This window comes from Phodopus roborovskii, unplaced genomic scaffold (assembly GCF_943737965.1).
Source record: "Phodopus roborovskii unplaced genomic scaffold, PHOROB, whole genome shotgun sequence".
In the NCBI taxonomy this organism is placed as follows: domain Eukaryota; kingdom Metazoa; phylum Chordata; class Mammalia; order Rodentia; family Cricetidae; genus Phodopus; species Phodopus roborovskii.
Window position 1 is genome coordinate 21,344,802 of NW_026126407.1, and position 68,646 is coordinate 21,413,447.

The 68,646-nt window shown below is 48.7% G+C and overlaps 1 protein-coding gene across 1 annotated transcript; it reads left to right on the forward strand.

Annotated features, from left to right (window-relative positions):
- Positions 1–8,738: 8,738 nt before the first annotated feature.
- Positions 8,739–50,623, forward strand: Wnt3a (Wnt family member 3A). The gene is made up of 4 exons (XM_051180563.1): positions 8,739–8,944; positions 23,509–23,750; positions 42,941–43,206; positions 49,775–50,623. The coding sequence occupies exons 1-4, from the start codon at positions 8,874–8,876 to the stop codon at positions 50,252–50,254; spliced, it is 1,059 nt and encodes a 352-aa protein (XP_051036520.1). The 5' UTR covers positions 8,739–8,873; the 3' UTR covers positions 50,255–50,623.
- The last annotated feature ends 18,023 nt before the right edge of the window (positions 50,624–68,646 follow it).

The window sequence follows — 68,646 nt, forward strand, 5'->3', positions numbered from 1 at the left end:
ATCTACCCATGACTGAAGGGACCGATTATGTACAAAGGGATGCTGGGTGTCTTTTCCAAAGCTGCTTTGCCCTGAGCATCTCCACGTGGTGGCAGTATTTGCTGAAAAGCAGAACCCTGTCACTCCAAAGGTTCTGATGATGCTTTCAACTTCCATCTGCAGCAGCCTGGGAACCAGAACTCCAGACCCGAGTGTACAGATTCTGACCCTCTGTGATAGAAGTCTAGGATTCTAGAAAGCCTTGGTGTTGTGGTTTCTTTTTTAATTCCAGATTCCATTAAAAAATCATTCTGCAATGCTCCAACTATGGCTCTTGGTTTCGAGAATCATAGAAATCCAGAATTTAAGGGTTCCATCTACCTAGCTGCTTGGGCCCCAGGATCTTGCAGCTCATCCCACCCACAACAAAGAATTTGATGCTAGCTTCACAGGCCAGCTGAGGCTGGTGTCCTGCACCTGTAGAGCTGAGATTCATCTGGTTTTTATTGTGGAGATCCACGATACCACACATCTGCAGGGAGGGTCCTGGCAACTCACAGTGAGGGCAGTACCGGGCTTGCTCTCAAAGAAGGCTGCAGACAGAAGGAAGAGGGTCAGAAGGGTCTTTGGGGTAGGGACCCCCAGACTAGGATCTAGACTTTCTCATCACTCTTCCACTTCACTGTAAGCCTGAGTTTCCTATATGAGGAGGTGCTGACCTGAGCTTCTGGTGACTTCCATGGTATCTGAGATAGCTCCAGTATGATTTGAGTGTGTTTCCCAAGGCTTCATAGATTGAAATTCAATCCTCCTTTTGGGGTTCTAAGAGGGAAAAATCTAATGGGCTGTGATGTTCAGAGGTGGAGACTTTGGAGGGTGATTATGGTTGCATAAGGACCAGAGTGGGCCCTGTGAATGTATAGCAGTACTTTTATAGGACTAGGGAGAGAAGCTTAAAGAGACAAATTAATTTTTAAAAATTACCAGAGGCACCTCTCAGATGCAGACCTCCAGAACCATGAGCCTTTACAAACATTTTTTTCTTTCTTTCAAAGTTAGTCCCTTGGTGTTACCATGTTTTAACAGAAAATAGACCAATACAGAGTTTAAGCTGATAAGGCTAAAATAGTAAAATAGTATTCTGAGGGGACATTTGGAGATGTAAGCATGAGAGGAGACTGCTGATGCTGAGGCAGAAACTGAGAAAGAGAAGCTTCATTCTCCCCTTCAGTCTCTCCAGGCACAGCAGTGGGGAAGCCAGCCACTGGACACTGCATCTACCATCATTATTTGGAAACAAGTGTGTCAGGGACCAACTCAGAAAATCAGTCATGCATGGTGTGGGCTCACATCAGCTCATCAGCTATATTAGTTACCTTTCTCATTACTTGGCCCATAGTTTGAGGTTTGGGTCCATCATGGCAGAGAAAGCATGATGGCAGGAGCTCAAGGAAGCTGCTCATGGAGCAAAAGCAGCCAGGAAGCAATGAGTGAACGCTTAGCTCAACATCTCCTTTCTGTGCAGTCTAGGGCCCTAAGGAATGGCACTGCTCACACTTAAGGCAGACCTCTCTGCTTCCATTAACCTAACCTAGAGACTTCATCACAGACATGTCCAGAGGTCTGTCTTCACGGTGACTCTAGCTCCTGTCCAGTCAACCTAACCACCACAGCAGCTTCTCCTCATCAGAAAAACCCCACAGACATGTAATTCACTGGCACATCTCACTGTGCCAGACGACAGGCTTATTTTCTGAACCCAGCGGTCTCTATTCCCACCTTAGAGGGACAGAACATAACTCTCAAACTGCCTGAGTTCCAGAAAAACGGGGACATGGGATAGCTGCTGCCCTATGACCACGGAGCCTTGACAGCAGTGTGGTTGCTGTTCTTATACTGCTGTAGCCTTGGAGAAATCTTCTCACTTGAAAACTGTATTGCACTAAGAATTTTCCCAAGAGCCACCAGAACGTGGAGAGGAACATTCAGTAGCTCCCTGTAACCTTGGGGAACTCTTTAAGGAAAAAAACAAAAACAAACAAACAAACAAACAAAAAACAAAACAAAACAAAAACCAAACAAACAGGAATGCATGAAACCAGTAACAATAACTAAATCCTACATATATTAATTCCCTCTCACCTACCTATGAAGTTGAGTTTTAAATGGGACATACTGAGAGCTAAACAACCAAACTCAGAATAAACAGAACTGTTTCCTCTTCACAGCTCTGAAGACAGAAGACTGTCTTATGTAGCTCTAGGAAGCTCAGCATACTACTGTTTTTTTTTTTGCCTTTTCTTCCTTTCTTCCTTCCTTCTTTTCTTTCTTTCTTTCTTTCTTTCTTTCTTTCTTTCTTTCTTTCTTTCCTTATTGCTAACCTTTACCATTTCAATCAAAGGACACACTTTCTAGCGTCTCTTACATACTTGAATTCCAGCATCACTGCTCTTCTGGGGAAAAGAAAGGGTCACTTAGATGGAAGTACATTGGTATGGATACTGTCCACCTCATAACAGACTTAAGGAGGGGGTAGAGTCCACAATGTGCGGATGTTAATGAGGGCGATGCCCATTCCACATGAGATGGAGTCAGATGTCACCACACAGGACACAATGGGGTGAAGTTTAAAGTTCATAAATTGTTTATTTCTGGAATTTTTCCCAATTTTTTTCTGGACTGTTGTTAACTGAGGGTGACTGAAGCCACAGAAAGTAACATTTTGGATAAAGGTTAGAGGGAGGTGACTGTAAATATTATTATAAACTAAGAAAATAAGGCACTCAGATGCAGAGGCATCATGGTCAAGTCATCCACAGTTACATCCAGATCAACCTTGGCTACAGGAGCTCCCTGTCTCAAAACAAAGAAAGGAAGGAAGAGAGAGAAGGAGGGAGGAACAGAGGGAGGGAGGGAGGCAAAGGAGGAAGAAAAGAAGGAAGGAAGGAAGGACAGACGGGTGGATCCAATGTAAGAAACAGACAATCTGTTAGGAGAAACACACTGAGATAAGTCAGTAGGAGGAGATGCTGAACAAGGGGAGTGGCTGAGGATGCAAAACACCCAGATAACTGGTGGACACAACATCACAAGAGGAACAGCTGCCAGGCCTGCTCCTGCCCGACACAAAACCAGACAGCAAGCAAACAAGAGTCCAGTCTGGATAAAGCATGAGCTGGGAACACCCACAATGCATGCTGGAGAAGGGTTACCACTAGGTACCAATCATGCAAGCAGCCTTGCACAGAGGACAAGGTGAAGTGACCCTCAAGGATTAGACCATCCCGAGCTGGAAGCCTTGCTTGCAAGGCCCTGCAAAGACATACCCATGTCGATGATTGCCACAGACATGGCCTTGGAAGTGGCAATACTATTGGTTCCTGAGAAGTTGTGGGATGGGTGGGGGGGAGACAAGGATGTGGAGAGGAGGTGCAAGAATAAAAAGCAGTCCCAGGTGAACAGGAAGCTCACTAGCTATGAAGAAAAGAACACACCCTCCACAGGATAGGACAATCCACACAGACAGGCTAAGTGGCTTAACTGGAGGACAGAAGTGGGTACAGGGAAAGCAGAGTTCAAGGTCAGGAAAATTCAGTCTTCAAGGACAGATCCAGGAGCAGATGTGGCTGAATCATTTCCTGTCTCCTGTTAGCCTCACCCACCCATGTGTCTGGGGCACAGGCCCACCTGCTTGCATTAGTGCTTTCTCAAAGTGTGTCCCAAAGCAGCCTAGGATACCCCCCAAAAGCTCCCAGTGAGGGGTAGAATGTTTTCTGCTCTCCCGGGAGGGTTATCTCTGTTAGATATAGGTATGTTTCATTTTAGTTCAAATGGTTCCAAATTCCTCTAAGATTTTGTCTCAGTGAGATTGGGCTTGGAAGCTGTTGCTACCATTAAAAAGCAAAGATGGTGTGCACGTCAGCCTATAGACTTTACAGTGTGTTTTGTTTGTTTGTTTTGCTTTGCTTTGGTTTCAGCTTTTTTTTGTTTGTTTGTTTGTTTTGTTGTTGTTTTGTTTTTGTTTTTTTGAGACAGGGTTCCTCTGTGTAGCTTCAGAGTCTGTTCTGGAACTATGTAGACCAGGCTGGGCTCGAACTCACAGTGATCCACCTGCCTCTGCCTCCCGAGTGCTGGGGTTAAAGGTGTGCACCCCCACCAGGTGGTGGTGGTTTTAGTAGGTGGGGGACTACAGTTGTTGGAGGACAAAATTAGCCAGGTGCAGTGGCACACACATTTACTCCTAGAATTCAGGTGGCAGAGATAGATATATTCTAGTCAGAGGCCACACTAGTCTACACAGCAAATTTCAGGGTAGCCAGGATTATATAAAGAGACCCTGTCTCAAACAACAACAAAAAATGAACTTAAAGTAGTATGTGTGGCTGAAGAGATGGCTTAGTGGTTAAGAGCACTTCCCGAGGACCCAGGTTCTATTCTTAGCATCCACATGGTGGCTTGCAGCATCTGTAATTCTAATTCCAGATTTGACACCTTCTGGCTTCCTTCAACACCCTTCATATGGTGTACAGACATATACACAAAGAAAATACCCAGACACATAAAATAATAAGACAAGGATATTCGGGGCTGGAGACAGAGCTTAGGGGTGCAGAGCACTGGGCACTCTTCTAAAGGACCTGGGTTCAATTCCCAGCATCCACAAGGTGATTCAGTTTCAGGGGATCTGACACTCTCTTTCTAGCCTCTACAGACACTGCATGTTCATGGTACACACACATGCCTGCACGCACACACACACACACACACACACAGATAGACAAAACACATACATGTAAAATAAAAATATATAAATAAGGAGTCTCAAAAGATGGCTCAGCAACTAAGAGCACTTGTCACTCTTGCATAGGACTTGGGTTCTACGCACCCATACATTCACAGCACCCATACAGCGATTTTCAAACATCTGTAACTCCAGTTCCAGGGAATCTGACACCTACTTCTAACCTCTTTGGGTACCAGGCACAAATGTGGTTGTAATATACATACATACATACATACATACATACATACATACATGGAAACACTTTATGTACATAAAAATATAAAAACAAAATAAAAATATTAAAATAATATGTGTTGACTGTGGGTGTGTCTCAATGTCAAAGTGCTTGCCTGCTGAGTTTGGTCCCCAACACCATACATGTATACACACACATACACCCAATACACAAACACACACACACACACACACACACACACACACACACACACGAATCATTATTCATTATGCATTTCTTTCAATCTATGTGGATTTTTTGAAAGTAACTTCTGAATATTGTTTGGATCTAATTTCTAATACACAAAGCCATTACGTATTTCTTTTAGCCTGGATACAGAGAAAACTCCACAGCTTTCTGTCTTTGAGCTTAGAGGACCCATTCCTGTGAAAAGGTCATGAGAAGGACCCTATAGGATCAGTGAGGGGAGTTCCTGGAAGGAACTGAGCACCTGCAGGCTAAAGGGGAGGGATGGAAGGGGCTGCCTCTTCTGCCCTTGGAATCCCACCCTGCCTGCTCACTAATCCCTCTGTTGGGACAAAAATGATCTTTCCTCCAGGGCCACTCATATATAGTGGCACCTTGTCTCATCAAAGCCACTGTCGGTCCCTTGAAGCTCAGCTCTGAAGGGTTTTCCTCAGAAAACCCTCCGACGCCCTCAGTCACCACAAACAATTTGCAATATTGGCTCATCCTCACTGCTGTCTCTGTCCCACCCTAGTTCAGCGCTCTCATCTGTGCCCAATGAGAAGGCCTGTGGTTAAAGAGACTTGGCCTCATCTTTCAGTGTCCACCGTGTTGTATTCACCAAGTGCCCACCCTTGTGACCAGGGTACAGAGGCTGTCCTAGCCCCCCTACAGTGTGTGGTTCCCTGGCACACTGGCTGGTAAGTGACAGCTCCTTCTGAGACAGCAGAGGGCGCTCCTAGAAACAACATAACCCCTGGACAAGAAGGAAGCCACAGGCAAGTGCTCCCAGTGAGAGAGACAAAATGCAGGTGTGTTGTGGACGGCACAACCCTCAAAAGCCAGAGAGCAAGAAAGCAACACTGAGGGTTACAGCACATAGCTCCTGCAACACAGAAGCTGAGGCAAGTGGACAACAAGTCCAAGGCCAGACTGAGTCAGACTGTGAGTTCCAGGCCCCAAAAGGAAGTTAGGCAGGCTGGAAGGAAAGGGGAGTGGTGAGCCAAGGAAGGAGGAATATAAAAAGGGACGGATGGAAGAGAGAATCCCAGAGGTCCTGGTACAGTAGAGAATCCCTCTACTGCAATGGTCCACACCAAGTGAGAAGCCATCTCCCGGGCTCCATGGAGGCCTCTATGCCGACAGTGACGGGATCCAGAAAAGGGCAGGGCCTCTCGTATGTTAGTGGTTGCATACAAACTCTGAGAAAACCTGACGCAGTGTTCTTGGAGATTGATCCCTCAAACTTCACCCTGACTCAGGGAGCCAAGGTACTCTGGCTCCCCTCCTCTCTGTTCTCTCCCTCCCTATAGGGCATGGTGTAATCATTCAAGTCTGCAGTGAAAGTTCAGCGGACAGAGCCCCACCTGCAAGCCCTCGTGGGGGCAGAGCTCCATTCTCACACAGGCTCTCAGTCTGGCTTGTCCTGTATTAGCAGGACAGTGAAGTACTGGCACTTTGGTGCCCACCACCCACAGGTGGCCTATTAGAGAAGATGAAAGAAACTAAGAGGCCAGAGAAACCTTTGTGGACAAATAGGGTAGGAGGGTTGGCCTGAGGAACAGTGCCTCCTCCATGCCTCATTTGGTGGAGTCTGAAAAAGTTCTGTAGGGAACAAGGATGCACCCTGCTGGTGGGTACTTCTTTGTCTGGAGAGCCATCAGCCAGTGAGTTAATCCCCAAACCACAGGACCTGGAGGGTGGTAGTGGCTGAGAGTCTTTCTGCTGGGCTCAGGCTCCTACACCATCCATAGCTGAGGTTCTCCCAGTGATTTGATAATGGGATGTGATTTTTCACTGAGAGAGAGGAACAGTCCAAAGTACTCATGAACCAGCTCTCCTCCATGCCTGCCTCATTCTGGAGTCCGTCCGTCCGTCCATCCGTCCGTCCTTCCTTCCTTCCTTCTGAGGATGGGAGTCCAGTAGTGACTCAGACCAGGAAGGGTGGACAAAGGCCAGACTAACCTAGACTAAGTGGCTTCACAATGGTGGTGCCGGAAAAAAAAAAAAATGGTTCTTACTCTAAAGTTGGGGCTCCTGATGCCATCTCCAGGTGACTCCTGGAGCCAGGGTGTATAAGACCACGGATGGCATCCTCAACATCATGAACTCCCTTTACTGATGGTAACCAAATATGGATATTGGGTGAGAGGAAGCAGGTTACGGGAGCAGCATGACTCTTTCTCCAGTCTATACTAAACTTACAGAAACAGCTGGCCATCTCCTAAGAAGCAGCAGAGCACAGGGTGCCACACCCACCCCGGAGACCATTTTATGCTCCCAACGCTAAACCATAGGGCGAGTAATAATAACTCAAGACCAAGGGTTCTAGAAGTGGACAGTGCACCACTGACAAGCCCGAAATTTGCTCTGCTGCGGTGGCTCTTTCTTCAATTAAAAATGCCACGAAATTCCCGCCCAGCTTCCTTCACAGCCTCAAGTGCTGAGGAGCAACACCCCTGGTGGGAGGTGTCTCTTACCTGTTTTGCCTTTAGGTGCCCCAGAGAGAAGCTGGGGCACATCTAAACTTGCACCTTATTCTCAAATGACAAAACTCCCTAGGGTCTTTTCCTGGGCTACAGAATTCTTCAAATGGCCTCAGTCAGGAAAAATCTCTTTGCCTGTCCAATCAGCAAAATAATATTTGTTTAACTCCCCTGAATATGCTGCTACTGCGTTGAACAGAACTAGAAGTGGTGGTTCCAGAGTCCGAGCCCAGGAACTGCAATAGGCTTCGGTGTTCTTTACTGGTTGGATATGAAGGACAGAGTAGATGGAGCAATTCTTGTGCTTGGAGTCCCTAACGGCTACCTGCCCAGAGGTCTCTTAATGATCCCTGCTCCCGGGCAGGGTGTGGCTACAGACCGACTCCTGAGGCTAGGTAATGGACAAGGGGAGTTTCAACGCTGCCAAGAGCAAGGGACAAGATGTGACAGAACATTTGAAGGGGAAAAAATAAGTGCTGGAGTGAGGGGCTGTGTGTCTTTCTTGCCCTGAGCTCAGCATGCCAGAGCTGGAGATTCAGGGCTACACTGATGTTTGAGATCCAGGAAGAACCAAAACGGAGGCGGAGGACTATGCGTGCAGTGCGGTTCCCAGCTGGCAGAGCGTGGCCCTGGAAGGCCACTAACCCCATGCACAAGAACACCCCATGTACACCTGGACAGATCTAACACCCTGTGCACCCCAGCGCGCATTGTATACTGACACATACCTGCAGTGCCCCAGCACCCCGCACGCACCCCAGCACCCCTCCATGAACACCTACGCACTCTGACACGCTGCACACACCTTCAACACCTCAGGGACGGGCGCGCTCTCATTCACCCTAGCACCCTGCGCACCCACGGCCTCGGGAGGGGCCAGCGCCGCGAGGCTCCAAACCCGCAGGGCCCCGCCCGCCCCCCGCCTGCCCCGCCCCGGCCCCAGCCCCGGCGGGCGCCCCCCGCGGCGCTGCCCCGCCCCCGCCGCCCCGCGCCGCCCAGGGCCTCGGCCCGCCGCCCGGCCGCCGGCCCACCTGGCGCAGCGCCGCCCTCTGAGCCCGCGTACCGGTGCACACCCGGGAACCCCGCGCACCCTGTTGCCACAGAGGGCCCCGCGCCACTGCAGCGGAGCCACTTCCAAGGGCCGGGCCAGCCACGGCGCCCGCGCTCTCGGGGAGGACTCCCCGCCTGCGCGTTCAAGCCTGCGATGGCTCCTCTCGGATACCTCTTAGTGCTCTGCAGCCTGAAGCAGGCGCTGGGTAGCTACCCGATCTGGTGGTGAGTGAGTCTACTTGCGTTCGTTCCGGCCACAATGCCACCCTAGGGCAGCTGCCCCTGGGGGGCAGGGTCCCCACCATTGCTCTGCGCACTGGCTGCGGGCGGGTTGTTTTCCTTGGCCGCCACTTGGACCTGTTCGGGCCGCAGCTGGGACGCGCGGGGTGGCGGAGCTTCCGGGGACATTGATTCCCCTGGCAGGCGGGGAGGGCAGTGAAGGTCCATGCTGTCCCTGGCGTCGAACAAGAATGGCAGAAAGCGGGTTAGCACATGACACTAACGCCTAGGAGATAGTCGAAGAAAGTGTAAAAAGGAAGCTGCGCGAGGAAGAGGGAGAATCTTCTTAGGGACGGTATCTTACACACACACACACACACACACACACACACACACACACACACACACACACACACACTTTAAAACAAAGTCGCGAGACAAGACCGAACAGCTCGGGGCAGGGCAGTTACGTAAAGACAGTCCGAGACCGGGCGGGGAGTGGCGCGGAGCCTGCGGCAAGGCGCACCGGGGCCAGACGGGAGCCCTGCGCGCTTCCCCAATGCTGTCGCTGTCGCTTCTTCGTGGCTGTCGGGGTGTAGAGGTCGGTCTACTGTCCACAGCCTGTATCTGCCTGACAAGGAAACGCTGCTGCGGGGAGGGGTGAACAGTAGGTAAAGTAAGGGATTTGAGTTTTCTGGAGTGAGAGCCTTCGGGGACCGGTCCTGGAAAGGCTGGATAGCATCCTCCACTCCAGACAGGGAACACTAAGAGGAGACCCTTCTCAGCTTGGGATGGAGTGAAGTTGGGCAAAGGAAAGATCCTCCGCTTATACCCTTGTAAGGAGGAGAAATTGGGGCGCCCCTTTCTCGGGGTGTGTAACAACCCCCTCCCCTGAATGGAGCTCAGACTTAAGGCCACGATCAGATGCGCAGATCTCTCGAACACAAGCGAGAGGAATGCGGGCGCCAAGGGGCCGGGGCGCGCCGCTGGTGGAGACTCAGTTGGACAGAAGCCTCCCCACAAACATGCGCGCCACCCCCGCCCCCCAGGAACACTCTCCGACAGCTTGCCTGGAATTATAATAATTATGCCGAGGGGAAGGGGGGACCCAGCGAGCCGAAGTACATCTAATCCGATAATCATTTTTCTCTTCGAGATGCTTCAGGAGAGGAGCTGAAGAGCCTGGGGTGGGGATGCAGGGCCCGCGCCGCTGCAGGGATGGAGGGTGAGCACCCAGGAGTCGGCTAGGGGCTGTAGAGGGTGCTGGGGTAGCAGACGCACTCTACAGGGATCTATCTAGTTGAGCCTCGGCTCCCGTGACTTTTTACGACCCGGAGCAGCACCTGTGGAGCCCTGCGGCCTCCAGGAGCACAGGCTGCGACCGGCGCGTCTAGGAGCACGGACACAGTGAGGCGCGTCCCGTGGGTCGCTGCGAGCCAGGGGCAGCGCGTCCGAGAGAGAGCCCCGCGGGCTGCCCGCTCCTGCGCCAGGCTTCTAATTAGAACCCGCCGCCGCTGAATTCCTGGGCTCAAGAGGAAGCGCCTTCGCCCCCGCTCTTCTCCCATAAAGAAGGACCTTGTCGCCAGCCTCCTGGCTACCCTGGGATTTTTGTCCCTAAGGTCGTGGGGGGTCTCTAGCTGGGTCCACCCAGCCCAACAGAAGTTCCTTTTCACCTGGGCTGTTAGACCCCCTCGGGTGTACCCGGCATTCTCCAGGTGAGAGGGGAGGGGTGTGAAGAAAGTGAGGCCCTTAGACTTCCCACCCCTCCCCTCAGAGGTCCGGGCAACCCTTTGGCCTCAGAAAGTGATACGGAAGTCCACCTGGTATTCATAGGGGTGGGTGACAAGAGCCACCTCTCCGCCCACCCCCTACTCCCACTTTGTTCTCTGTAGGATTCTCACACTTAACAATTCTGCTTCCTGAGTAGCAGCCCTTTACCCCCTCACTATGGGATGCTGGCTTCCTGGGGACAAGACTGAGTTCCCCTCTGGCCTCCTCTATTCCCTCTCAGCCCGGCTCAAAGGGTCAGCTGGAACGGGCGGGCGTGCTGACAGAATGGAGAAGAGTACCCTAAAAAAAGAGTAGTGATGGCTGAGGTCACTTTATAGGGCGTGGTAGGGCTTTTAAATAAAGGTTGCTTTGCGTTTTCTACCCACCCAAGCTTCAAGTGTCTCCTTTCTCCTGCCTACATCTGGGTCTAGATGAGACAAACCCCCTGAAGTTGAGGGGAGCATCATGGCCGCTGCTGGGTAGGCTACTGGTTAGCTCCACACAGAGGCAAAACAGAGGACTTGGGAACCCCCCCCCATGATTTCCTACATTTACCCCCAGCCTGCCCACTGATGGTTTTACTTCACCTTCTGCCTAGCCTGTGCCGCCCTCTCCCTTTCTGGTCCCCAATTCCCTTCAGCTATGAAAGTGAAAGTGAATGGCAGAGAACCTCCTTACCCTGAGGAACAAAACCAGGAAATCTCGAATCAGGAGTAATTAGGCTTTTGAAGTTTGTGTGGCTCTTAGGAGGAAGGAGGGACCATGAATGTCCACCACCTCCCCAGGACCTGCTCCGAGGGATGGTGTGTTCAACCCCAATGTCAGTCCCAATACCACAGAGACAAGCCATCAAGACAGCCCTCCAAGAGTGTCTCTTCTGGGACCCCCAAGTGCTGGGGCAAGGGACAGGCAAGTAGACCAAGTCCCACAGGGCCTTCCTCACCCTTTTGCCAGTTTTTCTTCTCACAGTATTAGAACTGATTGGAAAGAGCCCAAGGGAAGAGGAGAGGTTCCGTGAGGCTAAAAGAATGTGGGTTCCTTCAGAGGACAGACCCCATAGACACTGGAAGAAATCTTAAGATGGGCCCATACACCCCACACACTCCACCCGACCCCTACCTCGTTCCTCCTGCTTTCTTCTTATAATTTCTTGTCCAATGGGTCAACCTGTGGCTCTCCCCTTCTCCCCAGACTCTGAGCCGATCTCATGGCAGGGAACTGACTTTATGCAAACTTAACAAATTCCGCTGTGCCCCCCCCTCATGGTCCACATTGCTGCATCCCCACCCCCACTGGTCACTTCTTGCCTCCATTCTCAGTTCTCAGCCCACGCTTACCCCATGCCCTCAGTGACACCTGGATTTCCTGTTTAGGTAGCGGCTTCTCTGCTCCTTGCTCCTTTACTTGTGGGAGAGCCTGTGTCTGGCTTCCCCTTCTCCCTTCTTCAACAGGGCTCCTCTCCTATGGACAAGTTCCTATTGGACCATGGGCTCCTGAGTATGGAAGCCACACTGTAGAGCAGGTGGCTAGCTCTCACAGTTCCTCGGTACCTTCTAATGGTCTCCTTTCTGGGCTTCTCCCTGGTGCCCATGAGACTGTGTGCTGTGTCCCAAGGACATTTCTTTAGGACCAACTCTAGTTCCTCTTCTCAGCACAAGGGTCCCTCTGGCTTCTCAGGCTTCTGCAGCCCTGCCCCCATACACTGCCCGGCTGACAGTCTCCTAGCAGTCAGCACTTAGCCCTCTTGGGGCCTGGTGGTGGCTGTCTGCAGTCTGCCCCACGGTGGGTGGGGACAAAGTGTCCTGGTGGAACACACAGGGTAGGTGAGAGAGGGAATATGAGGAGGGGGACCCTGGGGGTGGGTATACGGTGGAGGGTTACAGATGAGATGGGTGGTGCTTGTAGAATCAGGTTGCCACAGTGAGTAGGCTGCTGTGTGGTGTAGACAAAGATGAGAAGGGTCACTGGGCAAAGACAGGTAGACTGAGGAAGACTCAAGCTAACTTGTTGGCTTGTTAAAGGCAGGTCTGCAGACCCTACTCCCACAGCTGTCGTTTATGCATCTTCATCCCAGTCCAGTGCAGGGGGGCTGCCCTCTCCCTCATCCTCTTGCTCCTCCCTCCTCTGCCCACCTCTGTCTCTCAGCTCTCTATTTTTTCTGTTCTCTCCATGCCTCCTTCCACCACCCCCCTTCCCTTCTCTCACCTCTCTTGGTCAGTAACTAACATAAAACTGGAAAAGCAAGAGAAAGCAAGATACTAAGCAAATCACCACTACCACTAGTATTGTAACTGCTAGGGCACTGGACTAGGCATTGTTTCTCCAGAACTGCCAGTCACAAAAGGAATATTCAAGGTCAGCCCTTTCCAGAGCCCGGCTTGCCCAGCTCCTCCGGACATTGGTGCTGACCCCTTCCAAATGCTGGGTCTCCAAGGCTGGGTGTCTTTCTTTCACCTGGCTTTATGTCCCCTAAAATTATTTTTATCTCATTTGCATAAAGCTTCCCAGACCCCTTTGGACCAGAGCAGAGGGCGAATGAATACAGTTGCAGTGAGTATACTCTTAGGAGATGGTTAGTGGCCTGGGAACAACACCCCCCCCCCCCGGGAACACACAGACATTTGGTCTTCTGTATAAACCTTTGGCCTAAAGGGTCAGAAAATGTCAGTTCCTTGGAAACTCAACCATCCTTTTTGATGTGGTCCAGAATTCAGATTTGTCACCTTGTTCCTCAGAATATGATCAGTGTTTCTTGATGTGTAGCTGGAGTCTACCTGTGAAAGAGCAGCCACTTGTCTGTGAAGAAATGCAATCTGGAATTGAAAGCATGAGTGTTCGTGCGTATGATAGAAGGAAAGGTTTGTGATATCAGCTTAATGGCCATGCACCGACAGGTTCTCCTATGGTTGGTCTGAGAGGCATCTAAGCCAGCTGAAAACACTCGTGTGCAGAGTTCTACCCCACCATACTCCAGGGCCCAGGTGTGAGGATTGCTGGCCCAGCCCTGGGGGGTTTCTGTATTTGCTTCTTTTCTGGGAAGCTGAAGAATTAGGCTATTTGGCTGAGAGGCTTCAGGAAGGACCATTGGATCTCTGACAGTCCTCTGGAGGTGGGAGAGTCTTCTTCAGGCTGGCCCCAGGAGTTGCAACCAAGGGTATAGCTAAATGGCAGAAGGCTGACTTGGGTTCAGGGTGTGAAGAGGCTTCTGAGGGTTTGGCCTGGTACCAATCTTTCAGTTTGGGAGCTGAAGAGCTGCAGAACCCAAGGCTGAGGAAGGGAGCTGGTTACTTCCCTTCACTTCCAAAGGCTGAAACTTCAGGAGGCTGTTAATAGCGCAAGGACCACATAGCCCACTCCTTAGAGACTACAAAGCCTTCAGCTCCACCATGTGTGCCTGAAGGAAATATGTCCTGTGGTAAGCTGATGGACACATACTGTATTTGTAGAGTTCTGGGACTAAATCTCAGAGAGACACAGGCCATGACTAGAGAGGCCTCAGCCATTTGGACCACCTGTACCCAGGAGCATCCCTCTTCCTTTGGAAACTGCATGCTCCCTACACCTGTCATCAAGGTTGTGACACCATCCAGCAGACCCACTGGTCAAGCTGTCAGGATGGCTTCCTTTCTCCTTCCTGGCCTTGCTTTTTGCCCTCTTCAGCCAATCAATAAGGTGTGTTGAATGGACAGAGTCCTTCCTGAGAAAAATGAACGCTGCACCTGAGCATGGAGGATACAGGGACACATTTTAATATTTCTAATACCTTCCCCCATCCCACCGCGTGGCAGTTTTCCAGGCCTGGGACCTAAGGGTACCTGGCCTTTGCCTCTGCCTAGGTCTCCCTCCGGGCTCCTCAGGTGACACCCTGGAGGTGTCTGATACATTGGTGCTCCCACATTCCTTCAGCAGCAGAACGTGCCGCTGCCGCCCAGGGAGGCTGGCAAACACATGGCCGCCGGCGCGGGAGCCTCCCGCCTGCCAGGACTCGCTCAAAGTATGTGTCAGTAATCCTGCTGGCCCGGCGGGGCAGGACAGGCGCTGGCTGGGAAGGCTTCAGGCAGGGCCCTGTGCAGCCTGGAGTGAGGACTTGGGACCCCTCCCCAACTTGGAGTGTGCTGGAGTCTGGAGGAGGGCTTCTACCTTCTGGGGATGCTGTCCATTTGTGAGAAGACAGCTGGTCCTTGGGGATCTCAGGAATACAGGTACCCTGAGGGCAGCTTTTCCATCTGCTTGGTTCTTGGGCGGCTCATTCAAGAGAGGAGAGTGTGTGTTGGTTGTGCATGAGAGACTGAGCCCCATACCCTGGGTCTCAGGTATGAGAGTAGAAGCCTGATGATAACACCGAGAGATCCAGTACTCCAGAGAAAAAAGCCGGAGTAGCATGGATACTCCATCAACCCACAACACACTGGCCTAGCACCCTTACCAGCAGAGATCTCTCTACCCACGATCCTCCTTGTTCCCTCTGGGCCTGGGCAGAGCCTTGGGAATCACACCTGCCAGGATCCAACTTAGTGCTTACTGTGCCTGACTCCAATCTAGCAGAGGACAAGAGAAGTCAGGCAAGCGAGGCAGCTCCTGCACCAGGTACAGATACAGAGAGAGCTGGACAGTCCCAGACAGACAGGTAGCAGGGCCACCAATGTATAGTGCTTACCAGGGAGAGAGGCCCCAGAGGCTCTGTCCATAGGATGGGGCTCAACCCTCTGAAGTCAGAAAAGCAATGGAGACGTTGAAGTAGACAGCTCATGTGTTCTACTTCGATTTCAAAGACACAGTTAGAATAAAATCTGACCATGTCATCGAATAGTTAAGGAAACTGAGGCCAGGACAGTAAAGGGCGTCACAGTAAGCAAGTGACTCATAAGCACTGTAGTCTGGATCTCTCACCTATGCCTGCCCAAAGCAACAAGCTTCAGCACCCCATGCCAAGTTACTGCCTCACACAGCCCCTCTCTGTCTGCCCACAAGATTCCATCATAAATGGCAGTGGGTCGCTGCTTGCTCCCGGAGGCTCAGCATTAGCTAACATGGAACCAGTGTCATGACACAGGGATGGGAAAATTCACTGGAGATCAAATAGAAGCTGGACACCCTTGGCTCAGGGAGGCCAGTGCTGGCCCAGGCTAGGCTGGCCTGCTGCCCATCTCACAGTCCTGGACCAGCCTCCTTCCTCCCCTGCATGTCACAGCCAGCGTCTCTGCTATATCCCTGGCCAGGTGCCCGGCCTTTCAGCAGGAGCAAGGGAAGGAGGAGGTAGAAAAACCATTAGTGTTTGCCGCTGCAGGCGTGGCTCACGTGGCTGCAGCCACAGGATGAAACCCTGAGTCTAGGGATGGGGCTGTATTCCAAAACGCTGTTCTGCGTGCTCTGAGTTGACGGCACTGCCTAGTCCTTTAAAAACAAACTATGATTAAGTAATAATAAAAAATTAACAGCACTAATGAAAGTGAAGGCGAGAGGAGTCTGTGATCTGATTGGCATAACATAGGTATTTTCATTGGTGTGGTTGCTCTTGTTTGACCCACAGATACATGTAAGGTTAAAAATTTCAGTCCTGCTTTCTAAGGCTTGGTTTAAACATCTGCATTTTGGGAACTTTTTCATGGTGGCCTTGACAGTGGCATGGGCTCTGTAGTGCTCAGAGGCCGCAGTTCACTGTCTCACTGTGGCTGTCAATCCTGCTGAGATCCAGGGAAAGGCTTAGGGGGTGAGATGGCCAGACCTCTCAGAGGAGTGAGGAGGACACTCTGACTTGGGGTGGGGTGTCCAGAGGACCTTGCAATGTGGCATCCAGTTGGACAGTTCAAATTTTAGCTGGAAGTAGAGATTGTAGGCTTCTCCTAAGAGGCTGTCCTCCGCCCTGGTTGGCAGAGAGAGGGGAAATGGAATGAATTCCTCCTGTAGTGAATCACAAAGGCCAGGTGCAGAGAAATGGGTGCAGTGAGGGTGTGCCGGCCTCCCAACTTCTCCCCAGGCCCAGGCAGGGCCCTCCTGCCCTGCTGTTCCCATCACCCTAAGGCAGGATTCAGACCTTACAGTGACCTCCCAGCAGGAGGAGCTGGGTATGGAATGGGAATGACTAAATACAGGATCTCCTAGTATTGATACTAGATGGGGACTTAGGGTCCTCTGAGTACCCTTAAATGAGGACTCTCTGTCTCTGTCTGGACACTGGTTTACACATGTCAGAAGAATCTCCTTGAAAGGGTAGAAGCTCAGGGTGGGCACTAGGGGCTCAATAAAGACTAGGTTCATGCTGTACAGGATAAAGGCCACTGGTTTACCTGTTAGGCTTGTCGCCATCTCTTGGGGGGCTTCTAAGCAGGCAAGCGTGACTGGCTTACTGCCAGGGCTCATGTTCCACTGGTTTCTGTTTCTTCTTCAACCCCTGGTATCTCTTGTGGGTTTAGACCTGACATGTCTTGGCCTTTAAGGAGGATCAAGAACTCCAGAGAGGCCAGTGGGATTCCAGATGTAGATGTCTAGGGATATTTATGCCCATGGCTAACTCCTGGAGAATGGGGTGGAGAAAGCAGGTGGTAAAGGCCCTTCAGACCCCAAGAAGATCCTCAGATACTTTGCATTTGGACTCACACCTTAGAAAATTCCTTGTCTTTGGAATGTCTTTAGAGTTGTGGAATAACACACTGAAGAAGCCTCAGAGCAGCAGTTTAAAAACCAGGTTTCTGGCTGGGCAGTGGTGGTGCATACCTTTAATCCCAGCACTCAGGAGGCAGAGGCAGGTGGATCGCTGTGAGTTTGAGGCTAGCCTGGTCTACAGAGTGGTGTGCACCACCACTGCCTGGTGATGCATTTCTTTATATTGAATTCATTCATAAACGATATTTTGCTTGGACTGCAGCTTAATACATTTTAAGAGTGTCATAGTGCATCGGGGCCAAGATGATGGCTCAGTCAGTAAATGAAGTGCCTGCTACACCAGCATGAGTACCTGTGCTTGTTCCTCAGGACACACATGAGAAGTGGAATATGGTGGCATGCCTTTGAAATACCAGTGTTGAGGAGGCAGAGACAAGCAGGCCCCTGGAGCTCACTGAGCAGCCAGCCTAGCCTAATCAGTGAACCAGAAGTTCCAATGAGAGACCCTGCAATAAAATACAGGGCACATAGCTCCTAAATAACAACACACAAGATCGACCCCTGACCTCTAAGGCATGTGTACACACCTGAACATGAATGCATAAAAGGGTGTCCTTGGGAATCAATGTAATAGAGCTGCTGTTTTTTTGCCATATTAACTTGAAATCTTGGCATGGATTCTACTCACTACCAAGCCTTGGTTTCTTGTTCCAGGTGGTCTTGGGTTATACCTGTCCCTACTTTGTCTAGTTGGAAGGTCACATGCAGGGTCTATGAGGACATCATTCATGAGCTCTACCCAGTGGTTCCAAAGGAACTGGAGCAGAGGGCAGGAAGATACAGGGCAGGTTTGAAGGAACAAGTACAGTGTGTGGGGTAATCTGTGGAAAGAAAGATTCTGAGACGCAGCAGGAAGGGGCAGCTGTCCACAGACTAAGCCAGTGAGGTAGTGGCATGTGCTCCTAGAGCTTGGCACAACGTGCCCTAGAAGGTGACATCTCTCAGAGATTCATTTTCTTCCTTTTCCTTTTCTTTTCTTTTTTCTTCCTTCCTTCCTTTTTTTTTTTTTTTTTTTATTTTTATTTTTTTGTGTGTGTGGGTGTCAGGATTCAGGGGAAGGTAAGAGAATCTAGTACAAATGAGAAGGACAGTGATGTGCTCTTTGGTTTTTGTCATAGAACAGATACCCACAGAATTAATGAACTTTTGCAACTCACAGGTGTCAGGCAGACTGGAGAAGACACTCTAACCTTACTCATATTGTGGAGGGTCATTTTGTGTGTTTTTAGGACTGGGTTCTCCAGGATTGGCTGGCGGTGGCTTGGGGAAACTCCTGACAGCCCTTCTGTGGTCTTGGAACACGACGCCTCAGCCTCAGAGCCAGAAGTTCGAGGCAAACTCCATGCTTCAGACCCAACTTCTAAAAGCACTCGTAATTAGGCAAACATAGACCTCCAGATCTCAGTGAATACCTCCAAAGTCCCGATAGGAGGTTCTGGGCATAGCTCTGGACCTCAGAACTATGGGGACACCTCAGAGTTTGAGGTGCTTTCAGATTCAGGGCTTATAGAGGCTCTGAAAATGGGGGATCAAAGCAGGAAACTATTTGTCCTAGTGAGTATCTGCCTCTACTGGGTATAGAGTGGTCCAATTTCTCAGCATATAGTGGTAGAGATCAGGTATCATATTCTAGTGCAGCCTCTGGGTATTAAGTGGGCTCCCATGTCCATGGTCCAAACCTATGGTCCAAATGAGATGAGAAATGGAAATTTTTTTTTATAATTTATTTAACTTTATTTTATGTGCATTGTGTGAGGGTGTCAGATCCCTTGGAACTGGAGTTACAGACAGTTGTGAGTTGCCATGTGGGTGCTGAAAATTGAACCTGAGTCCTCTGGAAGAGCAACTAGTGCTCTTAACTGGCTGTCATCTCTCCAGTCGGAATTCTCATTCCCAGCTCTGCTAATTGCAGTGGGACCTCACCTTCGATTATGAAAGGAGGTTACACATTGCTGTTACAGCCACAGTTTCTATCATCATGAAAGGAAGGTCATTACCTTCATGGTGGGTGATGATAGCTGGAGAAGAAATTACAGATGCTGTTTATAGTATGCAGACATCTAGTGCACACCATAGTATGAACCCTACAAAATACAAACTTGCTCTCCTTCCTGTAACTCAGTTGGTTTGGTTCCTCATGGCTGTATTGTCTCCACTTTCCTTCTGGGCTACTTCTTTTAGTTCTTAATTTTTATTATATCTTATGTATTGATTGTGTGTGTCTACTTGTGCATATACCACAGCATGGTAATGGGGGTGAGGGATTTGAAGGACAACTTCAGGAATCGATTCTCTCTTTTCATGGTGTGGAATCTACTTATGAAACTGAAGTTTGTCAGACATGGCAGTAGTCACCTACATCCACTGAAGTATCTCCCCCACCTTGGAATGTGTCTCCATGACAGTACAAAGAGCTCTTAGCTTTTAGCATTTAGGTTGTAGTCAGTTTCCTTTCATGGTGGTGTTAAGAAAGAGTAAATCAGGTGTTGCGGTATGCACTTGGGATCCGAGACTAGGGAGTCTGAGCCTAGAGAAGCATGCATTTGAGGCTAGCCTGGGCTACCTAGAAAAAGCTTGTTGCTTGACAGTGGTTGCCTGGCAGGGACAGCAAGTCTCATTAGCCAAGAAGGAGAAAGAAGAGAAAGATGATCAAAAAATGGTAAGCTAGCCAAATGTCTGTTTCGACACTTGAAATAGTATTGGAGAAGGTCAAGGTCATCCTTGGAGTTAGAGACTAGTGTGGATTACATGATACCTTGTCTCAAAAACATAAAGAAAAATAAATCAGTAAATCAATGTTTAACTTTGTACAGCTGTCCTTAATCCCAGTATTTAAGAGGCAGAGGCAGGTGGATCTCTGTGAGTTTGAGGCCATCCTGGTCTATGGAGCGAGTTCCAGGTTAGGCTCAAAGCTACACAGAGAAACCCTGTCTCAAAAAACCAACAAAAGAGAGGGAGAGAAAGGAAGGAAGAAAGACAGACAGACAAAGAGAGGGGTGAGGGAGGGAGGAGAGAAGCAATTAAACAAATAAAACAAAGCTATATTGACCATTTCAGCCCAGTTGAAATCCAGATGCTGAATGACCCTCCTTGACCCTGCCCTGCCTTCTCCATCATAATAGGTACCTTGTGCCCAGCCCTCAGCATTCCTCCCATAAGGCTTCCATGCCTGGGCTTTCCTCATGGTCTGGCTCTCAGGGAAAGAGAAATGATCCAGGATGTGATTAAAGGGACCTCAGGGGCCCTTGAGTCCAGAGAAGGTGCTCTTCCACCTCCCTAAATCCATGATCTAGAGCAGGAGGACCCTGCTGAAGCTGCCCACACTCTGGCCTCCTCGGGGAGGTGTTGAGCAGGGACCTGCCCAGAGGAGGGAAGACAGAGCAGGCTGACTCAATATCCCCAGGAAGGGGCCTAGGAACAGCCCTCCACCTGGGAATCCTCTCTCTGCCTTCCCTGGGCTGAGAAGGGAACTAAGGCCTAACAACTCATGCCACCCACAGCAGCCTCACTGCTATGCGCCTCTGCAGCCTCTGCAGCATCCTGTTCGTTAGCACAGTCTCCCAACCCTACATCATCAGCACCCAGGATGGGCTCTGGCTTCTGGCAACTAATAAAGGAGGTCATCCACTCTTGGGAACTGGCCACTGGCCCTGGACATTTCTTATTGTGAAGACAGACATAGCCAGGTTCTCATTTTCTGCTGTTTAAGAACTCTAAGACTCCTCGTTAACAGTATCTTAGCATGAAGATTGTTCCTCTTTTGGATAGATAGGTAGATGCCTTTACCCTTTCTCTGGGAGCCATAGATGTAGCTCAGTGGGTAGGATGAATGCCTAGCACGTATGAAGTCCTGCACTGTAGTAGTGATCCCCTGCACTGTAGAAACAAGTGTGGTGGTGCATAAACACACAGGCAAAACACCGATACCATAAAATAAAATAATGCTTTAAATAAGAAGAAAGGAAGAAACAGCACTCAGGAGACAGAGGCAGGTTGTTCTCTGTGGGTTTTAGGCCAGCCTGATCTACATAGTGAGTTCCAAGACAGCCAGGGATCTGTAGAGAGACCCTGTCTCAAAAACAAACAAACAAACAAAGAAAGAAAGAAAAAGAAAGGTAGGAAGGAAGGAGAAAAAGAAGGAAAAGCATTGCCCAGGCCAAGGGGAAATTCTGCTTTCTCACAGGTGGGAGAGTCTCAGGGTAGGTGTGGGTGCAGTGGGTGGTGGGAGGGTGCAGAGAAGAGCTAAGGAATGTTGGAAGGAGAAACAAAGTTCTTCCAAATCCACTATAATAGGAAAGCAGATGGCCTGACAAGACATGTTGGGACCTTCTGGTTTTAAAGTGGTCAGCCAAAAGCACCATGGTAACAAGGCACAGATGTAGCTTTCTGCCTTGGTTTAGTCTCTCTCTCTCTCTCTCTCTCTCTCTCTCTCTCTCTCTCTCTCTCTCTCTCTCTCTCTCTCTCTCTCTCTCTCTCTCTCTCTCTCATCTGGGAACCTGACCAGGGCCTTCCTGAACCTGACCAGGCCCTTCCTCTCTTCCATCCTTGAGGACAAGTAGCACAGATCCCAATCCTCTCCATATACCGGCATCTCTGCCCTCAAGCCAGGACCTTGGACAGTGATCTCTTCATTTTTTGCCAAGTGTCCACTCACCCCATACTCAAAGGTGCCCATATGGTTCATCTAGTGCCAGCAGGAGCAGACAGCCAAAGTGGTCTGCACCTGAGAGGAGAATGCAAGCCGATTCCACTGCAGCTGGGTAAAAGGGTCCTTGAGCCAGACTAAATACAGAGGAAGGCCAGGGGCCTGGAGAGGAACGACTCACAGCTACTGAGAGCAGATACAGTCCCCAGCCGGCCCCAGGGCTGACCTTCCTATGAGCGTGGGCCTATCATAAGCAGGTGTGCATGTAAAAAACCTACCCACCCAGCCCACTGGCCTTATCCATCCCAAAGAGAGAAAGGAGGAAGGAGCAAAGAGCAGGCCCTCCCTGTCATGGGGTGCACACAGGGATACAGACTGTACTAAGGCCAGGAATGTGGCAGTGTGTGACACAGGTTTCTTGAGTGTTTCTGGAGATAGGAGAGACCAGCTCTATGGGGAGTAGAGCCCAGGAATGCATGTCATGTGTTGGGGACCTGGAGACTGTTGAGTTGGGACTAGAGGTGCTTGATGGGATGTAAGCATCATTTGTGTCCTGGGAAGACTATTCTTCCCTCATGATCAGTCCCTGAGGACTTAACCAGTTTTTCTTTTAAGTTGTGGTTCAGAAAAGCTGGCTGTGGTGATGCCTGTGATTCCAGCAAAAGGAGTCCAAGGATCATTAAGTTCAAACCTGGACTACAAAGCCAGTCCCAGGCTAGCCCCAGCTACAGAATGAGTGTTTCTAAAAACAATGATGATAGCTGGGTATGGTGGCCCACAGCTTTAATCCCAGCACTGGGGAGGCAGAGGCAGGTGGGTCTCTGTGAGTCTGAGGCCAGCCTGATCTACAGAGAGTTCCAGGACAGCTAAGCCTATACAGAGAAACCCTGTCTTGAAAACCAAAACAAATAAGCAACAAAACAAAATAAAAAACAAACTAACAAAAACAGGACAAAAAAGAAAATATTTGGAGAAATCACTGCATGTTTGCTGAACCTGCATGGACTTCCTGCATGGGCACTCCCTAAAGTATAGTGTGACACTCTGCTGTGTTGGTATCATTGTCATCTAGGTTTGGCATGTACGGAAGGGTGTGTAGGCTAAGTGCAAATACCATGCAATTTCATACGAAAGATCTTAATATCTACTGTGTTTGCCTGTGCTGTGTGCCTATGTGCGCTTGTATACATGTTTGTGTGCCTGCAGTGTATATGTGTATGTGTGTGAATGTGGAGACCAAAGGTTGCAGTGCCCTCAGAAGTCTGAGCCACAGGCTAAGAGTCCCTGAACTTCTACAGAGCAAGATGCTGGGCTGGTTTTTGCACACAGTCAATTGTGACAATTTGACATCTAATCTCATCTTAGGTACATGGTCAACAGCATCCTTTCTCTACATGTCCTTCATGGCAGAAGCAGTAACAGGCCCAGCACATGTACATAGCAAAGTGTCTGTCTTCAGAGATGGTCTCTAACCTCCTTGTCTTCCCACCAGGTCTTTGGCTGTGGGACCTCAGTACTCCTCTCTGAGCACTCAGCCCATCCTCTGTGCCAGCATCCCAGGCCTGGTGCCCAAGCAGCTGCGCTTCTGCAGGAACTATGTAGAGATCATGCCCAGCGTGGCTGAAGGTGTCAAGGCTGGCATCCAGGAGTGCCAGCACCAGTTCCGAGGCCGGCGTTGGAACTGTACCACTGTCAGCAACAGCCTGGCAATCTTTGGCCCTGTTCTGGACAAAGGTAATGTGGGTGGTTAGGATCATCTCTATGTGGGCATACAAGGCCTTCCAAACTCTACCTGGCTGGGCTTCCTCCCTCCTCCTCTCCCTCCTCCCAATCAATGCTTCAGAAGGGCCTCTGGGGGCGGGGTGGGAGTGGGGAAATGGGGTGGGAAGAGGCTTATAGAGTGTTGGGGAGGTATGCCAGCCAGCAGGGCTTGGGCCCCTGTGCTGGTTTGGAAAGGAGAAAACAGCAGGAGAGCTGGGTGATGGTTAGCTGCTGGCAAAGAGCGAATTATCCTAAAGTGTAGTGGTTAAGGCAATAATTACCATGTGCTGACCTCCTGCTGCCAGGGGTCAGGGACTGGGCTGGCTCCGCTTCCCTGTGCATCCCATCCACATGTAGATCCGTGTGAGGCTGGCTCAGAACCAGGTGCAGGGTGCTGAACGGGGCAAAGACTGCTTTCTGTGGCCTCTGGGACTTGGGACAGAGACAGAGAGGCAGCATCAGAGAGACAAAGAGAAGGGGAAACAAAGGCATGGAGGAGAAACTGGCACAGAAGAGAGAGAACACACACCAAATGAGAGCTTTCATGCCTTAAAAAAAAAAGACGGGAACATCATATAATTTAAATCATTTTAGAACATACAATCTCAGCACACTTAGCACACCCACAGAATTGCGCCACCACCACTTCTAATTCCAAAATATTTTCATCATCTCAAAAGGAAACCCCAAACCCATTACGTGGTGCCCCTGGCAACCACTGGTTTGCTTCCTACCCCTGTGGTTTTCTTATTCTGGACATTTCCTCTCTGTGTAATTATGCACTCTGTGGCCCTTTGTAGCTGGCTCCTTTCACTGAGAGTGAGATTTACAAAGTTTGCTTATGTTGCCACACACATCAATGCTTCATCCCTTTTAATGGCTGAATACTATTCCATTATATGGTGTGTGTATGTGTACACTTTAGAATCTTATGTAAAAATTTTTAAATGTATAGGGTGATGCTATCTCTGAATTTTGTTTCTTTTTCCTTTATTCTATAGGCATATGAGTATATAGGACATGTCTTTCTTTTCATTTTTCTTTCTTTCTTTTTTTTTTTAGACATGGTTTCTCTGTAGCTTGGGAGCTTGTCCTGGAATTTGCTCTGTAGACCAAGCTGGCCTTGAACTTACAGAGATTCACCTGCCTCTGCCTGCCAAGTGCTGGGATTAAAGGCATGTGCCACCACTGCCTAGCAAGAGGACATTTTCATAATATATAGAATGCATTTTAACTGACCTAAATCTGATGCCCAGGGCATGATTTCCCTGTGGAAGCAAAGTGGAGTAGGCAGGCCAAAACTATGAGCAATGGATGCTTGTGGTTTGTGAGCCACCCACCCTCAGGTGCGTGTTTCAGGGGGAAAAGTGCACTCATCCCCTTTGTGATCTCCCAGCCCTGTGCATCTGTTGGCTGTTCCCACACTTGAGGTACAGAATGGAACAGCAATCAGGGCTTTGCAATTCAGGCTTGGGATCACGGACACTTGACACTATCCTCAAGGAGAACAGCATTGTGGAGAGGGGGCTGGGACTGGGCACCTGTGGCAATCTCCCTGTGACCTTGAAGGTATTTAAATTCTTTCTTCCATTCAGGTCAAAGCAGACAACGGTGCCAGGGGCCTTTGGGGTACAGTTCCTCTGTCCCCTGAAGTCTGGTCCTCTGCCTTTCACTTCTGGCAGTCTGCTGTCAGGGTGGTTCCGCTGAGTTCCATCAGCCTCCATTCTCAAGCCAGCTGTGAACCTCATATAATGGCATTATGACCCTAGCCCTGACCCTGTGCTTCCTCTGACCCCTTTCCCCCAACATCATGACCCACCATCGGTTGTCTCTCCAGCTTGCTCCCAGGAGTGTCAGCGTCCCTATCTATAAAATGGGAAAGTAATTGCAGCTTGCAACTTCAGAGCTTCGAGTCAGGCTAATTACACAGTTATCACAGGACCCACAGGAAGAGTCACTGCTGTATACCGGGGAAATTAGGATCCCAAGAGTTTCATGGTTTACCAAAAATGGCTTATAGTGCACGTACATGTGGTCCATCCTGTGTATTCATGGAAATGAGATGCACATGCAGCAATACAAATGCTAGTGTATACATGTCTTCCCACATGACTGTGTACAGGTAACACATGTGTATTTTGTTGGTTTGGGGTTTTTTGTTTGTTTTGTTTTTAGAGTTTTTTGTTTGTTTTTGTTTTGCTATGACAATGTGCCCTATACAAACAGTTTGAAGAAGAAAGATCTATTTTAGCTCATGGTTTCAGAGAGCTCAGCCCATAGTTACATGTCTCATTGCCTCAGGCAAGTCAGTCACGAAGTGGTTGGAATGCCTTACAAATGGCTTCTTACTTCACTGCAACCAGGAAGCAGAGGAAGCAACAGAAAGGGGCCAGGGATGAAAGATAGCTTTTCAGGGCATGCCTCATACATGTTCCTACTCCCTTTCCCCAACTAGGCCCTGTCTCTTAAAAAAAAACACGATGATATTATGACTCTGTCAAGTCTGTTAATTAGTTCCCAGCCCAGGATCTGATCACCTCTCATCAGCTTCTCAGCAGGCAACAGGTCATTTCAAAGCATCATAGTATTGTGGCAGTGGCCCATACATGCTTGTACACACATGGCTCCAGTATGGGACTACACTCATGTTTGAACCCATATGTGGCTGCACACAGTGGTGCCTGGGGTTTGGTGTGCATGCGCATGTACATGGAGAATACACATGTATGTGGGGCATGCACATATGAAGTTCAGTGTGAGTGCAGAGCAGTTGCTTCTTACATGGGTCTTAGTGTCATGGCTACGGTGCCCAGGCAGGAGGCATATGTATCACATACAGGGACCCCAAGCCTAGCATGGGGTTCTCAGGACCTTGCTTCTCTAGATAAGAAGAAAGCAGAAGGGACTTTGGGGAGAAGGGGTAAACTGTCCCACTTGAAGCCACAGCAGGTGATAAAGGATGGCTGGGTTGAGTGGGTGAGGAGCTGCCCTACATTTCCCAATACCTGTGGTTCAAATTTGGAGCGTCCTGGACGGGCTTGTGCTTTGAACACTTGGTCCCCTGCTTGTGGCCTTATTTTGAACGCTGTGGAGTCTTTAGAATCCAAGGTCTGGCTGGCAGGAGTATAGGTTCTGACCTATAGCCTGTGCCACAGTGAACAAGCCTGGCTCTTGTTACCGCAGACAGAGCCTCTCATCCTCTTGCTTCTCTGTGATGAACTGAAACAACTGGAAACCTGAGCCAAAAGATTCCAAAAACATTTTTTTTCTGTTGGATATTTCATCACAGCAATAGTAATTAATGCATCTACCACCACTGTAGGGACCTGCTACCAGACCATAATGCTAAGGTGTATCTCTTACAGGAGCAAGGAGGGCACTCACATGACCCACCAACTGTACTTTAACATGAAGAAGTGACAAACTTTTATATGTCCTTTGGTGATAGGTAGGAGTTAAAGATTCAGTTTCTCCATTTCAGCAGCTTTAATAGGCTTATTTGTATTTTGGTTTGGGTTATTTATGTTTTTTTATCACAGTTTTAGTTTCTCTCTCTCTCTCTCTCTCTGTGTGTGTGTGTGTGTGTGTGTGTGTAAATATTTATGCCTCAGCACGTATGTGGAAGTCAGAAAATAGGAATCTATTCTCTCTTCCTATGATGTGGATCCCAGGGATTGAACTCAGATCATCAGCCATGGTGACAAGCTCCTTTACCCATTAAACCATCTTTTGACCCTGATTATTTGGTTTTAAGAGTCCTTTATGCCAGGCTTTGACGGCACACACCTTTAATCCCAGCACTTGGGAGGCAGAGGCAGGTGGATCTCTGTGAGTTCAAGGCCAGCCTGGTCTACAAATCTAGGACAAGCTCCAAAACTACACAGAAAAACCCTGTCTCCTGAAAAAAAAAGTCCTTTATATAGCATATGATGTATATAATATAAACATACATAATATAGAGGGCTCACACCTACACATATACAGACATGTATGCATATATACATACTATAATCACTAATCACCTCTCAACAGCCTTTCAGAAGCAACACTTCATTGCGAGTCCCTCATTCATTACATAACTTGCAAATATTCTGTCTCATTCTGTGGGCTCTCTCTATCCTTGGCACTGCATCTCATGTAGCCCAGGCTGGCCTTAGGTTCCTGATCTTCTTGCCTCCATCTCCTGAGTGCTGAGATTAATAAGCATGTTCCCACGTCTGGCTTTCTTTTCTACTCTCTTGAAGATGCCCCTTGAAGCACAAAAGTTTTTTTTTTTTTAAAGATCAATTTTGGGGGCTGGAGAGATGGCCCAGTTAATGAGAGCACTGGTTGCTCTTCCAGAGGACGTGGGATCAGCTGTCAGCATCCACATCGAGGTTCACAACTCTCCGTAGCTCCCATCTCACGGAATCCCACTCCCTCTTCTAGCCTCTACAACAGGGAGACAAAACACAAAGAGATATTACATTTTTGTCTATTTATTTTAGTGTGTATCGTGTGTGTGTGTGTGTGTGTGTGTGTGTGTGTGTGTGTACCTGTGGGAGGGTACCCTTGGAGACCAGAACAGGGTTCATATCCCCCTGAGCTGCCCAATATGGGTGCTGGGAGCTGGACTTAGGTCCTATGCAAGAACAATGCATGCTGTCGACTGCTGAGGTGTCTCTCTATCCTCCTCCATGAATCTTTGACTTGATGACAAACTCTTTCTTTGGCTTTTGATCAGTAAGAAAACTTTGCTGAACCTGAAGTCACCAGTGTTTGTATTTTTCATTTGTTTTCTGTTTTTTTTTTTTTTTTTTTTTTTTTTTTTTTTTGAGAGAGGGTTTCTCTGTGTAGCCCTGGCTGTCCTGAAATTCATTATGTAGACCAGGCTGGACTTGAACTCAGAGATTCACCTGCCTCTGCCTTCCTTCTGAGTGCTGGGATTAAAGGTGTGAGCCACTGATATGCTGGGCTGGCTACAGAAGCTTGCTTTTACTATGTTTTCTTGTAAGAGTCTTATGGCTTCAAGGCAGATGTGATGGCATGTGCTTTACTCCCAGGACTTGGGAGGCAGTGATCTCTGTAAGTTCAGAAATAGCCTTGTCTATATAGTGAGTTCCAGGCCAGTTCAGGCTACATAGTGAAATTCTATATCTGAAAAAAAAAATGGCTTTAATTCTGACACTTAGGTTTATGATTGGAAATTGAACCCAGGTCCTCTGGGAGAGCAGGCCATATTCTCAAATAATGAACCATCTCTCCAGCCCTATTTAATATTTTTGAGTTATTATTTTTATTTATGGTATGAGAATAGGATCCAACTTTACTCTTTTCTTTATGGAAATGCAGTTATTCAAACACCATTTGTTGCAAAAGCATTGTTCCCTCATTGAATGGTCCTGATTCACTCATTGAAAATCAATTGGCTAGCCTGGCAATGGTGGCTCACGCTTTTAATCCCAGCACTCGGGAGGCAGAGGCAGGTGGATCTCTGTGAGTTTGAAACCAGCCTGGTCTACAAAAGCTAGTTCCAGGCCAGCCTCCAAAGCCACAAAGAAACCCTGTCTCAAAAAAATAAAAAGGAAAAGAAAAGAAAAGAAAAAGAAAATCAATTGGCCCTTAGTGGATTTCTATGAGTTTGAGGCCAGCGTGGTCTACAGAGTGAGTTCCAGGACAGGCTGCAAAGCTACAGAAAAACAGTCTCAAAACACCAGAAAAAAATTCAGTTGGCTTTATATGCATGCATTTATGTATAGATTGTCTACTCTATTCCATTGGTCTTTACGGCCATCTTCATACCAGTGCCATGCTGTTTTCATATCTATACCTTTGTAGTGTTTTCTTTTTTTACTCAAGATTGTTTTGTTATTTGAGATCATTTGCATTTCATATGCATGGTAGGATCATTTGTAATTTTTTTAGATTTAATTATTGTTTGTGAATGAATATTTTGCCTGCATTCATATATGTGTATCACGTATATTCTTGGTGCCCACAGAGGTCTAAAGAGAGCATCAGATTCCCTGGAACTAGAATTATAGACAGTTGTGAGATGCTATGTGGTGCTGAGAACTGAACCAATATCTTCTGAAAGAACAGCCACGGCTCTTAACTCCTAAACCATCTCTCCAGCTCCCACTTGTAAAAATGCTTAGGGATTGTGTGGGTTCCGGATCCCAGAGGAGGAGGAATACTGCCACACTAATAATGTTAAGTCTCCTGATCTATGAACATGGGATATCTTCATGGTCCTACATCTCTTCAGCGACACTTGATAGTTTCCATCTGTATCTTGTACACTGCCTTTTAAATTGTTCCAAAGTGTTTCTTCCAACTTTGTTCTATTGTAAATGACATTCCTCTCTCTGTCTGTCTCTCTCTGTGTGTCTCTGTCTATCTGTCGGTCTGTCTCTCTCTCTCTGATTTTGGTTTGGTTTTTCAGGGTTTCTTTGTGTAGACCTGGCTACCCTGGAATGATGACAGTTTCTGTCCTGCCTGGTCCCACAGCTGTTTAGTGCCAAATAAACACATGGAGGCTTATATTATAAACTGTTTGGCCAATGGCTCAAACTTCTTATTGGCTAGCTCTCTCTTAATTATTAACCCATTCCTATTAAACTGTGTATTGCACTCTGTGTAACAGCTTTGGCTGTCCTGGAACTAGCTCTGTAGACCAGGCTGGCTTCTAACTCACAGAGATCCGCCTGCCTCTACCTCTCAAATGCTGGGATTAAAGGCATATGCCACTACCACCCAACCCAAAATAAAGGATTTTTAAAAAAGATTTATTTTTATTTTTATGTGTATGGATGTTTTGTTTTCATCTATGTACCACATTCATGCAGTGGCCAGAAGAGGGAGTTGTATCCATAGAAATAGCATTACAGATGGTTGTGAGGCACCGTGTGGGTGCTGGGAAAAGAACTTGAGGCCTCTGGAGAGCAGTCACTGATCTTAATGGCTGAGCCATTGCTCTAAAGGGTCTTTTAATATGTATATGTATACATATTTTTATTTATGTATGTGTGTGTGTGCGCGTGCGCTAATGCACACTCACATGCATGTGCACATGTGTGCAAGTATCTGTGGAGGCCAAAACGGTCATTGGATCCCTGGAGCTGGAGTCACAGATACATGGTTATGAGGTGCCATGGGGGTATTGGGTCCTCTGCAAGAGCAGTACACTCACTCTCTTACTTGCCAAGCTGTCTTTCCAGCCCTGAGAGAAATGCATTTGTATTAAATGATCCAATCTTTTTTATCTTTTGGAATTATGCCACTCTATGATGAAAAGATTTTTAATCCCAGTACTTAGGTGGCAGAAGCAGGTGGATCTTTGTGAGTTCAAGGCCAGCCTGGTCTACAGAGTGAGTTTCAGGCCAACCAGGATTACATAGTGAAACCTTGTCTCAAAGGAAAAAAAAAGTTTTCTAAATTCATGAGCACACAACTCAATTTCATTTTTTAATTAATTAATTTATTTTGATTATCATCTTATTATGATGCCCAGGCTCTTCTCAAATGCCCCAGTTCAGGCAATCCTACTGCCACAACCTTTCAAGTAGCTGAGACTACAGGCATGAGCTACCCATTCCTCTTCCTTCTTTAAGTGTTATGGAAAACAGAGCTGGAAGAGACCAGAATTCTGCAAGTTACTGTAGCTAGTGGCATTGCCCCTTTCTTAATTTCTAGGACAAATTCTCCAGGACTGAGCACATTCTAGAAAGATCGAGAAATCTTCCAGAACCAGAGCTGGGACATGAGAGGTTCTCCAGTGGGTTTGGTATATGATAGTAACCCCTCATCACATATTGCAAGCGGATTAAAGGTGTGCACCACTGCCTGGCTGTCTGAGTGTACCTTAGAAGGCTTCCCTGGGGAGATGGCACTTACTCTGGACCATGAGAGACTTTCTCCTTTCCTCTTTTTCTTTAAGCATGCATATTTCTTTAAGCAGGAGCTATTTGAGGATTCAACATACGGTAGCTGGTTGAATCCTAAGACTTACCTGAGGCCAACATTGTGCATCTGTTGTTACAAGCCAGGAAACTGAGGCAAAGTGGGAGTTCATCAGCCTGATTCCAGGCTCTCCAAACAGACAGTGACATGCTCACCCTGGGGAGGCCCAGGAAAGCAGCAGGGCTCAGCTGAATTGTTTCTGGCATGGCAGGAGCAGTGAGGAGGGTAGGTACAAGGGTGGAGAAAAGAGGCAGGCTGTCCTTGAGGCTAGCATCCCATTCATATTGTTGGGTGAGGATAAGGGAGCTGCAGAGTGTTGATCTTCCCAGGAGGCTCTTGGACAAACACACCAGGCTGTCTAGGAACAAGCACCACAGGCACTTGGTCCTGCCCTAGAGAACAGTCACATCAGTTTTGGGGCCAAGGGATGCACTGCCCACATTTCTCTGCCCAGCTCACCTCCTAGATCCCATCTGTAGGACAGAGGCCTAGGCTGTCCGGCTTTAGGAGCCCCTCCACCTTCTCCTGGCAGCACTGAAGGGTTTCCTGCTGGAGAGCAGCCTGTACCTTGCACCATCCTCTCTGCAAATGTGTCCTAGCCCCTCTCAGTTTGCCGCTTCCTCCTCACTCTGTCCCCTCCACTCCCCAAAAGCCTCATCCTCCCTCTCCTCATGTCCCCCTCCTCATGTCTTTCTCCCTATGTCCCCCCTCCCTGGTTCTCGTTCTCCTTCTCTTCCATGTGCCCCAAAAAGGGCTGGCTCCAGAAGTCCTTGTGCCCCCACCCCCTGCCTGCCCGCTGGCCTCAAAGTAATCAATCTGATTGGATTAGGGTCAGGGCAACCCTAATCATGTCAAAGGTTACCCTAGGCTTTGTGGCAGGGACCACAGGGGTGCCTGGCCACCCCTGCCGAGGTGGCCTCTGTTGAACAGAGGCCGTGAGGAAAAGAGCCAGCCTCTTGCATGCACGTATGAATGTATGTGAGATTGTGCACCCATGTATTACATACAATTTTTTGTGCATACGTTTTATGTGTGCATGAGTGTCTTAGGTGGATATATGCACTTGCGAATGTGAATGTGTGCATGTTAGTTAATATGTCTGCATGTGTATCTATACATGGTTATGTGTCAGTGTGCATCTGTGTGGATGTGCCTTACTTACATGAGTATGTGTATGCTGTGTATAAATGTGTGCAGATGTGTGCATGTGCCAGTGTGCACATACATTTGTGCACCTGTGTGTGCATGCATGTGTATTGCATGTATGTGTGTAGATGTATGAATGGGAGTTACACACAAATATACATATACATGCATTGTATATACACATTGTATATACCCAAGTGTCTTTGTGTGGTTGTGTCCATATACATTGTACACATACATGTGCATTGAGCATGCATGTGTGAATGGGGGCCTGTGCATACACATGGCAAAGTGTGTGCTCACGTCTTACCCCTTACCACCCACCCTAATCTGCTAGGCCTAAGACCTGGGGTGCTACACTGAGCCTGGGGAAGCTCCAGCCTCTAGATGCTGAGCTGGATTCTAGATTGCTCTGCTCTTGCTCCTAAAGGTAGCAGGGAGCTACCTGTGTTGGATCAGGAAGCATTTGAAGAATTTAGAGTACAGGATGATTATGAGCAGTTTATATGTCCCTTGGGGCAGGCCCTGGACTTGGAGTCAGGCACTGGGTGACTCCCTGTCTTGACCTCTGGCAAGGTAAAAAGGGTGGGATGGTTTGCAGGCAAAAGCTGGTCACAGCCAGCCTGTCCAGAGGCAGGGATCACAGGATGAAGGTCAATAAAACAGTTGGTGTGGCTAGAAGACTGGTAGAAGGTACAGAGGACATGGAGGCTCACAGTCCAGGAAGCAGGCTCTTGCACAACATGTGGCCTTGTAAGGGGACAGATTCTTCTGACTGAGTGGGACATTTGCATCTAGGACATAAAGGAGCATGGCCTGGAACCTGGAGCCCACAGTCATGGAAACTGGGGTCTCTGTCTGCCTGCATACTGAGATGGCTATGCCTAGGGGTCTTCAGAAGTTCCTGGGCCTAGATGGCTTCCATATGAAGGAAGGGCCTAATCTACCCATGGTTGCAGCTCTGCATGCCTAGTGGGAGTGGTCTCCACTAGTCCCTAAGAGCTCCTGGGGGCTTGCTTTGCCTGTACAGGCAACCCTTATTCACTGTGACCTGGACAGGGTCTCCAGCATGAGTCTCTTACCTTACGTTAGGTGTGGTCCAGCCCCCCCTGGGTATACCTCAAGGACAGCCATACTCACAGCACATAGTGACTGGACTTCTGTTGGGTCCCCAAGACCTCGCCACAGGTGGCAGAGGTGGGCATTTATGGACATTAGACTCTCAGTGTCTGCTGGGTACTTAGATCCGTGCCCTTGGTCAACCCAGGGAGGAACTTCCTTTCCTTCCATCTTACTCCCTGCTCTACTTGGGGTCTGATCAGGGAATGATAGCCTGGCCTCTTCCCCTCCCCCAGGCAAGTTCCCTTCCTGATGACTGGCCTCAGCATCGTGGCCCCTCAGGGGGTGGTCCTCCACCTCTCTGCATGTGCTCAGCCTATGGAAGGGCCAGCTCCAACAGGGCCAGCCTGCAAGACAGCCTGAGGAGCCTAGGGCTCTGGAGGGACAGAAAGGGCAGCTTTTTAGGGAAGCGGAGTCCCCAAATCCAGGTTGCGACCCCTGACCCCCCCATCCGAAAGTGTTACCATTTACGATGCGTTGGGGGTGGGGGCTCCCCTGGCTCTGGGGGCCTCTCCGGTATATCATTAACTCTCCGCTGTGGGAGGGGGGACCCCGGCCGACATCCCACTGAGCTCGGCTCGGAGCACAATGTCCCTGCGAGGACGACAAGATTAAGCACAAGGGAAAAGTGAAAATGCTGTTGGCGATTCACACGCCCTTCGGGGTGTTGAATTAAAGCGTCTGAAAGAGGATTTCCCCTCGCGCCCGACGGCGCGGCGGGCAGCGCATACTTCCAGGTTGCTATGACTGGCCGGCGATCGCCTAATCACCGGCCAGGGGGAAATTCATATAAAATATCGCTGGCCATTGTGGGGCTAACGCGGCGTGACAGTGTCGCACAAAGCCGGATTCATCAGCCCCAGCAGGTCAGCCAGGCGCCCGGCCGCGCGGGCCCGGGCGGTGTCAGGGGCCGTGGCCACGGTGGGGCACCGGCGCATTCCGCTCTCAGGTGGCTCCGGGGCCTTTTGTGCCTCCGTGTGATTACCAAATGCCACCGCGACACCCCCTCCGGGCCGCCCGGCTCCTCGAGGCCAGGAAAAGGGCCTGGGGAAGGAGGGACGGTGGGCAGCCTCGGAGGGGAGGCGCCAGGGCGGGGCCTGGGGTTGCAAGCTACCAGCTGGGACTGCACCGATCTTCCTGTCTGCCCTCAGCCTGTTGTGCTGAACGATGGAGGGGGAAGGCGTGCCCACCCACCGAATGTTCTAGAAGCACTTTCAGACATCAGAATGGGAATGGGAAGGATGGTTTGTCCTTCCTCGGGGTGACAGGAGATTGACACTCCCAAGCGAGATGATGCTCCCATGTCCAGCACGATCTTGCCAGCCTGGGCAATTATGACTCTGCCATAGTTGGACTTTAAGGGGATTGACCCTCTTCTTTCTTCCCACCTGTGGGCAGCGGAGTGATCTTTCCTTTAGAGTCTGAAAATTAAGGGAACGGGGCACCATCTGGAGGGAGGTGCCTGACACACTCAGGCCAGGCTGCTAACCCTTCTGTGTGTCTTTGGAGGGGCTTGGTGGGTGTATGGTGCAGTGTGGCATAGGTAAATGTATCTCGCTGTCTCCTGAGGTTCCCTGATTCTAGCTCTGTGCAGGGTAGCTTCAACAGGGGTAGCTGGCCCTAAACATATACCTAGCATAACATAATATCCTAAACATATATGCACCAAACGTTGGTGCACCCACTTTCATTAAAAAAAAAAAAAAGTGCTACTGGATTTAAAGACCCAGATTAACATCAACCCATTAATAGTCGGTGCTTTCAATAAACATACACACACACACAGGATGACTTTAAGCTGATTCTCCTGCTTCCACCTTCCAAATGCTGGGATTAAGTGTTTACCACCTTTGGGGTTTGGATAGATGACTCAGCAGTTAAGAGCATTGGTTGCTCTTCCAGAGGACACAGGCTCAATTCCCAGCACCCACATGGCTCCCAAGGCTGCACTAATCCGCTATAATTTCAGTTCCAGGGGACCCAACACCCTCACGCAGACACACATGCAGGCCAAACACCAATGCACATGAAACTAAAATAAGTAAAATAAAATAATAAAAAGACTATACCACCATGCTCAGCTCATCTCCTGCTCTCGAAAGCAAACACCTTGTATGTTACTCATCTGGCATTTCTAGTTCTGAACTTAGTGCCTAGCTCCTCATATTCTGGATAGTTGGGTAGATGGGTGGTAGGTAGGTGGCTAGAGGGATAGAGGATAATGGATGGTTGGAAAAATGGATGGATAGTAGGTGGATAATGAGTAGATGATAGGTGGATAGTAGGCAGATAACTGAATGGATGGTATTTGGTGGAGGATGGATGAATGATAAATAATGAAATAGATGAATGGAAATGAAGAAAGCCTAGATAAGTGATACTTTGCTTAAACCCAGTAAGACCACAGCAAAGCTAATCTCTGAGATTGTCTCTTCAGGGAGAATTCACTCCCCACCTCCCAGGATCTGACTAAAGAGACACTGGCCTCAATTCATAACCCTCCCACCTCAGTCTTCCTGATGCTGGAATTACAGGCATGAGCCATGACACATGCCTTGGAATTTGCTTCTCCTTTTCTTCATCTTTACCTGTGTTGGATGGATAGGCAGTCTTGGGTCTGAAGATCTCACATGATTCCCCCAAATTGGAGAACTTGTCTATAGGAGTCCTGGGCTCAGTAGCTCATGGGATCCCACCTCTTCATCTGCCATCTAGCACCCATTTGAAAGCAGGCATCTGGCTACTGCCTGGACCGATTCACTTGTTTTCTGGAGTGAGGGACACTTCCCTCACCTGGAAGCCTTTGCCTTTTTGCTGGCCACCTCTGCTGAGTCAGCAGAAACTGAAACCTCTAACAGGTGCTGCTGTGCCAAAAACCTTTGCTGGGATGAGTAGGCTGCTGTGTCTTCCCCCCAGGAATCTTAAGAGAGCAAGGAAGATAGCTCTGGTACAGTGGTTCGCTAACAATGCTTGTTCTAAAGGCCTATGGGAAACTGATGAAAGCAATGGATTTCCTATCTGAGAAAACTTGTCTGTTTCCCAGATTCTTGGAAGTGTATGAATCTTGAGTCTTGCCCCTGACTCCTGGGTAGAACCTATCTTGCTGGATTAAAATCCTTGCCATCATAGGGCATCCCCTGAGCCTTCTGGAGCCTTTTTTTCTGGGTATCCTGTTCTTGATTATTATTAAATAGCTTGAGCTACAGAAGCATTGCAGGAGTGGTGTAGAAATCTCAGGTCCCCTCACTCAGCCTTCCACACTGCTGTGGTACAGGACCATACTGAGTCCATCAAAACTGTGATCTTGTCAGGCGGCAGTGGCACACACCTCTAGTCCCAGCACTTGGGAGGCAGAGGTTAGCCTGATCTACAGAGTGACTCCCAGGACAACTGGGGATACACAGAGAAACAAAACAAAACAAAAGAATCCCGAAAGCCAACCTGACTTGGATGACCCCCTTTGTGTCTGCGTGTCCCTTGAGCACCACTGCCTTTCCCTTCTCCACTACCGAGATCACCACTTTGTATGAAGGACCTTAATCTGGCTTTAGCAGTTGCCTCCAAACCATCAAGTGCAAACTATACATTTATAGCAAGAAAATCTTGGAGACAGTACAGTCAGTCCTTCTCGGGAGCTAGATGGTATCTACTCACTGCTAGGAATGTAAACTCCATTCCTTGCTTAAATTAAGATGGTGTCTACCAGATGGGTGTGGTGGTGTATAAGAGGGAGGCAGGAGGATCACAAGTTCAAGGCCAGCCTGGGCTATGAAAGCCTGTATCCAAAAAAACAAAAACAAAAGTAAGGGTATGTGCCAGATTTCTCCAACATAGAGTCAAATATTTTCCCCTCATAGTGAACTGACCAGTATCTTGGGGGTGGGGGGACTGCTTAAAAACCTGTGGCTGCAGCTTTCATTCAGCTTTCTTTTGCCTTAATGAACCATGTCACGTTCACCTGGTCTGTGGGCTTCCCGGCCCCTTGGAGTTTCTGGGCTTATCTGAAGAGGCCTCTGGTCTTTATTTCTTCCCCAGCCAATTAAAAGTCGGCTCCAGAGCCTGTCCTCCCCTGCCCTGACTTAATCAGGAGCCCCACCTCCTCACATGACACTGGGGGAAACTGAGGCTCAATAGAAGGGGAACACTTTCCAGCTTGCTTGCTGGTGACAGAGCTGACCAAGAATGAGCTATTATCCACTTCAAGTTTAAGCCCTGTGCTGCTCTCTCCATCTCCTGAGTGCCCTTCCCCTCAAGTGTGTCTACCAGCTCCAGGCTGTTTGCTTGGGTCCTGATAAGCAGGGAGCCTGAAGCCCTTGTTCTGGGCAGGGCAAGGGCAAGGCCCAGAGTTCTGACCACCTTATCTTTTTAAGCCAAGTGGGGGGGGGGGAGGAGCATTTGGGTGACACTTGGGCTGGATAAGGTAACCCAGGGTTGCCTGGAAACTTGGAATGTGAGGGTGCAGACAGAGAAGTAGGATTCTGAGTCGCACCCAGGAGGAGGTAGCTCAAGGCCCCTGGCCCAGACTTAGACTCTGTGCAGAAAAACAGAGGCCAAAACCTTAGAGGTACCAGGAGGACTGGCTTGGCTCTTTCAAAGATAAAATAGGAGCTGGAGATGTAGCTCAGTTGGTAGTCTTTGCTTAGCATGGGCAAATCCCCAGGTTCCGTTCCCAGCACTACTTAAAACTAGGTGTGGTAGCATACAGCTGTAATTCCAGCACCTGGTAGAGTCCAGGGTCATCCTAGGCTACACAGTAAGCTGCAGGCAGGCAAGTCCCTGCCTAAAAAAAGAAATAGAAAAAATAAGGATAGGTCTTTGCTAAGTGGAGGGCAGGAGGGCAAGTGGGTGTGTCTGGTGAGGCTGGGGTTTACTCACAGGCTTCTCAGCTCCAGACCATCCCTGGGCTGCACATTTGTGTTGGGAAAGGAAAACAGGATAGAGGGCTTTTCAAGAATGCTAGGGCTGGAGGATAGGGTGGGGGTGGTGCAGGCCTTTAACCCCCAACATTCGGAAGGCAGAGGCAGGAGGATCTCTGTGAGTTTGAGGCCAGTCTGGTCTACAAAGTGGAGTTCCAGGACAGCCAGAGCTGATACACAGAGAAACTGTCTTTAATCCCCCTCCAAAAAAAAAAAAAAAAAAAAAAAAAAAAAAAATGTTGGGAAAGAGTGAAGTGTCTGTTCTGGTTCCATTCAAGAACACACCATTCAGTAGGATCTCAGTTGGGGTCTGCCTCCCTGCGGTAGACTTACTGACCTTTAGAGCCCAGGACTTCTGCCTTTTCTCCTGACACCACAGGTACCTAAGGGGTAGCCCGTGTTCTGGAATGGAAACAAACTGTGAACAAGATACAGATCCCACTTTTGGGGAGGATCTAAGCTGGCAATTAATTCCAGCAGACTGAACTCATGTTGAGGAATGGCCACAGCAGGCATTCCAGGGATCCAGAGAACACATGTTGGGTAGACAATGCCCAGGACCTTGGCTGCCATGCTACAGAACTGAGAACTGAACAGGGGCAGCCTGAGCCTAGGGAGGAACAAGGCTGACTATGGCTAGAGGCCAGTGAGTGGCTGGGAAGAGGAACACAAGGCTGGCAGTGAGCAAGCTTTAAATAACTTCAGGAGGGCCACATGTCACACTGGCACTGGGCACGGAGCTGGGCAGCTGTGTGCGTGGCTAATGGAGGTAACTGAAGGCTGGGTTGTAGTCCAAGTAGGAGCTTCTCTGTAGTTCTGCTAGAAGATGGATTCTGTGCCCATCTTCTAGAGTCCAGAGTGACTGTTTCTTGCCAGCCAACTTCCTGTGGGAAGTGTGGGAAGAGGCTGGACTCCTATATGGCTACAGTAGCTGTCTAGGCTCTAGTGGTGCCCCAGGTTGGGGACAGAGCAACTGTCTGGAGTCTGCAGAGGGTCATCCAGGGAGAGGCACAAGTCCATAGAGAGGGCCAACAACTCCATGTGGTTTTGGCCAACCAGCTAGAGGTAACCACAACTCACCCTGTGTTCTTAGTGTGCAGTCTTTGATCTGTATGTGGATGCTTAACTTTGTGGGTAAATCTATGTGTATATAGTTGTTCACAGTTCCTCTGTCCCTGCCTGTTTGGGCTTTGGGACACACAGAGTCCCACAAGTTTACCCTCTTAGCTATGGCTTGTGGAAGCTTGGGAAATAGTTAACCAGCTTGTCTCCCAGAATGACAGCTCCCTATGTGTGAAGGAGTTGAGGAGGCCACAACTATCTGTGAAGAGTCTCATAATCCCAAGAGGTGATTGAGAGTTTCTGTCCAGGAGTTCAGTGACACCATCCCACTTCTACTAGAGGGTCCCCAGCCCAAGAGATCCTGAATATAGCTCCCCCTGCAGGCCTGTGGGGCCTTCAGTATGAAATGATTTCTAGATAGATGTGTAAAATCTCTGCTAGTCAATGTCAGATGCATATCCCTCTTGCTTGGAACATTACACTTATGGTGCAGCAAGCACTGAGCACACATATCTGATGACAAGTAGAGAGTGCCTTCTCTCTGTAAGTAACAGTTATTCATGGTTGGGGGAGGTACAAATCAATACAGCCATTATAGAAATCAGCTGGGAGATTCTCAAAAAATGAAAAGTAGAACTGCCATGTGACTCTACTATTTCACTCATGGACATACACCCAGAGAACTCCAAACTCTACCAGAAGGATAGTTGCACCCCAAATGTTTATTACTGCTTAATCCCTATAGCAAAGAATTGGAATTAACCTAGTTGTCTATCAACAGATGACTAGATAATGACATTTTTGTGTATATAAAAAGATATGGTACTATTCACCTGTGATATTTTTTGATTTCTGCCTTTTTAGTCAATATGATCTGATTGATCATTTCATGATCCATCCATGTGATTTGCTTTCTCAATCTGAGGCCCCTGGTCTAGACCTACAGTGGATGCCTGCAATCAGGTTAATTCCAAGTCTAGACTGTTGTTTTTCCTATATATGCAGATCTGTGATAAAACTTCATATATGTTAGACACAGTGAGATTTAATGGCCAATCCAAACAGAACAGTTATAGCATAGCTTTGTTAAGTTACATGGTCTCTCTCACTGGTAAGTTTTGTTTATGAGCTGTTGATCTACATGTTTTTGTAGCTGGGTGATAACAAAACTAGTGTAAGTTTCTTCTCCCCCTTCTTCTGAGTCACACAGGTGGAGATTTGTTCTTACATGTGATTGCTCTTCCCTTTTATTGAGAACCTTCTCTTACTCTGTGGCTTTCCTTGGGCATATCCAGATGCCAGTTTCACCACTCTCGATTTCAGAGCCACTATTAGGTAAAACAAGAATGGCTTAGCCACAAGCGTTGTGACATTGAAATTGGCAACTATCTGATCCCCAGACAACCACTGAGAGACTATCCTGTGAGATGAATTCACATATATGTGTGTGTGTATATATATACACATATATATATATTCTGCACAGAGTTAGGTATGTCTCAGGAAGAAAGAACACAGGACAGTATGAGACTTCACCATACCGCTCAGGACAACATTCAATTTATAAACTGTATTTCTGGAATTGTCCTTGTGCATGTGTGGTGCTGGGGATGAAAACTAGGGCCTCATGAAAGCTAGACAAGCAGCCTTCCACTAGCTCTCTAGGCTCCCAAATGGGACAAGCTAATGTATCTGAAGCCTCTGATAAGGGGAAGTCCTGTATTGCCAATCCGACTCTCACATGATGGACATTTTTTTTTTTGTACCCACTTCCTGTTCAAGGCTGCCTTTTCTTCACAGCTGTACTAATCCTCACTCTCCTGACTGTTCTGTGTTTGCATGAGATAGCCCCTTATTGATCTGCATTGCACCCTGAGTCAAGGTGTGTGGGCATCAGGCTGTGTACTTCTGAAACCCTGAGTATTACCCAGGATACTCTAAAAAGCAGAAGTGATAGAATGGATCTACATATTAAAATGAGATTTATTAGAGTGGCTTACAGACTGTGTTCCGGCTAGTACAATGACTGTTTTCCAACAGAAAGTTCAAGAATCTAATAGTTGTCTGATCTATGAGGCTGGATGCCTCAGTGGGTCTTCAGTATACATCAGAATCCTAAAGACATAGGCTCTACTACTAGTGAAGGTATGTACTTACCAATGAGAGTGAGGGCAAGCCGGCAAAAAAGCAAAAGCTTTCTTCCACGTCCTTTATATAGGCTGCCACCAGAAAGTGTGGCCCAGAATTAGATGTTTTCTGACCTTAAATGATCAATCAAGAAAAATTCCAGGCGGTGGGGGCATGCATCATTAATCCCAGCGCTCAGGAGGCAGAGGCAGGTGGATCTCTGAGTTCAAGGCCAGCCTAGTCTAATTCCAGGGCAGACAGTCAGGGATACACAGAGGAATCATGACTTGAAAAACAAACCAAAAAAAATCCCTCACAGGTGTACCCAGCAGCTTCAGCTTTAGTTAACTCCAGACCAAGAACTATCCGGGTTGACCTTGAACTCAAACCAATTCTTCTGCCTCAGTCTTCCAAGTGCAGGCATTACAGATGTGTAACAAGTTCTGCTTTAAAAATCTTTTATTACCTTTAATTGTTCTTAATGTTTATTTATAGTGTTAAAGATCCAATTTTTCTTGTTGTTCTGAGACAGGGTAGCCCAGGTTAGCCCTGAACTATCTGAGGTTAAGGATGAATCTGAAGTTCTGCTCTTCAGTTTCACCACTGGAGTGATTGGGATTCACACACACACACACACACACACACACACACACACACACACACACACACACATGCACTTAAGGAAAATACTTGGAACATTGGTATTAGGGCCAATATTCTTCAGAGAAGTCCCCTAGAAGCACAATGGTAAGATCCTGTGTGTACTGAGTTCTCCTGGGTTTCGGATTCCTGCCTTTTGGATGGAAGCCCTCCTCAACTGGCCTTCATAACCTCTGTCTCCTTCCTTTGCAGCCACTCGGGAGTCAGCCTTTGTCCATGCCATTGCCTCTGCTGGAGTGGCCTTTGCAGTGACCCGCTCATGTGCAGAGGGTTCAGCTGCCATCTGTGGGTGCAGTAGCCGCCTCCAGGGTTCCCCAGGCGAGGGCTGGAAGTGGGGCGGTTGTAGCGAGGACATTGAATTTGGCGGAATGGTGTCTCGGGAGTTTGCTGATGCCAGGGAGAACCGGCCAGATGCCCGCTCTGCCATGAACCGTCATAACAATGAGGCTGGGCGCCAGGTATGTACACAGAACCCCAGGGTTCCAAAGCAAGAGCTGCTTTTTCGCTGGGGTGCCCAGAGGGGCAGAAGAGGGTGGAGGAAGGCTGCTCTTGGTGACCAGGCTGCTTACCTTCTATCAAAGGATATTGTGACACTACTCAGCAGTACCTCAAGTGTCTAGTATGTTCCCAGAGGATGCCAAGCTCACCTTTGGACTTAGGGCTCCTGGGAAGTAGACAAGTGGAGGGGAAGTAGCCATAGAGCATGTAGTATCCTAGGGTTCTGCATACATGAAAGGACAAGACATGAAAGGAAAAAAAATAGAGAGGGGAGAACTAGACAAATGGATGGGGATATGTATGTATGTATGCACATATTAGATATAATTTGAATTTACATAGAGAATTATAGTGATAGAGATGATTGATACATGCTATTGAGACAGATGGAGAGAGGGAGGGAGAGAGACAGAGAGATAGAGAGACAGAGAGATTATGATGAGAATGTGAGACTCTGGAACAGAACAGGGACCCATGATAACACAGCATTGTTGGAAGGTTTTGCCTTCCTCCGGGAATCTCACTGGACTTCAGGGGCTGATGCTGAGATTCCAGGAGAAGGTGAAGGTTTAAACTTTCATACACAGAAGCTCACCCTCAAATATGCCTAGTGTCCCTCACACACAGAGTCCTGCTTCCTTTCAGAAATGAGTGTCCAGATGGGTAGAGCTCAGTGGTATAACAGAGTCAAGAACCGAGTCATCAACTGGAGAGGGACCTCGCACCACCCAAGAATGTCTGTCCTTAGGTGTCTTGAGAAACAGAGCTGACTATAGGAGTGAAAACAGAGACATTTCTTGAAAGTGTATTTTACAGGCATTTAAAACCTGGTATGGTGGTGCAGGCCTGTAATCCCAACACTCAGTAAAGGCAAGGCAGGAGGATCAGACATTCAAGATCAGCTTCTATTACATAATGTTTGAGGCCGACCTTGTACATGAGACCCTGTCTAAAAAGCAAGCAAGCAAGCAAGCATTTCATAACTACTGGCTCCTCTGTCCAGCTCCTGTGACCAGGCAACTGCCTGTCCTTCACTGTGGCAGACACTGGAGATGTCAAGCGTACCCAAGTGCAAGTGGACACAGTGAAACTTAGCTCTGTCCATCAGGAACTTCAGACCCTCAGACCCATGTGTCTTCCTAAAGCTCAACACTAGTTCAAAATCCACATATCCCTCAGACAAATGCTAGGATGTCCTCCTGTGAGAAACTCAGCTCTCCCAGAATGAAGGGAGGGGGTTCCTAAATCTTGGCAGTTGGATCACTTTATAGTGAGTGTTGAAGGTGATAATTGCCTCCCACATGCAGGAATTTCCAGAAAGCAGCAGGGGTGGGGGTGAGCAGTGAGTGGCTCAGGTCTTTAATCTTAGCAGAGGTGAGTGGGTCTCTGAGTTCTGAGGCCAGTCTGCCTTACACAGAGAGTTCCAGGCCAGCTGGGACTACAAATTGAGACCCTGACTCCCTGCCCTGCTCCCCCTCCAGAAAACCCCACAAAAAACAGAATTTTCAAGAACCACACAGTAAAACAAACAAAACCAAGAGTTTAGATGTTTTTCAGGCCAGCAATCATAGCACTTGGGAGGCTGAGGCAGTAAGGTCATAAGTTTGAGCCTGGGCTATATTGAGTTTGAGGCCAGGCTAGGTTACATAGTGAGAACTTGTCTCCAAAAAAACAAAAACAAAAAACCCTTTTATTAAAAAAAAAAAAAACATACAGAATATGCATAAAATAGGCACTGTAAGAAAAAGAGAAAAGTCAAAAAAGCTATCACACTATCACTATCCCCAGAGAGATCACTGTCCCTGTGACATTGGAACAATATGTTAGTTTTAAAAAGGAACAACAAAGAAGAGCTCTTAGAAATTAAAAATATGGGGAAATAGAAACTAAAAATATGGGGCCTACAAGATGGCACAACAGATAAATGGACTTGCCCCTAAGGCTGCTAACCTATGTTTGATCCCTATAACCCACAAAGGAGAAGGAAGCACACACTCCTTCTGTAAGTTGTCCTCTGACCTTCACACCCTGTGACATGCATGTGTGCATTTATATATGCACACAGTAAATGAATAAAAGTTGGGCTGTTTGTTTGCTTGTTTGTTTTTGACACAGGGTCTCTGTGTAGTTGTGGTGGTCCTAAAACTCACTTTGTAGACCAGGCTGATCTTGAACTCAGAAATCTGCCTGTTTCTGCTCTGGGGTGCTGGCATTTAAAGTATGTGTCACCATGCCTGATCTTAGTACTTTTTTTAAAAAAAAATTGCTGGGCAGTTGTGGCACACACTCTTAATCCCAGCACTTGGAGGCAGAGGAAGGTGGGTCTTTGTGAGTTTAAGGCCAGTCTGGTCTACAAAGTGAGTCTAGGACAGCTAGGACTATTACACTGAGAAATCCTTTAAATGTCTTTTAAAAAACCCAAAACCAGAAACAACAACAAAAAATGTAAAAATATGATAAAAAGAACTAACATTTCATCAAGAGTTTTGAGACAAGGGAGAATTTGAAGAGGAAGCTGGCAACGACATAGACAGGAAAGCATTTCTATAACAAAGGTTTTAGCTTGCATAGGCCTGGCTGCAAGGATGGAGAAAGAAGCATGGAAAGGGATCAGGGGTCAAGAGCCCTCAGCTGATGGGTTGCAACTCCTTTGGGTGGAATGACCCAAGTGCATACCACAAATTTACAATACAATTCATACCAGTATCAAAAGTACAGTTATGAAGTAGCAGTGAAATAATCTTATGGTTGGAGGTCACTACAGCATGAGGACCTGTATTAAAGGGTTGTAGCATTAGGGAGGTTGAGAACCCTGTTTTAGAGGACCTGCATTTGGTTCTCAGCACCTACACAGGGTGGCTCATAACTGGCTGTAATTCCAGCTCCAAGATACCTGCTATCCTCTTCTGGCACCTGAACATACATGCAAACACACACACACACACACACACACACACTAGGAAAAGCCAGCACACACACACACACACACACACACACACACACACACACACACACGGAAAAGCCAGCTGGGTGATAGTGGTACAAGCCTTTAGTCCCAACACTTGGTAGGCAGAGGCAGGCAGATCTCTGTGACTTCAAGGTCAGCCTGGTCTACAAAGTGAGTTCCAGGACAGGTTCCAAAGCTACAGAGAAACACTGTCTAGGAAAAAAAAATGGGGAAAGCCCCCTTCCTCAAGATATGTTATGGAATTCAGAGTCTGTAACCTAGAGAAATCCTCCAAGCTTCAAAGAGAATATTTGGTGTTCTTGCGAAGGATGGGATGTCAAAGATATCTTTGGAAACTAGAAGAAAATAGAGCAACACTTTGAGGATTCTGAGTGACAAATGATTTTAAATAAAGAATCTCATTCCCAGCTGCACTATGAAAAGAGGTACAGTAGAACAGATTGTCTTCAGACAGTACCATTTCACAAAATTTACCAGTGGCAAAAGGATGTCTTGAAGGTGAAATGAGAAAATATCTTTTGTGTGTTTTTAATATTTTTATTGCTCTGTGTGTGTGTGTGTGTGTGTGTGTGTGTGTGTGTGTGTGTGTAGATGCATGTTCCATGGCGTGTGTGCATAAGTTAGGGGACAACTTTCAGAAGTCGGTTTTCTCATGCCACTATGTAGTTCCTTGTGATGGGACCTTTACCAGCTGAATTACCTCACCTTTTTTTTTTTTTTTTTTTTTTTTTTTTTTGATGCAAAATTTCATGTATTCCAAGCTGGCCTTGAATTCTCTATGTAGCTAAGAATGACTGTCTTGCAAACTCCTGCTTCCACTTCCCATGTGCTGGGACTATGGACATGGACCACCACATTCACTTAATGAGATGCTAGGGATCAAATCCAAGCCTTCATGCCCAACATGCTAGGCAAATGCCCTACCAACTAAGTTTCATCCCCATCCCTGATGCTTTGACATTTTAAGAGGATGTTTAGAGATGCGAAAACACAGGGCTGACCTATGACAGGTGTGTTAATCACAGAACAGGAAGTTGTGTGGGAAGAAAATGTCACTTAGGGTATGCCTGCTAACACAGCCAATGCCATCAGAAGTGAGTATTGAAGGGAGAGATCATCCTCAGATTTTTAGGGCAGAAACGGGGAGGGTTTGGGTGTGTAGTAAGAGGTGAGAGAGAGCAGTAGATTTCAATACTTTCAATGGTAAGAAAGCAACAGACAATACCTCACACCCGCCTTCCTGGCCCTGCTCTGTGCTTCTCTCTTCAGGCAGGATTCCCATTATCCGGGTTGGTGGTGTGAGCATCGGAGTGCTGTGACAGCCCTGCACACGACAAGCAATGCTTTGCATGGTTAGGAATTATGCCACATAGGCAAGCACTGGCCAGGATTCCTGCTTTAACCAGCTGGTCTCAGCTGCTTTTGAGATCTTTGACCAAGTAAAACAAAAACAAAAGAAACAGAGAAAGGAGAGATGGAAAAAGTCTCAGAAAGTCTGGCTGTGAAAGACAGGCTTTGGGTATTAGACAAGCTGGACAAGCTGGGCATGGTGTTATTCTACCATGCCCATGGGCCAGTTCAATAGGAAGGACGAAGAAGCAGCTGAGTTAGATGAGGTGCAAGCAGATCTAAACCCAGAATGATTGACACCTTAAGACAATGCTTTCAGATAGAGATCCTTGCAAGCCACAGCCAGAGCTGCTTGGGTAGTTTAGCTTTCAGGTAGTTTTCTCTCGGGTTGAAAGAAAACCAAGTTAAAATACACTTGGAGTCTTTTGAAAGAGTCTTCCAATATAGCTCAGACTAGCCTCCAACTCTCAATCCACTCTCAATCCACTTAGATTATAGTCATGTGCCATCATAATGGGCTGGTCTTCCTCTTTTATCACAACCCTCTCTCCTCCGCTCTTCCATCCAAGACTGTATACAGAATGAACAAAAGAGAACTATGAAGAGAAGAGGAAAGGAGAGGTGGAGAGAGGAGTGGACAGGAGGAGAGGAGGAGAGAGGAGAGGAAACTGTAAGGGCCAAGGAGCACATGGAGATGGCTTGTGTCTCAGATTCCTGATAGTCTACCAGAGCAAGTGGGCGGCAGATGGGCAGCAGGCAAGGTCCTTGAGAGGGAAGCTTCTAACATAACTTTCCTGGCTCCGTTTAAAATATTTTAGAGCCCAGCATTGGTGGCGCACGCCTTTAGTCCCAGCACTCGGGAGGCAGAGGCAGGCAGATCTCTGCGAGTTTGAGGCTAGCCTGGTCTCCAGAGCTAGTTCCAGGACAGGCTCCAAAGCTACACAGAGAAATACTGTCTCGAAAAACCAATAAAATAAAATGTTTTAACTGCCATCATAATTGAACACACTTAAGGGCTGCAATGAGACCTTTCGATATGTGACTATAAAACATCATGACCAGATCAGGGTAGGAAGCATTCCTATCACCTGAAAAATTATTTCAAACAGTCATGGTTGTGCGTATCTGCAATCCCAGCCCTTGGAGGCACAGGCAGCATTGCCACCATGTACTAAGTTCCAGACCAGCCAGCACTACATAGTGAGAGAGAACCTGTCTCGAAATGAAAACAATATTTTTCTGTTTGAACATTCAAAACCTCCCACTCATCATTTGAAGTAGTTCTTTGTCTACTGTGGTGGTCCCTTGTGCTATAGACTATCAACAGGTACATATTCTTCCCTTTCAATGAGGACCTCTTCAAGTTCTTAGCATCACCACACTTGGGACCAAGCATCCAGCACGAGAACTTGGACCTCAGCCAGATCTAAAAAGTAACTACCCCCAGGGCCAGCTTGTTATTTCAGTAGTACAGTGGATGTTGAAATTATGAATGTGACATCCTGCATGCTTTTTTGTACGATGAGACTTAAAGGCTCAGTGTGTGTGCACAGAAAGGAAAGACACGAGGAGGTGTCCAGAGCAGATGTTCATGGACTGGGTGGGAAGGCTCGAAGTCTGGGGCAGAGGAACAGGGAGTAGTCCCTGTATGTGGCAGGGTGGGTCACTGGAGACAGTTCTGAGGGTTGCACGCCCCCTTGTCCCCAGCCCTTTCCCTAAAGGAAGGAGGCAGGAGTCCCTTCTTCTTGAAGCACATCTACTTCTTCCCCTAAAGGAGGAGCAAGGTCTCATTATCTATAGGGAAGGCTGCTGCTCATGCAGGGCCCTGGGAGTAAAGGGACTACTCTAAGCACCCCTGCTCGGCACTCCTAGTCTTTAGATCAAGTCCATAGCATCTGCTCTGGACAGCTCCCCACACCTTCCCGCCAGCATCCTCACACTGTCCACCTGAAGCTCCCTGCTTCCTGAACTCTTATCTTAAAAATCCCTGGAAAGAGAATAGATGAGTCTATATGGAGAAAGAAGCTCCCAGGCCCCTGAGGCCTTGGATCTGTCAGGGAAGACCCAGGTCATAGAAAGTAGTGGCACCAGGTTCCCACAGAAAGGAGTCGTGGGGGCTTTTCTGGAATAGGTGGGCTGCAAGCAAAGAGCAGACCCCCTGGTTGAGGCACACCAGGGGCAGACACAGGCTTATGTGCTTGCCTCCTCAGGCCATCGCTAGTCACATGCACCTCAAGTGTAAATGCCACGGACTATCGGGCAGCTGTGAAGTGAAGACCTGCTGGTGGTCGCAGCCCGACTTCCGCACTGTCGGGGATTTCCTCAAAGACAAGTATGACAGCGCCTCCGAGATGGTGGTGGAGAAACACCGTGAGTCTCGTGGCTGGGTGGAGACCCTGAGACCACGTTACACGTACTTCAAGGTGCCCACAGAGCGCGACCTGGTCTACTACGAGGCCTCGCCCAACTTCTGTGAGCCGAACCCTGAAACCGGCTCCTTTGGGACACGCGACCGCACCTGCAACGTGAGCTCGCATGGCATAGATGGGTGTGACCTGCTGTGCTGCGGGCGTGGCCATAATGCACGCACTGAGCGACGAAGGGAGAAGTGCCACTGTGTTTTCCACTGGTGCTGCTACGTCAGTTGTCAGGAGTGCACACGCGTCTATGATGTGCACACCTGCAAGTAGGAGAGCTCCTAACAGAGGGAGCAGGGTTCATACTTAGGGGCAGGGTTCCTACCTGTGGGCAGGGTTCCTACTTGAAGGGGTCTCATACCTGAGGATCCAGTTCCTACTTGAGGGTAGGGCTCCTACCTGTGAAGGGCTCTAGGGACCCAGTTTCTGCCTTCAGACTGGGCTCTTACTTGGGGTCTAGGTTTCTTTTTAGTGGAGAGGCTCCTGCCTGGGATGTGGGGTTTCTACCTAGGGTGGGGTTCCACCTAGGTTCCACCCCCCAATCTGGGATGGGGGTCCTACCATATATGGGTTGGGCTCTTCTCTTGACCCCAAAGGGCTCAAACCAGGACAGGTGAGCAACTCCCTTAACTAGCTGGGGTCTGTGGATGTGGGCGGGGGTTGGGGGGGGTCCCTCCTCCCAAAGGCGCTGCTCTAGATAGATTAAGAAGGTGCTTCAGGGTGGGCCCTACTGAGCTTGGGGATCCAGTGGGGGTGGGATTTCACCCTGAGTGGGTGGAACTTCTGAGCAAGAAGAAAGGAAGGAGACACCCCTGCCCGCTGGGTTGGGGTGAGGCAAGGCTTCACTGAGAACTCCTGGGACAGAACTCCAGGGAAGGAGGAGCTCCTGAGTGAGCCTAGGCTCTCAGCAGGTAATTCAGCTGTCATATAGCTCCTTTTCCCTCGCCATGTGCGGTTCCACCTGCAGGCCTCATCAGTGCATATAGCAGGGTCTCCTGGCAGAATGAACCATGGAGAACTCAGGGGTGATGCCAGGTCCCACTCCCATGCCTGGGAACCCCTTTCCAAGCCCTGTACCCCCTTCTACCGGTGTGTTCCCACCCTCCTTACCAGATCTTTCCTGAGGAAAATTCGCAGTCCCCTCCCCCCAGGGTTCACATGACCAAGCATGGAACAGAGCTCTATCCTGAGTAGAGAGGGTACTTAGGGGATGGGGGCTGCTAGGAAGGATCCGGGGGACTGGCATCTTCCCACCATAGCCTGTCTCTGCCCTGACACCTGACACTCAGATCTATTCCCAGGAAACTTTCCAAGATCATCTGGTCAGTGATGTCCAGGCCCCACAGGTGCTCAGAGATGTCGGCCTCACTTTGAGTTACAGGAACTTCAGGGACATTAGGGCACAGCTGCAGAGGCAAGGTGTCTTCTGGAGCCAACCCCTCCCCCACCCACGTTCAGGACTGATCCCCAGAGCCTGCTGTTTAGGTGATGGTCACCAGATCTGTTGGCCACCAGCCTGTCCCCATGCTTCTCTTGCATCTGTCTGGCCTGAAAGTGAAACACTGCAGGCCATCTGCCACAAGAGCTTCCTGAATCACTGCCACTGTGAATTGTCCTTACCCCCAGGCAGGGGTGGGGGTTTGGCCACATAGGAGTGTGCCCCAAGAGCACCGAAGAGAGGCCATGTATGGTGACTGTCTTCTGCCTGGAACTTTGCATTTGGGGTTGTAATTTTATTTCCAATGCTGCTATATCCACCATCACTGGAGTTAGACAAACGTGACTTTTTTTCTTTTTTTGTTTCTTTCTATGAAAGAAATTATTTTAGTTTATAGTATGTTTGTTTCAAATAATGGGGAAAGTAAAAAGAGAGAGAGAGAAAAACCCCAAGTCTGTGGTTTGTACTAGATTTTCCCTTTTATTAACATGTATTAGTTAAACATATTGATGGAGTTTGGTATGGCATCCTGTGATGATCCCCTGAGGGTAATTCACGTTTCCCTGTCCTTATTATTTGCGGTGGGTCTGTATTATCTTGGTGACCTGAAGATGCCAGCTCAGGGGCTGGGTCTCAGGACCAAGTAGAGAGCATCATCAATCCTCCAGGGAATTCTGTTGACCCAGGACTCCAGGAAGAAAGAATAGAAAAGAGCCAGGCAATTGTAGCAACATCTGGTATAGAGCAGACTTGAGAGCTTAGAGACGTGCAGATGGGGTTTTAAGTTTAAGAAAGCTGGGGAGCCATACAGTAAGTAACGAGGATACTTTGGTAGCCCCAGTGAATAGATGAGGAGCCTGGATCACTGGAGAAGAACTTTGACCAAGACCCCTCACATACCAGTGATACAGGAGAAACATGGAACAAACCATCTCCCCATGAATTCAAAGTCACACAGCTGATATCCCAAGATTACCGTATTTAGGGTATGGCAGCCCTCAGGATTTAAGGACAGTGGTCTGGCTTGCTGCTGGTGGCCTTTAAGTGTAGAGTTAACTGGATCCTAGGAGCACACTCAAGGCTTCAGTTGGGGCTGGACACCAGAAACATCTCACATTCCCACTCAGAAAAAGCTTTGGATGGAGGTGGTCTTTGTTCAAGAGCCACCATACTCGCATTTGCCTTCACAAGGGGCCTAAAGTCTCAGCCAAGTCAGGTAAGGTTAATCATCTTGTTGGTGAGCCAAGTGATTAGGGGAGGGTTTTAGGGGCACCATGAAGTGAAGGCTCAAGACCTATCTCAAATCCATACTTCTCTCAGGGCCACAACGCTGTCTTTGGCAAGCCCTACCATGTCTCTGCTCCTTTCCCTGCTCCCCCACATCCATCCCTATATTGTCCCCATGTCTGGGTTCTGTCCTGAGGTTCAGATGCCAGAGCAATGGATGTTCTGATAAAGCTGAGAGCGGCAGGTCCCACCTCTTAAAACCCAAGTTAGCTGGACATAGTGGCACACGCCTTTAATCCCAGAACTTGGGAGGCAGAGGCAGATGGCACTCTGTAAAGTCAAAGTCAGCGTCATTTACAAAGGGAGTTCCAAGACAGACAGGGTGGTTACACAGAGAAATCCTGTCTCAAAAAACCAAACCAAATCAAACCAAAAACCTGGGAAGAGAGGCTGTGGGGTAAGGGGAGACTCAGGCAGGCCCTTCCAGGCCCATTTGACCCAGAATTGTAGCTGAATCTGTGAGGTTGGTCCATGCTGACCACTAAAAGCCAAGACTGCTGCACACATGCCACACAAACTTACCCATATGTCTGGTAGCCCAACATTATGTCACATTGGCTGGAACCACACTCTGAATGCCATTTGTCAGAGCAGTCTGCCCCTGGCTTTGTGGCAGGGCCACTTAAGGAGGTTCTTAAGCCTTCAAAGCAGTCACAAGCAGTCCTAAGACCCTACTGGAATCCCCTGTATCCTTAAAGAGGTACACTGGGAAGGAACCCCTAGATCCTGGGGCATAAAGATGGAGCCAGACATTTGCCTGGTCTGTATTGTGCAAGTATTGTCCACCTAACCTGCTAGCTAATCCTTGTGCACTCACCCCTTCCCGGGCCAGATTCAATCTGTAGGCTGCTGATCCATGGCCTGAGATAGCTCAGTCCATCACACTGAGAATACAGGCCCTCCTTTGTCACATTGTCAGACCTAAACACCAAGGTACCCGGAGTCCCAGTAGGGTACAAAAGGAATAGCCAGCCTGGCCTGATGATACAGGCCCATAATCCTGGCTGCCACAGAAGCGAAGGCAGGAGGATCACAAATTCAGAACTGCCTGGGATACAGAGCAAGGTCAAGACCAGTTTAAGTAATTTAGTAAGACTCTGTCTCAAAATGCAAAGAAAGGGTTGGGATGTGTACCTCGGTGGCAGATGCTTTGCTAACATGTGTGAGACCCTGGACTCCCATAAGCTATGAGGGTCACTGACGACCGAGTGGTCTGGGGGGAAGGAATGCTGTGCTGGAGTTCTCTGGCCCCTGGAGAACTGGCCAGATCTGTTCAGGACTTATGGAGGAACAGGGTGTAGGTCCAGGTTCTGAACTATTAGTGCCCCTTCTTTAGCCTTCTGATTCCCTGCATCTTGGCAAGTAGGCAACCTAATGTCATTTATTCCTATGCATAGCTCCCTCTCCTCAGCCTCAGGGCTTGCTATCCCCTTGCTGGTGCATTCCAGGCAGGCTGCCCACTCTCATGGCTGCAGGTATAGTAAGTAGGCCCTGACTGACCTACCATTGACAGGACTACCTAGAAATTCCCAGTAAGGTCAGTGGGGCCAGCCAGCTGCGAGTGAACACTTTGTAAAGAGGGTGGCATGTTCAGGGCCAGCCAAGGCAGAAGGACAAGCACCCATTCTCCCCTCCGGGGAGTGAGTCACTAGCTGGCAAGGGGGCAGGTTCCGGAAGAGTCCACTAAGTCTGCTGAACCATCTTGGGTGCTAACAATAATAAAGCCATCAGTCCCTAGGGCGGTGATGAGAGTCCTTAGTTAAGCCTGTCGGACAGATGAGTAGCTCCTCTGGTTGGCACCCTGGGCGGGAGCCACCCTAATTAATACCTGCTACCCTACTGCCCAGATGAAAGGGACAGACTCGACTGGGAGGCGGCAGGGCAGTGGCACAACCAGCAGGTCATTGGGACCTGAGAAGTTGGAGTCCAGTGGGTATCGAGATTGTCCAGGTGCCACACAGCTTTTGGGGATGCATGCAGAAGACAGACCACTTTAGAGGTTAAAGAGCCCACATACCTCCAGATAAGTCTGGGAAGGTTGGAACACCTAGGCCTAGGGAGGAAGCAGCATTGGCCCGAGGGCATGCCAGGGATCCAGGTGGGCTCTGGAGTCTAGGTGCAAGTTTCTGAGCAGCAGCCCCAACGGGCCCAGCATGAGAGACTACCATGAAGATGGTCTTGGCTGTCCAGACGAGACACACTAGGCTGTGGTCCTAATGGCTATAGTGTACTCAGAAAGGAAGAGTGCCCATGAATAGAACATCCACAGCCCATGGGAACATGAGACAGACCCCAGATAATGGTCTAGCCATGTGGAGCTAGGAGGTAAAACCCTGAATATGTTGCCTGGCAAGAGCAAGCTCCACTCCTCTCTGGGCCTCAGTTTCTCTCCTTGCAGAAGGAAGTGGGATGAACTGCAACCCCCAGTCCTAGGTGGTGGGAAGTCCTTGGCCCCACTCAGATGCAGCTGTGGTCCTCAGAGGCTGCCTCTCTGGTGAATTTACAGCCCCTCCCGCTGCCCTGGAGAAGGAGGAAATGAGCTGGGGGCCTGTTCACAGGTAGTTGAGACAGCCCCCGAATAACCATATAAAAGGGCCGGAGGCTGGGGGCCCCACCCAGCCAGGACAAGCTTGGCCATCCCTTTGCAAATCTCACACTCAGTAGCTTTGAAGTACTGGAAAGGGTGTGGCCAGCCCCCACCTTGGGGCCCCGCTGACCCTCCCTCTTTCTGTCACCCCCTCCCCTGGACGCCCACTTTCTGGGTCCTGGGGCTCAGTTTCCTTTCTTCAGAGACAGACTGGGGGCTGTCACCATGGCCTGACCTCCAAGAAAACCTACTCTTAGGACAGCTGGGGTGCAGCCAGCTGTGGTTCCCACACCTGGCTTGGGACTGAGAAAACAGACCTGAGAACTAGCTTTCCATGAATAATTGGTGATGACATAGGCAGGCAAGTGTATGACAAAAAGCTGGAGTACTCAATCCAAGCAGGCTGTGCAGGGTCTGACATAGTCTCTTCCAGGTGACATCTGGGGACAAACAGTCAGCCAGGAGGAAATTCTGGGAAGTCTTTAGGGCCTTCCTGAAAGGGACAGTTCACTGTTGGGGGTGAGAGAAAACCAAGATGTAGGGGTAACACAGCCCTAGGAACCCCTCTCAGACCTGGCATGTCACATAGATGATGCCAAGCCTGGCTTGCTGTGTGGGTTCCAGTTGACCTGATGTCTGTGCAGCTCTGCTACTGTGTGGCTGAGGTGATGGGTTCTTACAGCTGGGCCAATCCTGAGTCCTGCCAAGCTTGTCCCAGCCATAAGGGTCTGCCCAGAACGAACTTTGGGACACAATACTTACTTGGAGTCCAGCTCATGGCCTGGAACAGATTCTTCTTCTGGCTCTACCCTGCAACATCCCATAGGCCCCAGGTCCCACCTCCCCCAACCAGTCATTCACCTTCTCCCACAGCCTGGTCCCTTCAGGATTCTCCCATTTTCCTTTCAGAAACCCTCTCCATGAGGTACCCAAGAACAACACACTGAGATCATAGCCTTTTAGGGTCATCTCTTCAATGGCCTCTGAAATCAGGTACACCCACCTACTGCCCCTGAAGCCCTAGAGGACCAGCAAGCTGTCCTATTGAAGCCCAATATTAGAGATAGGTATGAGTCCTGCTTAGCCCAGGTGGCTAGTGTCTCTCTCTAGAGATGAGTTGGACTACACTCTCATTGCTACTCTTGGACCATGTGGGAAGGCTTCCAAGAGGAGGCCAGCAAGGTGCCCTCTGATATTTTAATTCTGAGATGCCATGCAGATGTCAAGACAAGGAGTAGTAGCTGGGGCAGCAAGGAAGCTCTGGAAAGGGCCCCAACTCCAGGAGCCTGGGCGCTGCCTACCCTTCCTGCCCTGCTCTTCTCTGCCTGGCCAGGCAGCTGGGATGGAGCTGCAAGCTGTCAGAAGGTGCTAATTGTTGTTTAGCTCTGAGCCAGCTCCTTGCTCTGGTCTTTTTTTTTTTTTTTTTTTTTCCACCCTCTCTCTCTTTTTTATTTGAGCGTCTAGAACTCATGGTAAATAGTCATTTGGCTCTCAGAGCCCTGCAAATTGGTGTTTATGGTGTGAAGATGAGGAGGACCCAAGACTAGTCCACCCAAACAGAGACCAGCGAGGAGGGAGGAGAGGGTGAAGGAGGCATGGGCCCAGCAGGGACTGGGCACCCTCTATGTCCTACCCAGTCCCAGCTCTGCTGGTTGATCCAGGAGAGCTTCTGGGTAGAGGCAGTGGGGAAACTGGAAGTTGCTGACACTGGGGCAGAGCCCATATTTAGCACACAGGAGACATGAAGGATAGAGAGATGAGGGAGGGATGAAAGAGAGGGAAGGAGGGAGGAAGGGGGGAAAGGAAGGGGGATCCATGAGCTTAGGCCCTTCTTACCCAGTGGCCTCACAGATTTGAGACAGGAATGTATGGCTTCTGTATGGTGCTTGTGGGGTGCAGGGTGTGGAAGGCAGGTGCCAGAGGAATTCCAAGCCTGAGCAGATGGCTGGGAGGGCTTCTTGGGAGAAGGGGACTTCCCCGATTGTTCGCCTCTCACTGTGGAGAGCAGGCAGGCCTGTGCAGAACCCTCAGGCTCCTTGGCAGTGGTGGTTCCAAAAACTCCCTCCGCAGCTCCCTCTGCTGCAGGAAGTCCGGATGCTACTGCAGCTTCCCTCTGTCCCTTTTCCATTCCTGGCACAGACTTGAGACACTCTGCCACTCCACAGTGCCAGCTTTTATAAAGCAAGCTGACCCTTGATCAGCCCACCAGACACACAGCTCTGGAAGGCTGAGTGCTGAAAGTCTAAGAAGGCCATTTGACATCTGTAGTTTGGAGTAGACCCTAGGGGTTACACATGCTTCTCCCCCGACTGTTTTTATTGTTCGGGTCTGGGTTGGGGCAATAAAGTTAAGTGTCAGCTTGCACCTCAGGGACCAGGGACTAATCTTGTGGGTGTCATGACCTAGGCAACATTCCATATGCCATGGACCTGATCCCATGTGTCCTCTGCTCTTGGATATTCCATGGCTCCCTAGTGTCCACCAGATGGAATTAGACTCCACGACCTATACACCTCACAGGTCTGGTCCTTTAAATGAGTCCTTGATGTATGGAGCGAGAGACTGTCCTACCCAGGAGCTGTTACATTCATCAGTCTTCTAACTGCAGTTGACCCCACATGTAGCCTTCAATCCCTCAGGTGCTCCCTGACCTCTGTGCTGGAATGTCTCCGGTCTCTTAATCTTTTCTCTCCTGGATCCTAAACTTTCAATGGCTCCTACTGACTCTGGAACTGACACCAACCCCTTTATCCTCTCCTGCCCAAATTCAGGAGCCCATCACTGCCCCTGGGGACATCCTGAGTACCAGCGTGACCTCAGGGACCTGAGGCAATAGAGGGGGGAATTCTGATGTCACTGCAACCTTGCTCATTCCTAGGGGCTTCAAAACATACATGTTGAACCGAGGGCCTGCATTTCCAAGTGACCCATCTGCCAGGGGAACCCACACCCCTGAGGTTAGGAAGAGGGGCCTCAAAATGAAGGCCCCGCCAGGGCCTTGTGATCATGCGATGTAAGGTTGCTTGACAGATACAATGGGTGCACCATGCATGTGGCGAGCATGGAAGGGAGGACACACAAATGACAGTGCAGGCGACGGTAATGCAGGTGGCGGGGGCAGGCACGGACAGTGCAGGTGGAGGGGGGCATACGAAGATGGTGAAGGTGAAGGGTGATGCAGATGCAGATGTCGCAGGAGAGGACCCTGCAGGTGGCGAAGGTGCAGATGAGGAGATGTAAGTCAAGAAGTGAGAAAGGTGCAGGAGATGGTGGAGCGGAAGAAGGCACAGGTGAGGAAGGTGCAGGTTCAAGCGGAGGAAGCACAGGTGGGGATGGTACAGGGGGAGAAGGTACCGGCCAGGGCCCTGCAAATGTCATCAGGCAGCTGGGCCAGGACACGGTCTATGAGAGACAATGCACACTGGGAATGGTACACAAGGTTTTGGTCACCTTGCCCTCCCTGACTGGCAGTGTAAAGAAATGAGGTCCTGTCTTCTCTCCCAGTCCTCCTGTGCTTTAACCACAGGCAAGTGTTGCACACCCTGTCCAACCCTGCAGCCTGATGAACCTCTGAGGCAAGAGTAGAAAGGCCACTGTCCATGCTAACCTGTTCCACGAGCCAGCACGTTCCAGCCCGTTCAGAACCGAAGGTCTTTACTACTAGAGTAGCCCTAACGGGAGGGGCTTCTGAACCCCACAGTCCTGGTGCAGTGTAGCATTGCCTGTGGACGGGTGTCCTCCATAGGCCCGCTGCAGTCCCAGTCAGCTTGAGCTTGACACCCAGCAGCACTGCAGACTCAGCTCGCAAACACCCTTCCCAGTTACAATGTGGTCCATATTCTAGCTTCTGTCACCTGGGGATCTCCTCCAACATTTCCCTTCTGTTTAGGAAGATTCCTTTTCTTCAGGGATAGAAGTAACCCCGAGGGAGGCGCTGGTATCACTAGGCCTTCTCACTCAACCCACCCTTCTGCTCTACCTACCTTACCCCTGGCCTACAACCCAGCTCTGCCAGGGGTTCTGGCCTGACTGGCAGCCCACAGACTGCCCAGACCAGTGTGTTGGTTCTGAGTGGGCAGACATCCTGCATAGCCTAACAAAGTCCATTGCTGTCACCTCTGACAACTGAAGTCATTGCTGGCCTGTGTCTTTCCTTCTGTCTTTTTCCCTTCCTATTTTGTTTCCCTCACTGCAACCAAACTTGAGGGATCATGGGCTACAGTACTGTTCAGGAAGCACAGCCGCCTCCTTTCCCTTTCCTTCAGTGCTTGCCTCCCTCCCACATGTAGCTGTCCTTCTCTGCCTCTGCATTTGTGAGGCTCTGACTACTGCCTCTCTGACAGCCCTAACCAGTGTGGGCTGGCACCCAGTGGCCAACACAAGTAAATGCTGGGAACCCCTCTCCTAATAGACGACAGGTGTGGAGGCTCAGGTGAGCCTGAAGGTGGAGGGCAGAGCAGTGATGACTCAAAAGCCACATCCAGCATCTGGACTCTAATGATGAAAGTCAGGACCTCTCTGGTGCCCCCAGAGCCAGACGTGTAAGCCATAGTGGGGAAACTGAGGCAATTAGAACGTCAGAATATCTTAAGACGAGAGCTTCCTCAAGACTCCTAACATGTGAACATGATGTTGCTGTTGCTGTCAAGGCTACTGGACAGCTCCAGGCTTGGGGACCACCTGAGGTGACATGGAAGGGCCAGCCCCTGGGCACAGTCCAGACTTTACCAGAGACCCAGCCTGGGGCACAGGTGTTAGGGGTGGGGCTCACATTGGCGGGAGTGCTGGGTGCAGATGCCTCAGCTGGGCTTTTTAATTAACCTCTGCAGGCTGCTCAGAAGGGCCCCAATTAAGTGCAGAATGCAATGGCAGAGTGGGGTCACAGAGAGGAGCTGCTTTTAATTAAAGTGCAGTGGCCTGGGCAGGAGCGCCCCCGCCTGACCGCCTCCTCAACAGGTCCTGTTCAGCTCAAAGGCAGTCACGTGATGGGTAGATGCCAGAGAACTCTGCAGTCTTGTCTGGCTGAGATCCCACTAGATAACAACAGAACCAAGGGCTGCCTTGTCTAGCCTGTGTGGCCACTGCCAGGCAGCCCCTCTCCCAGCCACCTTGTCCCCCCTGACCTCTTCTCATTCATCACCTGACCTGGAATAACCATCTGCTACCCATTCAATAAGCAGGTCCCTGGTATAATAAGCATCTGTGGTATGTCTACTTCAGAAGCAGCAAAAAGAATAAAACAAATAATTACATCAAATGCGCATGGGCAATGGAATTAAGCAAGATGGGGAGGGGTGGAGGCAGCCTTGTAAAGGAGCAGAAAGCAGAAGGACCGGGAGGGAGCTCCCCTGGAAAGGAAAGAGCCTAGTAAAACCCAGAGCAGTATCTGAGCAGGGCTGACTCACTGAGTACCCAGCAAGGCCAAAGTCGGCAAGCAAAAGTAAAAGGGAAAGGCAAACTTTTCTCCAAATGGCCAGAAGCCTGCTACAGACTCTCAACATAACCAGCTCTCCAGCACAAACTATGGGAGAGTGCTGGTGAGACAGCTCAGCAGGTAAAAAGATGCTTTGCCACCCAGCCTGAAAACCTGGCACCCACATAGTGAGAGAGCTGATTTCCACTAGTTGTCTTCTAATTGCTACACACAAAATGTTTGCACATGCTTATACACACATGCACACCCATACACAGTCAATCAGCCAGTGTAATATAATTAAAAACGAGGCGGTGCCATCTCTTGCCTCCTAGTATGCCTGATTACACAGAAGGGGATGGTTGCACAAGCCTGTGATCCCAGCAGTTGGAAGTGGAGGCAGAAGCATTACCAGAAGTTCAAGGTTATCCTCAGTTACATAGGGATCTGGGGCCTGCCTGAGCTACATGAGATCTTGTTTCAAAACAACAGCAACAACAAAATTGGATGGTGAAAGTAGAGTTCCATCCTCCTTCCTGCTGCAAATTCCAGGAAGTTCCCTCACCTATTACAATGGTCCCAAATAAGGTCTGTCTTATAATTCTTTTTATGAAAAAAAAATTTTATGAAAAAAATTTTGTTATGAGTTTTATTACACACACACACACACACACACACACAGAGAGAGAGAGAGAGAGAGAGAGAGAGAGAGAGAGAGAGAGAGAGAGAAAGGCTTTTGAGCTTCACTCTGAAGAATAGCTGTTTGGTAGGGGTTCTTGAAAGAAGAAACATGCTAGGCATCAGACCCTCGACAAAGCTCACTGGCTAGGAAGATAGGAAGCCCCTCAGGACCTTGGCCCCAGTTCAGGTCCTGAGCATCAGTATGTCCTGATGCAATTGACCCTAAGTATGCCTCTGATAGCTCTCTAGGGCTGGGGGCTACTAAGTATGTATGCATGTCCTGCCTCACAGCCTCCCATATTTCTTCCAACAGCTTTGAATAACTGCAGCTGCGGGCCAACATTCTCCACGCCTGGCTTCCTCCAGACATGGGACTTTGGGGAGTGATGAATGAGGGATGAGGAATGTGGGGGGGCTTCTCCAGGGCCTCCATGAGCCCCTCTCACCTGCCTGAGAGACCCAGGCTCCCCAACCCAGCCCTGCCAAACAGTGTCCAAGCACTAGTCACCAAAAGACCTTGTGTCAGGTGACAGTCCTTTGGTTCAGCTGGGGTTCCAGGTAGGAGTTCCCCAGAAGAAATCTGTTTTGGCCCCCTGCACTAGTCACTAAAGCAACAGCTCACATTGAGAATGGAACTCACCCAGGTTGGAGGGTTGGCTCAGAGGTTAAGAGAATGGAACTTAAGTTAATGGGTAATGCCCAGACAAACAGGCCAAATGGCTATCTGTGAGGAATCTGCTACTCTGTGGCTACTGTGGGTAAGAGACATGGAAAAGCTAGAAGTATGCTACTGAGAACGCCCCAAGGCCTTGACTCCTAAGACAGGATATTGGGGGGACAAGCATGATTGTCATTTTAAGCCCTGAGATTTGCAGGTACCTGTCAGTATGCAGTGGGAACCAGATAAGACCACATGTGGTTTGGAAGTGTGCTGGAAACCTGCCCCCAAATCATATATTGATAGTGTTTGAAGGCAGTGTGTTGGGAAGGGAATTTGGGTCAGGAGAGGTCATGAGGATGGGACACATGGTAGTGTGAATGGCCTTATCAGGAGAGGAGGCCTGAGTTTACTTGCTGTGTCCCTTGGGTACCCTGCAGTCTGAGGAACTTCAGGCCCTGTATCAAGTTGGAGTCTTTATGGAATCTGAGGGAGTGTTCTGACTTCTGAAGGTCCTGGCTAGTAGACATCTGCCCTAGAAAAAGACTAAGGGCTCTTTCCACCCTAGGCTTCCTAAAGTCCCAGGTTGGCTAGCCCTGGTCCACCTAGAAAAAAAATCAGATACAGAGCTGGAGGTGGTGGTGGTTCATACCTGTAATCCCACACTTAGGAGGTGAAGACAGAAAGACCATGGTTAGCTCTGGGTTAGCCTGGGTTATGTGAGACCATCTTAAAATAAATTGGATGGCTTCGAGTAAAAAGACAGTTGGGGATCATGGGAAAGAACCAGATCAGCTGCCCCTGACAAGTAATTCAGGAACAGGAATGGTACCCTTGGGGACAACTGAACCAGACTGGGGCTTGGATAACAGGGTCCTGAGGTGCAGGGTGGAGTTTAAGGGATGATTTAAATATTTCTTGGGTCCAGTGGGTTACATAATATATAAATACTAAAGTTCACTGTTTCACACACTTGATACACAGAAATACATGTGTTATGTGTATACGCATGCATTTCTTTATGAGGAGTTGAGCACCTTTGTCCCTCCCTTTATAAAAGAAACCCCTTATGGGGACTCTGGTTACAGAGTCAGCTTCCTTTGTCCTCTGGCCTCAGTTTCCTCCTTTAGAGGATAGTTGGTCCTAGGACTCTAGGAATATTGACTGTCCCCAACTAGATAGGAATTAGGGAGGATTGTTCCTGTTCTACAGTGAGGCTGTTAGCATATGACTTCCCAGTGGATGTACCCCTAGAAGCCTGGACTGAGGAGAGTGAGTGTCTGAGTTATAGGTGAAGCCTATTCTCTATGGACAGAGCTGGCTATCTAAAGTGGAGCCCATACTGCCTCTTGTGGAGTCAAATCTGAGCTGGGTACCAGTGAGCCCAGGCTCAGATGTTGATGGGTACATCTCAGAGTCTACCCTGCTGCTCTACAGCCTGTGTGTATACTCCTCAGGTCTACAGTTCCACTGCCCCAAGCCCTTGGGTCCTCTCTGCCCAGACACTGGGGTTCTAGAATGCTAGGCCTAAGATCTGAAAGACAGTCACAGCCACAGGTTGTTCACCAGAAATGTTTCCTGGAGTGGGGAACATCCCGATCACTCCAGAATGGCCTAGAATTGTAGGTTCATGATCTGATGAACAGGATGCTCCAGGTTTGAGGCCCAGAGTTTCAGCAGGCTCCAGGTTACCTGTGTGCAGACCAGCTCCAGCCTGAAGCTAGAACACACACCACCTGAAAATCAGAATTGCAGTCCTGGCAGGAAGCCCATCATTGGTCACTGTCTATATTTAGTATATTTAGAGCAGGGATGAAGCTTGTCTACATACAGCAAGAATCTCTCCAGCCAGCAAAGGTCTGGCTAAGGGTCTAAGATACATATACACCATAAAAGAAAACAGAGGCCATAGCCAAACACCTGCATGCATGCTGCACATTGCTTGTGGGGTGATAGGTATTTTATTATCCCAATGCAGACAATGAGGCTCCAAGTGTTTTTTTTTTTTTTTTTTTTTTTTTTTCTGGGTTTTCGAGACAGGGTTTCTCTGTATAGTCTTGGCTGGCCTGGAATTTTCTCTGTGGACCAGGCTGGCCTCAAACTCACAGAGATCCACCTGCCTCTGCCTCCTGAGTGGGAGGCAGTAGAAGAGTCTGGAGAAGGGTCTTAAACAGAAAAAGTCAGTTTCTCTTGTAGTCTCATATCATAGTCAGCATAGGAGACTTCTGGGGTCTCCAAAGGTGTGGTGACTGTTGCTCACCAGAAAGCAGTTTGTTCCTTAGCAGTGGACACCAGCAGGATGTTAATTTAGGTCAGCCCTGGGGCTGTCTGCTTAGAGCTTCTGGGTGCCAAATCAGGAATCAGATTCTGAGATATCCCCACTTCAGTGTTGAAGTAGGCCCAGGGTGCATTTCCTTCTATTCTGATGTCCTGTGGTTATAAACCAGCTCCCTCGACCCTTCCTTGGGTTGCATTGATCAAACAGCTCACAGAACTTGTGATTGGTTCACCATGAGAATTCTTAGCAAGGATTCATTCAGATGAAGATATTAAGAGGTCAGGTATGTGGAAGGGGCGAGGCTTCCATGTCCTCCCTGTGAATGAGTCTCTAGGGGTTTTATAGACATTTCATTACATGGGGTGATTGGTTAAACCACTGGCCGTCAGTGAGCCCCTTAACCTTCAGCCCTTTTTCCTTCCCTGGGGGCTGAGATGAGACTGAGGGTCCCCACCCTCTGATTCAGCCCTGGTCTTTCAGTGACCAGCCCTACCTGGGTGCTATCTAGGAGCTGCTGACCAGCAGAGAGTTCATCAGCACATAGAATACACTTCACTTCCAGATTCCCAGGATTTCAGGAACTATATTCTAGAAAAAAGAAAAACATTTTGTCCCCTCAATTTCCAAGCCTGGAAAAAGAAGTGGGATAAGAATTAGGGGAAAAGCTGGGTTTGGGGGTCCACACCTTTAATCCCAGCACTTGGGAGGCAGAGGCAGATGGAGCTCTATGAGTTCAAAGCCAGCCAGATCTACATATCAAATTCTAGGATAGTCAGAGATAAACAAAGAAACTCTGTCTCACACAAAACAATAAAAGCAATGAATTAGGGAAGGGCAGGACTCTCCCTGTATCTCTCCCTCTGGGGAAGTCATTAAGGGAGTAAAGTTCCTCTTTACTAGAGGTCCAGAGTTTTCATTGTATGAGCATGTTGAACATAAGTCAAAATACCAAGCGGAGTCCAAACGAGACTCAATGCCGTGCAGAATAGCCCTAAAGGTACTGGGAAGTTACTTTTTCAGCCAGTTAGCCTGCTCAGAGATGCCTGCTGGGAAGGGCTTTGGAGAGATTGAGGGCAGGCAGAGTAGATCAGGGAATCTTGCAGATGCACTCTAATCTGCCCAGTGTATAAAACCTCCCAGGGTGAGCTCCTTGGGAATCCTATGATGGGGTCCCATAGGAATCCCGGAGAACAATGTAGTCCGTAACAGAACCAAAGTACCTGAGTCCTGAGGGACCAAGGTAAGAGCCACAGGGCTGGAAATAGTCAAACGAGGAGGTTAAATTCCTTATCAGTGGGCTCTACCTAAGGGGTGTGTGTGTGTGTGTGTGTGTGTGTGTGTGTGTGTATGTGTAGTATATATATCTACATTTCTAGGCATCAGTAGCCTGACATGAATGACACCCATCTTACATAGAGGCTGAACAAACTGTTTGGGGGACAGGAAGGGGTCCTCAAGGCAGAGTTCCTTTCACCTCCCACTGGGTCTTGCCTCCTAAGTTCATTCCTGTCTTTGGTCCTTACTCTAGATAAGGTTGTCTCTCTAGCAACCTGGAGAACAAGAAGCCAGTCCACTTGTCATCCATGCCTTTGACTAGTCCTCAGGAGTAGGTTGGTCTAAAGGGAAGGGCCTGGACTTTGCCACGGTGTATGATCAGCTGAAGGGGAGGTGAGGTGCCATAGGCACTCACTCCTAGCTTCCTAGTATACAGGTAGCTGAGGATCCTGGACCTCCACATGAATACCTTCTTTCAGTCAGCTCACTTCGCCCCCTCCTGGCCATAGCTGGTCCATGCAGGGACCTCAGTGAGGAAAAGGGACTCCTGGCCCCAAGCAACCTTGTGGAGGAGTTAGCCTCAGTTTACCCAAGCAACTGACATTTCCTGGTAGTGTCTGTGCTCAGACATGCCCACTCAGGACTCCCACAGATATGTATGCCCGTTCTTCCCCCCACCCCCACTCCCTCCCACTGGGAGAGGGTCCAAAACAGAAGCACAGATGAAAGAAAGAAGTATGTTTCTTAACTTGGGAGTGGGCATACAGCAATCTGTTTATCATTTACAAAACTGTATCTTACATAAACCCCATCCTGTCTCTCCATTTTTTCATTTTACTAAATTCTAGCTCCCCCCAAAAAATAAAGTTTTTTTTTTGGATTTCTATTTCCTTAAATTTTTTTGAATATTTTATTTTTTAAAAAAGTGAAGATTTTATTTAAAATTTTTGTGGTGATATATTGCTTACGATCTAATAAAGCAACTCGAGATCAAAATGCAAAGTTAGCTACAGCAAGAGCCAGGCAGTGGTGATACACATCTTTAATTCCAGCAGCCATATTAGCTAGCTATAGAGGCCAGGAGGTGATGGTACACACCTTTAATCCCAGGACTAGGGAGACAGAGGCAGATGGATCTCTGTTAGCTCAAGGCTACACTGAGCTACTTGAAATTAATTCAGTCTAAAAGAGAAACAGCTCACACAAAGGTGATTTCAGCACTTGGGATCATACACATTTAATCCCAGCACTAGGGAGGTAGAGACAGGAGTGATGTGGCTGGGCAGAGAAAGAAATAAGGCAGGAGGAGACAGGAACTCAAAGGATTGCAGTCTGAGGCTTGGTGGGAGAGCAGTGCAATCTGCATTATACTCAGGATTCATGGAGACAGAATCACCCATTTTGGTCTGAGGTAGAGGTAAGAGCTAGATGGCTGCTTTTCTTATCTTCAGCTTGAACCCCAATATCTGTAATGGGGTCTTTTATTATTTTAAAAGATACTTTTTAATTGTATGTGTGTGAAGGTGAGTGCAGATGCTTGTGGAGGCCAGAGGCATCAGACCCCCCCCCCCCCCCCCCCGCCCAGAACTGGAGTTATAGGCAGTTGGGTGTTGGGGACAGAACTTGGGTCCTTTGTCAGAGCAGTATGTCCTCTTAAGGACTGAGCAATCTCTTCAGCTCAGTTGTCCAATTTCCTTTTTAATATACACTTGGGGCTGGAGAGATGGTTCTCTGCATAAGACTACTTAATGCTCTTGTAGAGGCCTTGAGTTTGTTTCCCAGAACCTACATGGCAACTCATAAACATCTTTAACTCCAGTTCCAATGGATCTGTCTCTCTCTTCTGGCATCCTTGGGCACCAGGCACTCGTGTGGTATACATACATATTTGCAGGCACTCACATACATAAAATCTTAAAAAAGATATATATATATATATAATTAAGTGGATATACAAATATATATATATATATATATAATTAAGTGGATATACAATTCAACACTCTAAGTTTATGAAAACTTCACTGGAGGTTTAAACCTGACCTGGGGAGGTGGGGAGAGCCTATTATCCATTGCACATTATTAAGTATCTACAATGGCTATTTAAGTTTTTAATTGACACAAGTAATTATTTTACAGGGTACATAGTGAGCTTTTGGGCATGACTAGAAAGTACAGTCGCCAGCTTAGGATAAATGGAGGGACTACCACCCTCTATTTTGCCGCAATTTTGTCTGTTTAGGAACAGAAAAAGTTTGTTCTTGATTGGTAACCTGTGGTTTTCCTCGACACTTTGTCTCCTCATCTGTAAAGTAGTTGTGACAGGCTTCTTATATGGCTGGGATCACAGGCCTCAGGGGGATGTCCTGCCATTTCTCCAGGGTATAAAGAGCCAGCACCATCCAAGGCTTTGCTTTAAATGAATACTTGCTGTGTGTTGAGGGTGGGAGATCAGGCAGTTATCCCCATAGAAATGTACAGAAGTGGCACCTAAAAATGGAACTCTGAAGCCAGGTGGTGGCGCACACCTTTAACCCCAGTATGTGGGAGGCAGAGGCAGACATGTTTCTGAGTGCAAGGCCAGCCTGATCTACAGAGTGAGTTCCAGGACAGCCAGGGCTATGCAGAAACCCTGTCTAGAAAAACCAAAAGAAAAGGAAAGGAGCCCTGAGTGGTGGAAAGGGGTGTGTTTAGGACCAAGAAGGTGACTATTTCCTAGAACCCTGACAAGTTTAGCACCCACAACTCCAAGAGAAAGGTCTGGAGGTCTCAACCCCCAAAATACAGCGAGGATGCCTGGACACAGAGCGACTGATCTAGGTCCAGGTCAGAACTGTCTCCTGACAACTCAACAGGTAGGGCTCCAGGTTAAGGAAAGGGAAAAAAAAAAAAAAAAAAAAAAAAAAAAAAAAAAAGCCTAGGTCCCTCAGCATCTCTTGCCTGTAGGATTCCTCACAACAAATGAGGTGGAAAACCTGGACAGGTTTGACAGCATGGGTCTGATTTCTGTACAGATGGGAAGGCACGCAAGTTGCTGTTGCTTCTGAT

Excerpts from the sequence above, each read along its gene's own strand:
- Wnt3a (XM_051180563.1), top strand. The coding sequence starts at position 8,874 with ATGGCTCCTCTCGGATACCTCTTAGTGCTCTGCAGCCTGAAGCAGGCG. Across the intron at positions 8,945-23,508 it reads GGTAGCTACCCGATCTGGTG|GTCTTTGGCTGTGGGACCTC; the intron begins GTGAGTGAGTCT and ends TCTTCCCACCAG. Across the intron at positions 43,207-49,774 it reads ACAATGAGGCTGGGCGCCAG|GCCATCGCTAGTCACATGCA; the intron begins GTATGTACACAG and ends TTGCCTCCTCAG.